Here is a 72,089-nt window from a genome sequence, read left to right as displayed (position 1 = left end):
GAATATATTTTATTGCTCAATGGAAAAGTGGAAAAACGAAAAATACAACTCTATGCAAAGAATACAATGGACAAGATGATAGATAAATAGGTTTACAACTCAATGACCAACAATACAAGTAAATGTAGAAAAGAGAGAAAGAAGAGAATTATTAGAACTAAAACTCTAAAACAAAGGATACCAATAAATATGTAAATGGAAATAGAAGAAGAGGATTACAAACTCAATACAATAATAATACAAGAAGAACAACTGAATGAAAAGATCAATGGAAAACACAAACTCACACTCAACCAAAGTGTAGAGTAGTAGGGATCACCAACTTGAACAAGGTTCAAAACCTTTGTCCAAAAGCTTATTTCCCCCTATTCTCTAAGCACTAAGGGATCTCTCTAGGAAATAGCTCTCTGAATTATCAAGCCTCTATGGTGTATTTTTCAGCCAAGTGCTTTGTGGATGAAAAATGGTGTGTCTTACAAGTGAGCATTAGGCTCTTATTTATAGAGTTTTGAGACACCCTTTGAATTTCAAATTCCACCAACCCCATGGCTGTTGCCAATGATTAATTGGATGTTTTATGGAATTAAAATAGAGATTTGGGAGTTACTTGGCTGTTGGAAACGTTCAAAATTGGATAAAAACTGAATTTGTATGAAGCTGTCAGCCACTAGGACTGCGGCGCTTGTTTCAAGCGCTGCGGCCCTTGGTCATTTTCAACAACCAATTTTTTTTTAGTTTTTTCCAAAACGTTCCAATTTATTCCCACTTGATTTTGTAACTTCCGTACACAATATGGGAGTTAAAATCACATCTCTATCAGCCATTTCTCATATGGCTTTATGAAATCCAATCTCAAATGTGTAACATATAATATACACATTATTGGGTAATATTTGGGAGTTACAAATTTGTAACTCCAAAATATGTCACATTTAGGCACACACATGTGTCCAATTTTGTGACTCTCAATAATATGTTACAAGGTGTGACAAATCACATTTGTGTGAAAAATCACATTTTGTCACATTATTTAATATAATATTATATTATATGAAATAATATAACATGAATTTAGCAAGGTACGGATCCCACAACCCGGGCTCCATAAAAGAGAAGTTCCCGTCCTGGTTGAAAGCCCATCAATGGTATAGCATCTCCTCCATGGCTGATGATGACGCTGCCTTTTCCTCCTTGGCTTTAAATTCAGCCTCGAGTAGTTTTGCCCCTGAGCTCTCCAATCTCGACCTGAAGTTGTTCAGCACAATGGTTCGCTTCTGTGGTCTGAGCTTGGGAGGCGGATAGTGCAGTCTTTGCAGCCTGCTCACTTTCTTGGAAAGAGGTGGGAGCAGCCTTAGCAGCATGCTCATTCTTCTGAGCAGGTGTCAAGACAGCTTTGGCGACCTGCTCACCTTCCTGAGCAGCATTCAAGGCGACTTTGGCAGTGTCCAGCTCGACCCAGAGCTCTTCATTTCTAGCCCTAGCATGAGTTATGCTTCGGTATTGGGCCAGGATAGACTACAAAATAACAAAACAAGTCAAAAATATAAGATGAAGAACACAGTAAAAAAAAATTCATCACCAAATATGGGAGAAGAACTCACAGTGAGGTTGATCCCCATGGCGGACTCAAAGACATTCTCTGGGCTGCACTCCTCTATGGTTCTCATGTCCCTCACACTACCTTTATAGGCATGGCCCACCATATGAGTTGCCATCTCATATACGATACCCTGAAAGGCTTCAGGGATCTTTTCCAAGTCTTGAGGATCAACCGGTATTCGGATGGTGGAGGCATCAACTTGTATTACTTGAGGAGGAGGCATGAGTCGAGGTGGGGGAGGGGGAACCTACCCAACAGTGACAGAGGTCATCGGAGTTGGTTTCCGAGCTGAGCTCATGTCCTTACCCTTAGCAAGGGATTTTGAAGTATTCCCCGTTGTATGGGTGGCCTTCTTCGCCACCCTGGGCCTCTTCACGACGGGGTCCATGCCAGACTTTTTAGCCTGAAAGGCAGTCCTCAGGTCGGGGGCTCCTGTTGATTCCATCTCTTCTCGTGAAAAGAACAAAAGAGTTAATTCATAAAAGAAACATCTCAAAGATATAAAAAGAAAAATAAAATGGGGAACATAAAGATCATAATCTCTTGGCTGGGGGAGGAATCTATAATCACCAGCTCGGGTGTATGAACCGAGCTAAGCATGACCTCCAGCTCTGGGAGTAATGGAGAGGAGGGGGAATCTAAGGGTACAATCTCTAAATCCCTAAGGTTGGTTCCATATTCTTCGAAGATAGAAGATCTAAAGTGCAGTGTATTGTCGACAACAATGGTGCCTTTGGGATAGCTATGGTCGTAGCGTACCACCAAATGGTCCACGCATTGGAGGAGAGTTATATTTAGGTCTAGATCGGTGGGGTGGCGACTAAATAGCTGCTTGGGATTGAAACAAATTAAGCTAAAGCTAGTTGCATCCCGGTCTAACTCCCTAAAAGGGTATGGGTTACCTTGGCCAGAGGGGCCGGCTGCTACCGCAGAACAACCCTATCAGGATCAGGTCTTTGATCGGCTTCAGGAGCCCATCTATTTTGGCCAAGAGGCACCTTGGCCTCTTCCTTCTCGGTATCCTCAGTAGTTGGCAAAGTCTCTTGAGAGGAGGGAAGCTCGGGGATCACCGGAAAGGGAGCGCAGATACTCAGGGCCAATGTCTGATCCTCGCCGATTAGCTTGTAGGCAAACATCGTGGCGTCATTCACGACCTGGCGATAATCTTTTTACCGCAGTGGAAGTCTGGACAATTTCTCATACTGGCCCCCGAGGGTCACAAAATTTTCCGTCCTAGCAAATATGGCTGCATGAAAAACAAACTCAATCAGGACGGTTTAAAAAATATATAAATATAAATTCATGTGCTGAATCTGCAAAGGTAGAAGACTTATGAGGTCGGTTGAAGTATCGATGTTCGTAATTCTTGAAGCCATTCGACATAAAGAATAAATCTTTAAAGTTGTTTGGATGGATGGGAAGATCAATGAAGGAGGCAGAGTTGGGAAATTACGTGAGGTAGTAAAACCCGTCACCGCGTCCTCTCTGGTCGGGGCTTGCTTTGAGACAGAAAAAGAACAAAATATCTGCTGGAAAGGGGACCTCCCATTCGCGCCTCAAGAACAGATATTTCAGCCCCACTAAAAGTCTATATGAATTCGGGGGGAGCTGGAAAGGAGCCAGTTTTACGTAGTTTAAACTAGTCTATGAAATACTGGTCCAAGGGAAGGAAGGCCTTAGCCTTCAGATGCTCAACACTCCAGGCCGCGTAGTCATCTTGGAAAGGGGCACAACTTTGTTCCCCTTCAAACGCAGGTCGGCTAGGAGGCCACCACCTCCCATCTCGATGTTGTGACTCAACATGATTTTATTCACCTTCTCTTGAGTCTTGATTTTCGAGACTATGTGCTCAACCTTGAAGAATGCATTGGGGTCGACGGGAAATTCTTTCTCCACAACCAGACCGAAGTGTGGAATAGGAGAGTCAGGGGTGACCTTCTTCCCTTTGTCTTTTCGTTGGGTAGATGAGCCAGCCGATTTCTTCTTCGGAGGAGCCATCAGATCGCCAAACGACAAAGCGACCTAGTTAGTAGGCGACCTAAGATGATCTATAACTATGTCGCGAGGGTACGAAGGATGAAATGGGTTATTCTCATTATAAGAGCTAAAGTTAACTGAAGCCCATCGTATGGTGCCACACGATATCCAAAGCTACACGCCTCGGTTTCTTAACAGTCCCCTGATATTTAAGGATCTGTGTGTCAGAAATGTCGGGTCACTACTTTCCTCTGTAAAGCGGTTTAGTGCAAAACTTCCTAAGGAATCGTAACCCTTAAGCTACCTGGTATTTAACATAGAGACGTTACGATTTCTATGCCCCAAACAGGTATTCTCTAAACCTATTTGTCATTAGAACTACCCCAAATTAATCCAGAAATTTAACTAGTTTTATGGACACATATTTTTTTTTTATAAAAACATGTTCGATTTCACTTATGGAGCCTAAAGGCGAAACCTATTCCCTATTGGCATTCATAAAAAGTCTAACAATACCGAACGATGAACATTGCTAAAAAGAAGAAAAAGAAGTTTCTTTGGGTCATGAAGAATAAAGAAATTTGCTTAAAGCAAAGGATGAGACACTTACAAGAAATGTGTTCGATGACCGGAGAATGTAGATTCGGATCACGAAAAGCTCCTGGAAAGCTTTTGAATGACTAGGCACGATGAACAATTTTGGGGATTCTGGAGAAGAAGAAGGGAAGCTTGAGAGTTTAGAAATGGGAAATTTTCAAATGCAAAGGTGGTGAGGTTTGAAATCTAATCACCCTATTTATACATAAACCACCGAAATTAATCTGGGCCATCCAATTGGGGTATCTCGAGATCCAAGGGCCAAGATTAAATAGACCAGATGACAGCAAAAAGTTGACAAGACAATAATTGCAGTCCTCGAAACCCGAACAGACGCCAATTGCAGTAGACCACGTGTCCAGTACTCGAGTAGTAGGCAGGCATGGTTTTATGTAGCAGAAGTCTAAAAGCCCCTACTGTGTAGGTCAGAAAATGATGACATCAAACACGAGCAGGAGCTTGGGGGAAAATGTTGTATCCTATTTTTAGCACGAGTTCATTTACTCAGCTCGGGTACAACTGGCAGATAAATACACGGAAAATATAACCAAGTAGAATATCTGCTTATTATCCATGTGGACAACTCGGGATTCATAAATACCAGACATGGTGTTAGGTGTCCTGAGTTTATCGCGAACTAAGAACATGATGGTTGTTAAGCATGAGCACGGAATCAGATAACTGTCGAAGCACGAGTTTGGAGGAGATATCCAGCTCATGACGAATCAACTATAATGCATATTCTAGGATCCCCAGAGACTTGGGATTTGTTTATACGCTTATAAATGACCAGGTTGTCATATTTATTATCTGAGATAGCAGGAACATATTTATTCTGTTATCAAATCATATCCCCATATAAATGGGAACTATTTGTATTGAATATAGACATTATGTAAATGTGTGATCGACTCACGCATTACCCAAACCTGCCCATGGAATTCCCCTATAAATACTGGGAATATTGGACAGGAATGGGGGACGATTATTCTGTAATACTAAATCTCTGCCAAAGTAGAGAGAGAAACATCAATAATATTGACTCGTGGACTGGGTGGGTTTTAACCACTGAACCACATAAAAAATCTGTGTTCTTGAGTGAATTCTGGTTATTTTTCATTACGGTTTATCATTAAGCACTAATCTGCCTTTATTATTTCTTAATACACTGTTGGCGAAAAAACTGCATCAATAATTATCATCATCTTTTAAAATTCAGTAAATCAAAAACTATTTTTGACTTACCAATTTTTTTTCTCCCACTCAAATAAAATAATTACTTTCAAAAATTAATTAATTAATTTATATATATGAAATTCGAGATCTAATCTATATAAAGTAATTAATATAATTTCAAAATTTAATAATTAATTCTAAATTAATTATTCAACCTCAATTATCATATAATTGTATACTTGACACAAAGAATAAAATTATTCTAAAATTCCTAAATTACAGTTATACCCTTATATTAACTCTTACATTGATATGGTGTTGATGAAGCCACCATGGGGACCTATGGACCTATAATATCAAGTTCCAAGAAATATTACATTATTAATCAAAGCTCTTTGATTAAATAATTATATTTATTAATCTCATGATTACTCCACTAAAAATAAGAGATTAGACTCTTGATAATTGCAGACATATATATACTTAGTACTTTATTAAGAATAAAGTATCCTTATATATAATCATTGCATACAACGTTAATCTTCTATTAACGATTTTGCAAAACGCCATACTCTAATAGTTTGAAAAACTTTTTCATGTTCATAAACTTATAGAAGAAAACCGCTTATTATATGAAAAATCCCAGCGGGGCCTTGCTAAAACATGCAATTTGGGCCCAATAGTTTAAAATAAAATAATAGTTCTCATGCAACGTTTAAAAATAAATAAAAGTTCAAGTCTCAATGATAAGTTCAGAAAATGTAAAGTAAAGCATAACATTGTTCTTTAGAAATTGGCGTTAAGCTGATCATTTGCTCACCCATAGGATACCCCCACGCCATACACACCCTGACGTCGGAACTCCCTACATCACCACGCGTGCCAAAGAGAAAACCTATTTGCTACCTGGAAGGAAAAGTAAGGGGGGGGGGGTGAGCTAAAAGCCCAGTAAGGACGTACAAACAACACACAAGTAAAAACAACAAAACATATTCACGTTCAGACATCGTTATACATCATACTTAACTTCATCATCATAACATTTTCATCATAAACATTATCAACATAAACATTATCATCATAAACATCATCATCATATCTCTGTGAACATGACCCCTTATCTTGTTCATGTCACATCTTGAGGTATACAAGAGGCTCTGGTCCTTGAATAACCTCGGGGCGTCCGCCCTATGAGTTACGTCTTCATATCCTTAGTAACTCGGGTTACATCTTTATATCCTCAGTAACCCATTTGTTGTGTCACGTTCAACACGCAAACAACCATTCACATATCATACAACATCAAGACATACATGTAATCCAGTAGCATCAACATAAGAGGATATACATGATTCATCAAATTTCACCATATCAATTAACAACAACATTTCATACTTCATATCACAAAGTGTAGCATCATACATAACATTTCTCTTCACACAAACCTATCTTACCGTTCATAGCATAAATAAATAGAGTTCTATCTAACTTCCTTACCTCTGGTCCGAGCAAAGCAAAAATTGACAAACTTCACAACGAGCCTATAACCATAATCAGATAGCATTCCTTAGTACATAAGACTTTATTGTGCCCAACTCATATACCCCATGTGTGCATGGGCCATGCACACATGGTGACATCTACACACAATTTTCAAACAGGCACATTTTATACATAAAAAACAAAAATAATAATGCAACTTCTACCTATTATACATGCATGGTTTTCAAGTAAAAATCATATGATTGAATATTAGACTTATTTTGGAATGTAAAAGTGTATTTTCATGCGACATGCATACGTGAGAACGTTGTTAAAAAGTGACATTAAAAACGATAATTCCTATGCGCTTATTTCTATCATTTTCAAAATAAGGATTTAGCAACATATTTTCTTACCATTATTTATTTCTTTTAAATCCCTAAGTTGATTAAACCTCTTAAGACGTTATTTTTATTTGATAAAAATAATTTATTAAGCCATTTAAAAAATAAAACCATTTATTATTTTTAAATTTCATAGAAATAACAAAAACTTGAAACTATTTAAAGTACTTATAGTTACCATGTTTCCTTAGAAAATAATAATTTTATTTAAATTAATAAAATTACCAAATTGATGTAAGAAAAATATAATTTTTAGGTGTGAGAAAAATATACTTTGCTTGTATTATTTTAAGAATAAATTTAAGTAGTATAAATTCATATGTGATGATCAAATAATTATTTTTAATTTATTAAACTAAACTTTCAGCCACCATTTAATTTATTTAAAAAAAATCACCAGTGAATTAATCTGACATTTTTCTTAATTATAATAAATAAAAGTATACCCATTAAAATGAACACTCATGGTTACATTTTAAAAAATACAATTTTTAATATTTACATAGTATAGGGTTATATTATTTCACAAACACACAAATTTTCTTTCATTTAAAAGACTTTCTAATATTTTTACCAAAAATTCCCGCAACAAAATAAACTCTCAAAAATCAACATCTTGAAATTAAAATCTCATATTTTCTCTAAGAATATAAAAAAAAATGTTGGTATTTATTTGAGTGAAAACATCATTTTAATGTATATTAAAATTCCTTTTAATTAAACAGACAAAACATACAAACCAACCAAACTAAACAAACAGAGGCTAAAAACTTAGCCAGCCTCGCCTAAAACAAGAGAAAACCCTACCAAAAAACAATCTCAAACATTATAGCACTTGCAAAATCATTTAAGCATGCAAAATCAATATTTTCATCAAATTCTAAACCATTTAAACAGAAAAATTAGCAAGCTTAACAAGTTAAGAAATCCATCTTTTACATCATGCTTCACAAAATTTACACAATAATCATACATGTTTAAATCTATACAATTAAATCACAAACCCTAGCATGTATCTATTATCAACATCTTTTAAGGGAAACTATTTAAAATCTTCCAACAACATATCATGTTTCTAAGATTATATTTGACAAGAACACATAAAGGTGAACTAACATGCTTGAATAACCACCCCTAGGCCGAAATTATACAAGCCAAAATAAACAAAACCCTTGCATGCTTACACATAGAACCTTTAAGCCAAACCATACATAGCATCAAATCATAAGAAAAACCTTAGGCAACATAACATCAACACCTCCATGCTTATGATTTCAAGATCAAACAATTATTCATAACAAGAGATTGACATAACACCATACATCAACAATCAATCCAATACACACATACCACGAATATATATATATATATATAAATGTTACAACAATTAGAACCAAAAAAAGAATAGAGGTTCCATTACCTCCCCTGATTGAAATCAAAGAACCCAATTTGGCCACCACCCTTGAATTACTTCCCTAGGGATTTTGAACATCAAGAATAGAATACCACCAATTATTTTTCTTAGAATCTTCCAAGAGGAAGGGGATTCAAGACTAAAGAAAAAAATAAAACAAAACATGAACACATACCTAGGGGTTTTTTGGAAACCCTACCCTTCTTCTTCTTCTCTTCTTTCTTTCTTCTTTTCTCTCTTTCTCTCTCTAGCTCTCACACACACTCTCTCTCTCCTTCTCCTCCTAGCCAACGGCACCAAGCAAGAATGACCATCTCTTTTCTTCCCTTTTAATCTAACCTAGGGAAATAATAGCCTAAAGGAAAAATGGGTAAGTTCCCTATTTGTGTTTATTTTCTTTTATTTTTGATTTATTTCATTTATCTTAATAAGGGAAAAAATAGGGAGTGCATAAAGATGACAACTCCTCTTCCATTTTTAACTAAAAATCACCCAAATAAAATAGGAATGTAATCCCTCCTTTCCCACTATGCTCACACGTCCAAGCCATCCCTTTCCATTTCTTTAATTTATTTTTTCAATTAAATAAACTAAATAAATCTAATAAAAAGAAATAATAAAGTGTGTAGAAAATTCTACACAAGTGCACCATGCAACCATGCACATGCACACACTCAATCACTAGGGTGCATCACTACCTATCATGCACCTTGGTGCATTCAACCAAAACTCAATTATTCACATATTAAAATAAATAAATAAAATAAACTATTAACAATTAAATTCACAACACTTAACAATTAAATAAAACAAAGCACAAAATTTAATAACTAAAAAATAATTGGTGTGCTACAATATACCATCCTTAAAAGGAATTTCGTCTCGAAATTCTTTCTTACCAAATAATTCAAGGTATCTTTCTCTCATGCCCTCCTCCAACTCCCATGTTGCTTCTCGTTCTGTACTATTCTTTCACAAGACGTTAACTAGTGGAATCCTTTTGGATCTCAGTTTCTTGATTCCCCTTTCAATAACATGCTCTAGTTGTTCATCATAACTCAGGTCCTGCTTCAGCTGTAACGACTCGTAACTCAAAACATGAAAGGGATCTGACACGTACTTACGCAACACTGAGATGTGATAAACGTTATGCGTTTCAGCTAGTGCTGGGGGCAGTGCTAAACAGTAAGAAACTTGCCCTACTCTGTCCAAAAACTCAAATGGACCTATATATCTAGGGTTTAACTTCCCTTTCTTTCCGAAACGCATAACCCCCTTCATCGGCGAGACTTTCAAGAATACAAACTTGCCCACTGCAAACTCGATGTCCTTTCTCTTCAAGTCAACGTAACTCTTTTGCCTACTCTGCGTGGTAAGCATCTTTTGGTGAGTCTTCTCGATCGCCTCACTGGCTTCCTTAACTGCCTCAGGGCCTAAAATATTTTTCTCCCCAACTTCATCCCAGTGTAAAGGAGATCTACACTTGCGCTCATAAAGCATCTCATAGGGAGCCATCCCAATAGTGGATTGGTAACTGTTATTATAGGAGAACTCCATTCGAGGTAAGTATTGGTTCAAAGACTCTGAAAATTCCAAAGCACAGTGTCTAAACATGTCCTCTAGAATCTGTATAGTTCTCTTCAACTGTCCATCGGTCTGAGGATGAAACACGGTGCTAAACTTTAGCCTTGATCCCATAGCTCTCTGTAGCCCCTTCCAAAAGTTTGATGTAAATACCAACCCTCGATAAAAAATTATCAACTTTGGCACCCCATGAAGTCTCACTATCTCACTTACATATAATTCTGCATATCGATTCACCGAGTATGTGGTCTTAACTGGCAGGAAATGGGCGGACTTAGTGAGCTTATCCACTATTACCCACACTGAATCATGCTGCTTGGTGGTCTTGGTTAACCCTACCACAAAATCCATTGTTATATCCTCCCATTTCCACTCCGGAACGTAGAGCGATTGAAGTAACCCTACTGGCCTTTGGTGTTCTGCCTTGACCTGTTGGCATGTCAAGCATCTGGCAACAAACTCAGCAATATTCTTCTTCACTCCATGCCACCAATATAGTGCCTTAAGGTCTTGGTACATCTTCGTGGACCCTGGGTGTAAGGAATAAGGTGTTGTATGCACCTCCTTCATAATACTTTCCTTAATCTCAACATTATCAGGCACACAAATCCTATCCTTGTATCACAGCAATCCACCGTTGGACATTGTGAAGTCATTTCTACCACTTTCTTGTACCAAAGTCTCTTGCTTCATTAGGGCTTTATCCACTTTCTATCCTTCTCGAATTTGTTCCAGTAGGGAGGATTGTAACGTGAGGTTTGCTAGGCTTCCTGTCACAAGTTCGATGCCGTCATTTATAATCTTCTTCTGAAGAGGCATCTCTATTGTATTCAGTTCTGAGACACTGCCATGTCCCCGCCTACTCAATGCATCTGCAACCACATTAGCCTTGCCTGGGTGGTATAGAATTTCACAATCGTAGTCTTTCACTAATTCCAACCACCTTTGTTGCCTCTTATTCAGTTCCTTTTGCATGAAGAAGTATTTCAGACTTTTGTGGTTAGTGTAGATTTCGCACTAATCCCCATATAGGTGATGTCTCCATACATTTAGTGCGAACACCACTGCTGCCAACTCAAGATCATGAGTTGATATCGTTGCTCATAGTCTTTGAGTTGTCTGGATGCATAAGCTACTACCTTCCCATCTTGCATCAACACACACCTTAATCCATTCTTTGATGCGTCACAACACACCACAAATTTCCCGCCCTCAGTGGGAACACAAAGGATAGGTGCAGAAATCAACTTATCCTTCATGGTCTGAAAGCTTTCTTCACATTTCTCAATCCATGCAAACTTCTGATGCTTGCGAGTTAAGTTGGTCAAGTCTTTGAGAAACCCTCGATGAACTTCCTGTAATAACCCGCCAATCCTAAGAAGCTTCAAACTTCTGAGGCATTCTTTGGCTGGGGTCAGTATCTAATGGCCTCGATCTTGGATGGATCTACTGCTATCCCATTCTTGGACACTACATGTAGGAAAATTACCTGCTCCATCCAAAACTCACACTTAGAGAATTTAGCGTATATCTGATGTTCTCGTAGTCTTTTTAGGGTCAACCTCAAATGCTCCTCATGCTCCTCCTCGATCTTCGAGTAAATAAGGATATCATCTATGAACACTACCACAAACTTGTCCAAATAGTCCTTAAATACCTTGTTCATCATGTCCATAAATGCTGCTGGGGAGTTAGTGAGTCCAAAAGACATCACTAGTAACTCATAGTGCTCGTAGCGAGTTCTAAAAGTCATCTTCGGAATGTCTCCCTCTTTCACTTTCAACTGATGGTACCCGGATCGCAGATCAATCTTTGAGAATACTGCTGCCCCTTGCAGTTGATCAAAAAGGTCATCTATCCTAGGTAAAGGATATTTGTTCTTGATGGTGACCTTATTGAGTTCTTGGTAATCGATGCACATTCTCATGCTCCCATCCTTCTTTTTCACAAATAGGACTAGTGCTCCCCATGGAGAATGACTAGGTCTTATGAACCCCTTGTCCAACAACTCCTGTAGTTGGTTCTTAAGTTCCTTCAACTCCGCAGGTGCCATTTGATAGGGAGCTTTAGAGATCGGTGTTGTTTCTGGTGCAATTTTTGTAATGACCCAAATTCGCTAATGAGGCTTATGGGCCTTGATTAGTCTGCCAGGAGGGCATTATTGGATTATTATGTGATTTAAATGTGTAATTATATGTTTAGTAATGTTTTTATGATAATATGAAATAAATATGTGATATATGTGAGAACCACATTATTATGTGGGCAGGTCCGCAGAGCACGACTCGAGATGATCATAGGGTCAGATAGCGGGAAAAGTCACAACGGGACTTAAAATATGACTTTGGACAAGTCAGGGGTACTTTAGGTATTGGGTAGTGATTTAGACTATCGGGTCATGAAAATAAATATATGGAGATATATTTGAGGTTAGGATGTCTAGGCGAGAATATTGGGAGATTTTACCATTTTGGCCTCGGGGACGGTTCCGACACCCCGAGCCTTGGGATTAACTTAATGAGTGGGACAAAAGCTAGGAAGCCTTTAGGGAAAAAAAATATAAACCGACCTTATTTTATTTCCTCAGTTTAGTCTTCTCTCTCAAGGAACACTCAAGAAACACTCAAGGGGAAAAACAGAGGAAAATTCTTGAGAAATTGGAGCTGTAGATTGCTGGGAACTCAGAGGAATTCAGGGGTAATTTAGAGGCTTAGCTCAGTGGACAATCCAGGACTAAATCAAGACTAAGGTAAGGGTTAATCCATGTGTTTTTTTTTGAAGTTTAACTTTGTGTATCAATTGGTTATTGAGGTGCTGTCCAATTATTGTTTACGGTGGAATTGATCTGGGAAATCATTGGGAACCAGCTGGGTTTTGGTTAGAGGAAAGGTTCTATCAATAAGGTAAGCTTTAGTCCATGAATTAATGGTTTGATTTTAAGTTTTTGAATGGTTAAATTGGGTGTTTAAGTTCTTAGAGTTTCAAGGATTGGAAGTGATATCTCTATGGGTTTTTGGACTGAATTTATGTTGAAATGTGTAGCATAAGTTGTGTAATAAGTTGTGGTAATGTTGGGTGTTGAATTAAGGAGCTTAGGGGTGGTTTTGAGCCTTAAAATGGTGGGAATTCTGGGTTCGAAGGGAAGGGTCGCGGCTCTGTTCTAGAGCGCTGCGGCCCTAGGTTGAAGAAAAGCCAAGGAGACTCGGCCAAGGGTGGGCGCCGCGGCGCCCAAAGCAAGGGCCGCGGCGTGTGTCTTTGTCCAGGATGGCCTTGGTTCTGTTTTGAGGCTAGGGCCGCAACCCTTAGTTGTGTACATGAACTTTTGGGGATTTTAGGCATCAGAATATGGTCTAGTACGCTCGGGATTGGTTTCACCACCGTGCTTGGTGGAATTCGGATTCCCAGGAGTTAGTTTTGTAACCAGAAACGTATATTTGAATATTAATGAAACCCTATAATTTGGTTGTGACTAGGTGATAAAGGCTTAGGCTCGAGAACAGATCGTGCTTGAGGGGCATTGCTCGTAATTCAATAACTGTAAAGATTAAAGGTAAGAAAACTACACCTGGTTGAATATATGTGATGGGACTAAGGGTTCCCTATTGTAAATGCTTGAAATGATGGTATTATGCCATGCGAGCCATTTAGTGAACCAACGGCCTAAGGGTGCTAAGGGTTTCACTAGCGCACAGGGCGCGGCTCGGCCACTGGTAGCCAAGGACAACTTTTTATGCACTAAACTCGGTTTAAGCGGGCCAGAGTCAGTGGGATAAACAGAGGGTGCGACCTAAGTCGTCGGCCCATAATTTATGTGATATGAGTGATATAAGTGATTGATTGCACCTTGAATCTGAGTATATGTGCTGAATGTCTATTGTGAATTATTTGATGAGAGATCAAGCTTGATGATTTAACTGTCTGATATCATTGATTGTGTTGCGTATGATGTTTTCTTGCTGGGCCTTGGCTCACAGGTGCTACGTGGTGCGGGTAAAGGCAAGGGCAAGTTGGATCAGCCTTGATTGGAGAGCTCAGCGAGTGGAATGTACATGGCCAGTTGCTCAGCCCCCACGGTTGAGGTTTAGGCAGGGAGGCGAGACCTAAAGACTGTCTATTTTGCCTTAGTATGGCTAATGATTACTCATATGCCTTTGGGAGTCTGTAAACTTACTTTTAACTCTGTTTCTTTTGGGATCTCGTGCATGTAACAATTTCATTATATAAAATGAGTCTTTTGAGACCAAAACCTTTTTAACCCTAGCTCTTACATGTTTAATGACACGTTTTTAAAACAATGACTTGATTATCAAGTCTTGCACCTTTATAAGTACACAGTGTAACGGTCTTGGCTATCCAGGGCGTTACAAGTTTGATCACAAATTCGATTCTCTGTACAGGGGTACTCCTGGTAACTCCTCGGGAAACACTTCCGGAAACTCACAAACGATATGCACATTTTCTGGTTTTAATTTGGACTCCTTGAATTTATCTACCACACTAGCCAGATATGTTGAACAACCATGTTGCATCATATTTCGTGCATCCAGTGCCGATATTATGGGCGTATGAAAACCCGCTAGTTCTCCTTTAAAAGAAAAGAGTTCCCCATCTTCTAGTCTGAACTCCACAATCTTTTTCCTACGGTCAATCGTTGCTCCATGTTTAGATAACCAATCCATGCCAAGTATGGCATCATAATCTGGTATACTTAGTTCTATAAGGTCTGTTGGGCACTCCCTGCCCTCTATTGTTATAGGAGTTGACGGTAACCACCTAGTTGACAACATCATGTCTCCCGACGGTAACATTGTACTAAAGCAATGCTCAAGCAGTTTATAAGGCATACTCAATTTATCAATCACATTCATGGAAACATAAGAGTGAGTCGCTCCATAATCAATAAGGACTCTACACATCATACCAGATATAGGGAGCTAACTTGTGACTATGGTGTTGTTGTTGGCTGCTTCATTCTGACTTAAGGAAAAAACCCGTGCTGGCACCAGATTGTTGTTACTATTCTGTCCCACTTTCCATTGTGGGCAATTGTAATGACCCAAAATTCAGTAAAAGCTTAAGGGCCTTGATTAGTGTGCCAGGAGGGCATAATTGGTTTATATGTGATTTAAATGATTTTAATGCATGATTCTGTGATAAGCATGCTTATGTGAATATATGTTATAATTGTGGAGACCACATTATCATGTGGATATATTTGCAGCATGTGGCTTGAGGTGATCCTAGGGAGCCAGTTAGCAGGAAAGTCACAACAGGATCCAATACCTGACTCGGGGCGAGTCAAGGGGTATTTTAGGTATTAGATATTTATTTGGGTTATCGGGATATGAAAGTAAATAAATGGAGATATATTTGAAGTTAGAGAGTTTAGGAGGGAATATTGAGAAATTTTACCATTTTTCCCTCGGGGACGTTTTTGGTACCCCGAGCCTTGGGATTAACTTAATTAACTAAGGATAGATAAAACAAAACCAAGGAAAATAGTAGAAACACCTAAACCGACCCTTCCCTCTTCTTTCAGCTCACTTAACTCTCTCTCTCTCTCTCTCAAGGAAACCATGGAAACCAAAGGAAGATTCCGCTAGAAACTCAAGGATTTGAGCAGGAATTTTTGGGAATATCTCAGTTGCAAATTGAAGGTTCAGACAAGAATTTAGGTAAGCATTTAATTATGATTTTAGCTATCTAAATTTTGTAGTTTTGGATGGGTATTAAGTGTTCCTGGGTTCTTGATATTGAAGATTGAATTGAGGCTAAGGACTTGGGAATTAGCTCAGCAACAACTTGGTGGACTTGTTCTTCAGTAGAGGTAAGTCTCTAATTATGGTTTAGCACTTGAATTCTAGGAATTGTTGGCTATTCTAGGTAGATTTTGAGCTTTGGGGTTTCAAGGATTGAAATGTGATTTTGATGAGATTTTAAGCTAGTTTTCCTACGGGTTTTGTTGCTGGGAGTATATTAGAACTATTGTGATAATTAAAGTATGATATTGGGATGGTTTTGTGTTATATTAAGTGAGGTTTGGCTGTTAGAAATGGTTATTTTTTCTGGGTTCGAAGGGGTCGGGCCGCGGCTCTGTTCTTGGTGTGCCGCAGCCCTCTAGAACAGTTGGGAGCTGAAGAAGAAGAAGGTCCGTGACATGGGGAATGCTGGGTCGCGGCCCATGTCTGTTGTTTGGGGAGGCTGGGCCTCTGGATGGAGGCGGGCCGCAGCACAGAGGACTTAGGGCCACGACTCTTAAGAGCATTTTTGGCTTTTAGAACGTTTTAGGTGCGGGGACCTAACTTAGGGTGCACGGGATCGATTCCACTATCGTGTTTGGTGGAATTCGATGTTCTGAAGGCTAGAACTTGGACCGAAAACCTTTATTCAATTATTCCTTATCTTGGTTGTGACTAGGTGTACGCTAGGGCTCGGGAAAGGGATCATGCTCAAGGGTCATTTCTCGTAATCAAAGCGTTCGAAGTTAAAGGTAAGAAAACTGCACCCGGTTGTGAGTTATGATGGGACTAAGGGTTCCCTATACCTGTATGCATTATTGTATGATGGTATTACGCCATGTGAATATAAAACAAACAGCCTAAGAGTGCCGGAGTTAATGTTGGCGCACAGGGCGCGACTCAGCCACTGCTAGCTGAGGACAACTTAATACTCACTGAGCCCGGTTTAAGCGGATCAGAGTGAGTGGGGTTAACAGAGGGTACAACCTAAGGGCGTCAACCCTGATTATTATATGACTTAGTTGTTAATTTTGATTTGATGAGTTTGGGTATGCCGAATGTCTGACTATGAGAATGTTATGTATGATTGAGTATACAATTATGTTTTTTAAGTTATCTGGTTATTGTCATTCATCATGCTGTGATAATATGGTTTTCTTGCTGGGGCTTGGCTCACGGTTGCTACGTGGTGCAGGTAAAGGCAAGGGTAAGCTTAATCAGCCCTGATCTGGAGAGCTCTAGAGGCGGGATGTACATAGTCAGCTGCTCGGCTGCCACGGTCGAGGGATGGACAGAACTGGTAGTTTCTAGAAGGAGGATTAGGGCATTTCCAGTGATGGTCTATTGCAGAGAGCTTTCTGTAGATTTGATTGAGCAAGATATGGAGGACTTTAACATGATCTTGGGCATGGATTGGCTGGTTAGATATGGGGCTACTATTGATTGCAAGAAAAATATGGTGACTTTTGAGCTTGAGGGAGAGGATCCCTTTGTGTTCGTGGGTACGGTATGTGGACCCTGTGTACCCATGATATCAGCATTGAGAGCCAGAGATTTATTACAGGGAGGATGTATAGGTTTTCTGGCTAGTGTGGTGGATACTAGTAGAGTTTTGCCAGCAGGGCCGAGAGAGACTAGATTGGTTTGTGAATTCTTGGATGTATTTCCTGAGGATCTACCAAGACTGTCGCCGCATAGGGAGGTTCAGTTTGTTATTGAGTTAGCACCAGGGACAGAACGAGTGTCAAGGGCACCATACAGGATGGCACCGACAGAGTTGAAGGAATTGAAGATACAGTTACAGGAACTTCTGGATTTGGGGTTCATCAGACCTAGCTACTCACCATGGGGTGCTCCAGTTTTGTTTGTAAAGAAGAAGGACAGGTCTTTGAGGATGTGTATAGACTACAGAGAATTGAACAAGTTGACCATCAAGAATAAGTATCCTCTACCAAGCATCGATGACTTGTTTGATCAGCTGCAGGGAAAGACGGTGTTCTCAAAGATTGATCTTCGATCTGATTATCACCAGCTGAGGATCAAGGATGAGGATATACCGAAGACGGCCTTCCGAACGGGGTATGGGCATTATGAGTTTCTGGTCATGTCGTTTGGTTTGACCAATGCCCCGGAAACCTTTATGGACTTAATGAACAGAGTGTTCAAGGACTTCTTGGATCAGTTCGTCATTGTCTTCATTGAAGACATCTTAGTGTACTCCATTTCAGAGGTAGAGCACGAGTAACATCTTCGACAGGTCTTGCATAGGTTAAGGGAACATCGATTATTTGCCAAGTTTAAAAAGTATGAGTTTTGGCTACCAGAAGTGACCTTTCTTGGACACATAGTCGGTGTGGATGGGATCAAGGTGGATCCATCTAAGGTAGAGGCAGTGAGGGATTGGCCGAGGCCAAGGAACGCCTCGAAGGTTCGGAGTTTTCTCGGGTTAGCAGGTTACTATTGACGGTTTGTGGAAGGGTTTTTGAAGATTGGTGTACCAATGACAGAACCGACACAGAAGAATCAGAAGTTTGTTTGGTCAGAGAAGTGTGAGAAAAGTTTCCAAGAATTGAAGCGATGACTTATTACTGCACCTGTGTTGAGTCTTCCTTCAGAGGAAGGAAAGTTTGTAGTATATTGTGATGCATCAAGATTAGGTTTGGGTTGTGTGTTGATGCAGAATGAGAAGGTTATAGCTTATGCATCATGACAGTTGAAGGAGTATGAGCAGCAGTATCCTAACCATGATCTGGAATTAACAGCAGTGGTATTCGCGTTGAAGGTGTGGCGACATTACCTATATGGGGAGAAGTGCGAGATATACACTTATCACAAGAGTTTGAAGTATTTCTTCACCCAGAAGGATCTGAACATGAGACAGAGGCGTTTGTTAGAGTTGGTAAAGGACTATGACTGTGACATTCTTTACCACCCAGGGAAAGCCAATGTAGTGGCGGATGCATTGAGCCAGAGGGGCTCGGGGCAGTTATTTAGTTTTGTTCAGAGAGTTGGCTGATGAGATGACCAGGGCAAGGATAGAACTGGTGGTGGGCCAATTGGCCAATGTTACCTTGCAGTCAACCCTGTTAGAGCAGATCAAGGAGGGTCAGTTGGTAGATAAGGACTATTCTATTTCTGAGGTTGGCATGCTATGACATCAGGGGCGGATTTGTGTTCCAGCTGATGTAGGGATCAGATGAAGGATACTAGATGAGTCACATACTACGCCGTACTCGCTTCATCCGAGTACCACGAAGATGTATCAGGATCTACAGACATTATATTGGTGGCCTGGGATGAAGAAGCATGTAGTGGAGTACGTGGCCAGGTGTTTGACCTGCCAGCAGGTGAAAGCTGAGCATCAGAGACCAGCGGGGTTGCTTCAGTCTTTGGGTTTTCCTAAGTGGAAATGGGAGGATGTTACAATGGACTTTGTGGGAGGTTTACCTAGGATTGTGGGGCTTTATGACTCAGTATGGGTGATAGTGGACAGATACACCAAGTTAGCTCATTTTCTTCCAGTGAAGTCAACTTATACCATGGATCAGTATGCAGAATTGTATGTGAGGGAGATTGTACGTCTCCATGGGGTTCCTAAGTCTATTATGTCAGACCGGGACCCTATCTTCACCTCCAAGTTTTGGGGTAGTTTGTAGAAAGCCATGGGGACTCAGTTGAAGTTTAGCACAACCTTTCATCCTCAGACTGATGGACAATATGAGAGGACGATTCAGGTGTTAGAGGATATGCTTAGGGCATGTGTGATTGAATTTGAGGGATCTTGGAGTAACTATCTCCCGTTGATTGAATTTTCATATAACAACAATTATCAGTCAACGATTGGAATGACTCCATATGAGATGTTATATGGGAGGAGATGTAGATCACCCATTCATTGGGATGAAATGGGTGAGAGGAAGTATTTGGGGCCGGACATGGTCTAGAAGACTAATGAAGCTATTGAGAAGATCTGGGCTAGAATGCTTGCTTCACAGAGTAGGCAAAAAAGCTACGCTGATCCTAAGCGTAGGGACGTGGAGTTCCAGGTTGGGGACCATGTGTTTCTGCGAGTTTCACAACTGTGTGGGGTGAGGAGGTTTGGGAAGAAGGGCATACTGAGCCCTTGATTTATTGAACCTTTTGAGATCCTAGAGAGAATCGGGCAGGTGGCTTACAGGTTGGCTTTGCCACCATCGATGTCGGGAGTTCATGACGTATTCCATGTTTCTATGCTTCGGAAATACGTCTCAGATACGACACATGTGTTGAAGTATGAGACTTGGAGTTGCAGATCGATTTGTCTTATGAGGAGCGGCCGATTAAGATATTAGACCGAAAGGATAAGGTTCTACAAAATAAGACAATTCCTCTAGTTAAAGTGTTATGGAGGAATAGCAGGGTCGAAGAAGCGACCTGGGAGCTTGAGTCAACGATGCAGGATCAGTATCCTGAGTTATTCAGGTAAATTTCGAGGATGAAATTCTCAGTAGGAAGGGATAGTTGTAACGACCCAAAATTCACTAATAAGGCTTAAGGGCCTTGATTAGTGTGCTTGGAGGGAATAATTGGTTTATATGTGATTTAAATGATTTTAATGCAGGATTCTGTAATAAGCATGCTTATGTGACTATATGTTATAATTGTGGAGACCACATTATTATGTGGATATATTTGCAGCATGCGGCTTGAGGCAATCCTAGGGAGCCAGTTAGCGGAAAAGTCACAACGGAACCCAATACTTGACTTAGGGCGAGTCAAGGGGTATTTTAGGTATTAGATATTTATTTGGGTTATCGAGTTATGAAAATAAATAATTGGAGATATATTTGAAGTTAGAGAGTTTAGGAGGGAATATTGAGAAATTTTACCATTTTGCCCTCGGGGACGTTTTTGGTACCCCGAGCCTTGGGATTAACTTAATTAACTAAGGATAGATAAAACAAAACCAAGGAAAACAATAGAAACACCTAAACCAACCCTTCCCTCTTCTTTCAGCTCACTCAACTTTCTCTCTCTCAAGGAAACCATGGAAACCAAAGGAAGATTCAGCTAGAAACTCAAGGATTTCAGCTGGAATTTTGGGGAATATCTCAGTAGCAATTTGAAGGTTCAGACAAGAATTTAGGTAAGCATTTAATTATGGTTTTAGCTATCTAAATTCTTTAGTTTTGGATGGGTATTAAGTGTTCTTGGGTTCTTGATATTGAAGATTGAATTGAGGCTAAGGACTTGGGAATTAGCTCAGCAACAACTTGGTGGACTTGTTCTTCAGTAGAGGTAAGTCTCTAATTATGGTTTAGCACTTGAATTATGGGAATTGTTGGCTGTTCTAGGTAGATTTTGAGCTTTGGGGTTTCAAGGATTGAAATGTGATTTTGATGAGTTTTTAATAGTTTTCCTATGGGTTTTGTTGCTGGAAGTATATTAGAACTATTGTGATAATTAAAGCATGATATTGGGATGGTTTTGGGTTAAATTAAGTGAGGTTTGGCTGTTAGAAATTGTGATTTTTTCTGGGTTCGAAGGGGTCGGGCCGCGGCTCTGTTCTTGGTGTGCCGTGGCCCTCTAGAACAAGTGGGAGCTAAAGAAGAAGAAGGGCCGCGGCATGGGGAATGCTGGGCCGCAGCCCGTGTCTGTTTTTTGGGGAGGCTGGGCCTCTGGATGGAGGCGGGCCGCGGCACAGAGGACTTAGGGCCGTGACTCTTAAGGGCATTTTTGGCTTTCAGAAGGTTTTAGGTGCGGGGAACTAGCCTAGGGTGCTCAGGATCGATTCCACTATCGTGTTTGGTGGAATTCGATGTTCTGAATGCTAGAACTTGGACCGAAAACCTTTATTCAATTATTATTGATGGAATTCCTTATCTTGGTTGTGACTAGGTGTACGCTAGGGCTCGAGAAAGGGATCATGCTCAAGGGTCATTTCTCGTAATCAAATTGTTCGGAGTTAAAGGTAAGAAAATTGCACCCGGTTGTGAGTTATGATGGGACTAAGGGTTCCCTATACCTGTATGCATTATTGTATGATGGTATTACGCCATGTGAATATAAAACAAACGGCCTAAGAGTGCCGGAGTTAATGTTGGCGCACAGGGCGCGACTCAACCACTGGTAGCTGAGGAAAACTTAATTCTCACTGAGCCCGGTTTAAGCGGATCGGAGTGAGTGGGGTTAACATAGGGTACAACCTAAGGGCGTCGACCCTGCTTATTATATGACTTAGTTGTTAATGTTGATTTGATGAGTTTGGGTTTGATGAGTTTGGGTATGCCGAATGTCTGACTATGTGAATGTTATGTATGATTGAGTATACAGTTATGTTTTATAAGTTATCTGGTTATTGTCATTCATCATGCTGTGATAATATGGTTTTCTTGCTGGGCCTTGGCTCACGGGTGCTACGTGGTGCAGGTAAAGGCAAGGGTAAGCTTAATCAGCCCTGATCTGGAGAGCTCTAGAGGCGGAATGTACATAGTCAGCTGCTTGGCCGCCACGGTCGAGGGATGGACAGGAACAAGAGAACTTTAAATGTTTGTTTTGCCCTTAGAGCAGCCAGTTATTGTATATTTCTGAAAATTTTGTAAACTATCCTTTAAACTCAATTATTTTTGGGATCCCATTTATAAAACGTTTATTTAAATGAAATGTATCTTTTGTGACCAAAAACTTTTAACCCTAGTTCATTAATAGTTAGTAGCACATTTTCAACTAAACGACTTGATTAGCAAGTCTTGTACCTTTATAAACACATAGTGTAACGGTCTTGGCTACCCAGGGCGTTACAACAATCTTTTCTCAGATGTCCTGCCTGAACGCACTTGTAACATTTGTTGGTGCCAGCCAGGCATTCATCGGGTGTCTTTTCGAGCATTTGGGACAAGTGGGGTGCTCTACTCTGTTGCTTTGGTGATTCCCACGACTCCAATCATTATAGCGACTGTTGCGGTTGTTAGGGTGGTTCTGAGTGTTGTGACTGTTGTTATTCGTGGTCGGGGGTCTTGGTCTCTTATTAATGCCACTATTCTACCCTTCATTAGCTTTCCTCTTGTTTCCCTCATTGGAGCCTTTATTTTGGTGGGCCTTTCTTCTGGCAGCATTGTCCTTCCATATTCGATCGTCCAAGTATTCTGCCTCAAGTTCCCTATCTAGTACTTCGGCATAACTGACCACTTCAGTACTGGTCATCTTAACATCCCACGCAATCATAGGCTTAAGTCCCCTCATGAACCTTTGGACTCACAGAGCTTCAGTTGGTACAACTTCAGGAACGAATTTTGCCAACCTCTCGAACTTCTGTGCATAATCAGTGACAGATAAATTTCCCTGAATCAAAGTCACAAACTCATCTACTTTGGTTGGCAACACAGCCACACTGTAATACTTCATGCTAAAATCCTGCACGAATTCTGCCCAAGTCATGGTATTTAGATCTCGAGTCTATTTAATCATATCCCACCATATCCACACATCCAACTTAAGCAAGTGGGCTGCACATGAGATTCTCTGGCGATCATTTAACTCCATATGATCGAAGATGGCCTCGACAGACCTTAACCAATCATCCGCCACCATGGGATGAACTTTCCCTTCAAAGGTTGGTGGGGCTTGTTTTTTGAAACGTTCATACACTGGCTCAAACCCATTGGTCACAGGTAGTGGTGTAGGTGGTGGTGTTGGTGGTTGAGGCTGCGCCACTGGTACTTGAGGCACTTGGGGCGCTTGCCTAGCATGTGCCAATTCCTCATCTCTCAGTCTTAGTTGTTCTCTTAACCTTGCTACCTCTACGGCCAGGTCCACAGATGGTTCTGCTGGAGCTGCAGGTTGGACTGATGGCATTCCTATGTCAGGGGTTGTCGTGGCCTTAGACCTTGTGGAGACACCCTTTTCTTGGCCTCCTCCTTTTCCCTTGCCTCCTCTTCCTCTAGTCTACATTGTGAGATTCTAAGGCATCAAAAGAAAATCATGAGGGAGGAAAAATCGCATAAGGGTTTGATAGATATTTGTGAAAATCATACATTCAAAACCTCATCATTTAGAGTTTGCAAGAGGAAAAATACTAAACCATAGCATTCAAAGTGTTCTAAATTATTCCAAAAATTCAAACAACTCATAAAGTGTTTAATAACCAAAAACATAAATCCTTAGGGTCCTTTTAAAAAATCCCATCTTATTCATTAACATTTCATGGAACGATCTATGCGACAGACTCTAGTCCTCAACTGTGGACTCGTCTCCTGAGCTGTAATCAAAGACATCCTCTGGGATGTAGAAGTAGTCAGGAGCGCTCGCCATCACCCTCATTCTAGCGGTCACTTGTGGTATGGCATGAGTTACCTCCTGACATGACAAGGCTCCTTCCAAATTGTCTACCATCTCCAAATGCTCCTCCATCTATCTGTTATCCGTCTTTACCAAAACCAGCTCCTCACGACTAAATTCGTAGTTGTCTATAAGATCGTAGATCACTTACTCTATGGTACTAAAATCCAGGTCGTCCAGAACGACGTCGTGCCATGCTCTGTCTAATTGGAGAAGGGCCTAGAAGTACATCGACAGTGCTTCCCTTAACACCCAATATTGCTCTCTAGGCAGTAGCAATGCTCCTCTTTTGTTCATGATTCCTTGAATACGATCACAAACCACCGTTGTTGTTTTTAACACCACAATCCTCCAATCGTAGGGGTCCTCCTCAAGTTGGACCTTGGGTATTGCGCGAATTTCCTTGAGTAGTTGTTTCTTATTAGTTTTTATAATAGGAGGCATCTTACTATACTGCAGTAACAAAACTATAAAATTAAATAAAACAGAAACAAGTAATAGCACATAAAACAAATACTTACGACGCGGTGAGGTGAGATTTTCCCATCTTTAGCGTGTATGGGGAGGGTCCTTGGAAACATGGACAACCGTCTCTGATACCATTTGTGAAACTCCCTACTCTAATACTTTTGTAAAACTTTTTCGTGCTCATAAACTTATAGAAGAAAGCCGTTTATTATATGAAAAATCCCAGTGGGGCCCTACTAAAACATGCAAATTGTGCCCAATAGTTTAAAATAAAATAATAGTTCTCATACAACGTTTAAAAATAAATAAAAGTTCAAGTCCCACTGATAAGTTCAGAAAAGGTAAAGTAAAGCATAACATTGTTCTTTAGAAATTGGCGTTAAGCTGATCATTTGCTACCTATAGGATACCCCCATGCCATACACACCCTAACGCCGGAACTCCCCACGTCACCACGCGTGCCAAAGAGAAAACCTATTTGCTACCTGGAAGGGAAAGTAAGGGGGTGAGCTAAAAGACCAGTAAGGAAGTACAAACAACACACAAGTAAACACAACAAAACATATTCACGTTCATACATCGTTATACATCATACTTAACTTCATCATCATAAACATCATCATCATAACATTATCATCATGACCATTATCATCATAAACATCATCATCATATCTCTCTGAACACGACCCGCTATCTTCTCCATGTCACATCTTGAGGTAAACAAGAGGCTCTAGTCCTTGAATAACCTCGGTGTGTCCACCCTATGAGTTATGTCTTTATATTCTTAGTAACCCATTTGTTGTGTCACGTTCAACACGCTAACAACTATTCACATATCATACAACATCAAGACATACATGCAATCCAATAGCATCAACACAAGAGGATATACATGATTCATCAAATTTAACCATATCAATTAAGAACAAAATTTCATACTTCACATCACAAAGTATAGCATCATACATAACATTTATCTTCACACAAACCAATCTTACCGTTCATAACACAAATAAATAGAGTTCTATCTAACTTCCTTACCTCAGGTCCAAGCAAAGCAAAAATTGACAAACTTCACAACGAGCCTATAACCATAATCAGATAGCATTCCTTAGTATCACATAAGACTTTATTGTGCCCAACTCATATACCCCACGTGTCATAGGCCAGCCACACATGGTGATATCTACACACAGTTTTCAACTAGGCACATTTTATACATAAAGTCAAAAAAAAAAAAAGAATAATGCAACTTCTACCTATTATACATGCATGGTTTTCAAGTAAAAATTATATGTTTAAATATTAGACATATTTTTTAATGTAAAAGTGTATTTGCATGGGACATGCATACGTGAGAACGTTGTTAAAAGTGACATTAAAAATGATTATTCCTACGCTCTTATTTCTATCATTTTCAAAATAAGGATTTAGCAACATACTTTCTTAACATTATTTGTTTGTTTTAAATCCATAAGTTGATCAAACCTCTTAAGACATTATTTTTATTTCATAAAAATAATTTATTTAGCCATTTAAAAGAAATAATGAAACCATTTATTATTTTTAAATTGCATAGAAACAACAAAAACTTGAAACTATTTAAAGTACTTATAGTTACCATGTTTCCTTAGAAAATAACAATTTTATTTAAATTAATAAATTACAAAATTGATGTGAGAAAAATATAATTTTTAGGTGTGAGAAAAATATACTTTGCTTGTATTATTTTAAGAATAAATTTTAAGTAGCATAAATTCATATGTGATGATCAAATAATTATTTTTAATTTATTAAACTAAACTTTCAGCCACCATTTAATTTATTTTAAAAAAAATCACAGGTGAATTAATCTTAACATTTTTCTTAATTAAAATAAAGAAAATTATACCCATTAAAATGAACACTCATGGTTATATTTAAAAATACAATTTTTAATATTTATATAGTTTAGGGTTATATTATTTCACAAACACACAAAATTTCTTTCATTTAAAAGACTTTCTAATATTTTTACCAAAAATTCCAGGAACAAAATAAACTCTCAAAAATCACCATCTTGAAATTAAAATCTCATATTTTCTCTAAAAATATATTAAAAAAAATTGTAGGTATTTATTTTAGTGAAAACATCATTTTAATGTATATTAAAATTCCCTTTAATTTCTTAAAAACATCATAGCACTTGCGTAATCATTTAAGCATGCAAAATCATTATTTTCATCATATTCTAAACCAACACAGAAATCAGCAAGCTTATCAAGTCAAGAAATCCATCTTTTACACCATGCTTCACAAAATTTACACAATAATCATACATGTTTAAATCTATACAATTAAATCACCAACCCTAACATGTTTCTATTATCAACATCTTTTAAGGGAAACCATTTAAAATCTTACAACAACCTATCATGTTTCTAAGATTATATTTGACATGAACACATAAAGGTGAACTAACATGCTTGAATAATCACCCCTAGGCCGAAATTCTACAAGCCAAAATAAACAAAAACCTTGCATGCTTACACATAGAACCTTTAAGCCAAACCATACATAGCATCAAATCATAAGAATAACCTTAGGCAACATAACTTCAACACCTCCATGCTTATGATTTCAAGATCAAACAATTATTCATAACAAGAGATTGACATAACACCATACATCAACAATCAATCCAATACACACGTACCATGAATATATATATATATATATAAGTTACAACAATTAGAACCAAATGAAGAATAGAGGTTCCATTACCTCCCTTGATAGAAATGAAAGAACCCAATTTGGCCACCACCCTTGAATTACTTCCCTAGGGATTTCGAACATCAAGAAAGGAATATCACCAATTAATTTTCTTAGATTCTTTTAAGAGGAAGGGGATTCAAGACTAAAGAAAAAAATTAAACAAAACATGAACACATACCTAGGGGTCTTTTGGAAACCCTACCCTTCTTCCTCTTCTCTTCTTTCTTTCAACTTTTCTCTCTTTCTCTCTCTAGCTCTCAACCACACACTCTCTCTCCTTCTCCTCCTAGCCGACGGCACCAAGCAAGAATGGCCATCTCTTTTTCTCTTCCGTTTTAATCTAACCTAGGGAAATAGTAGCCTAAAGGAAAAATGGGTAAGTTTCCTATTTGTGTTTATTTTATTTTATTTTTGATTTATTTGTTTTATCTTAATAAGGGAAAAAATAGGGAGTGCATAAAGATGACAACTCAAAAATCACCCAAATAAAATAGGAATGTAATCCCTCCTTTCCCACTATGCTCACACGTCCAAGCCATCCCTTTCCCTTTCCCTTTCTTTTATTTTTTTCAATTAAATAAACTAAATAAATCTAATAAAAGGAAATAATAAAGTGTGTAGAAAATTCTACACAAGTGCACCATGCAACCATGCTCATGCACACACTCAATCACTAGGGTGCATCACTACCTATCATGCACCTTGGTGCATTCAACCAAAACTCAATTATTCACATATTAAAATAAATAAATAAAATAAACAATTAAATTCACAAAATTCTACCAAAAAATTCTAACAATTAATTTAAACAAATAAATAAAATAATTCACAGCACTTAACAATTAAATAAAACAAGACACAAAATTTAATAACTAAAAAAGTTTGGTGCGCTACAGATTCATAATTAAAAGGGAATAAAATTACCGTTTTCCCCTTTTAGCTATATCTTGTTCCTAGAGTACCATTGACTTTACCAGTAAAGGTTGTGTCACAACAAGTTTGCGATGTGAGCGCTCATAACCTTTTCAGTTCTAAAAGTCAACCCAATAGGGAACCATTATTCAATCTATAAGAAGGTATAAATTCCATATTTTTGTTAAACTATGTGTAACGCCCTACTACCTTAGAGCTGTTACTAAGTGAGTTTAAAGTCGTGCATTCAACTCGCTGATCGAGGTTTTAGGTCAAATAGTGTAATTAAGCCATAAACAGAGGAAAAACTTTTGAAATAACTCCATTTCATTGAAAACCATAAAAGTTTTACACTTGGGATCCCAAAATACAGTTTAGAAATATTTACAACATATAAATTGAACCAAGTCGACTAAACGACAAAATTTAGGTTTTATTTACATTCATCTCCCAAAAACCACTGGCTGTGGCAGCCAGGCAGGCCAAACATGTACACGCTGCTTCATGTATGCTACACTCATGGTTGGTTAGCTTTCTCCTTGCCTTTACCTGCACCACAGAGCATCTGTGAGCCGAAGCCCAGCAAGAAAACCCACAAACAGGTAACATATGCAAGACATACACCAAGTATATAAACTGGCCATCATTAGGCTAAACACATACGGCCTAGCCGTCCCAGACGCTTTACCAGGCCCTGGGTTCGTAGTCCACATCGTGAGGATATCCCAGGTATCCTTTAGGGACTCGCCCTGGCAACTTGCACTCCACGTGCTCAACGCTGCTCCTGGCCCCTTGCCGTACTCAGCCTTACACTCAACGTGCCCAACGCTGTTCCCGGTCCTTTGCCATTCCCAGCTCCTGCCGACCTCGGCCTACACCGTTCCCGGCTCTTGTTGATCATTAACATAATTGCATTCATAGCATAACAAACAAATATTGAATACTAGCCAATTCAATCAAAGGGCTACGCCCTGCAATTCAAACACATTGGGCTCAGCCCTGCATACAAGCTCTATGGGCACAAGGGTTTCCTTACCTTAGATTCCCTAGCTCCGTTCACTTGATCCTCGAGCACGATCCCTCTTGAGCCCTAGTGTACACAACCCAGTCACAGCCATAGATCAGAATCATCACCAAACCTCAAGTTCAAAATCTAACCTCGGGACCAATCCCGAGCCCTCGAGAAGTCCCAATTCCACCAAACAAGGTGGTGGAATCGAACCCCTGGGCAAAAGCCCTTGAAAATAACTCAAAAACCCCTTTCTGGAAACAGGGTAGCGCTACAGCGCTCCAAGGAGGGCGCTACAGCGCTACAAACAAGGCCCAACTCGCCCAGAACACTTGGCCTAGCGCTACAGCGCCCAAAGGCTAGCACTGTAGCGCTAGTCACAGAACAGCAAAACCTGCCATTTTCTCCTTCGACTTTCCCCGAGCCAAACTGGACCAAAACTCATCCAAACTTTACCCAAACTTAAAAACAAGCCTACTAACATGTCTAACTCATCCCAAGCATCCCAACCATACACAACTCAATCACATGCATCCTTAATCCAAGATTTCACCATAACTGAACCTAAAACTCATAAACTCAGCCAAAACCATAGAAATCACAAAGCTTAAAACTAAAGTTTCTTACCTCTGATGAATGAACTTGGCTGAGGTTATCTTCCACCCTTGCTTAGCCTTCACCTCCTCAAATTCCCAACTGCAACTGCCTAAGATTCCCACAGAACCTTGCTTAGAAAACTGGCTCAACACCAACATCAAAAACTTAAGAAAACCTCAAAGTCTTACCTCAAGTGGATGAATTTATTTGCCAATTTCTCAAGCTAACACAAGGATTCTAGCCTCTAGCTCTTGCCCAAACTCCTCCTGAGTTTCTGCTCCAAAAGACCTCAAAAACTGGTGGAGAAATGCCAAACCGACCCTGCCTTTCTTTCCCTTTTTCTTTCCTTCTATTCCTTTCTTTTCTTTCCTACAGAACATTTCCAGCCCTTTCTACTCTTCCCACTATGGCATAAAGCCTAAGTTATTCCTATCCCTTATAAGCCAAATGACCACAATACCCTCCCATAAATCCTAAGTCTTTAAATCCACCTAGGGGTATTTTGGTCTTTTCACCCAATTCCCGCTAATTCCTCAAGTGTCTCTAATATTTACCGCTTACCTCCCGACACTTAGCTAATCACCAGTTATATTCTCCAATATCAAAGCAGATCCTAATATATTCTCTAAATTCCTATTTATACCCCCAGGCTCACCCCAAGCCGGGTATAAATCCCCGTCGTGACTTTTTCGCTAACTCTCTCACTAGGATCGTCTCGATTCATAGATCACAAATATATCCACATAATAATGTGGTCTCAACAATTTATCACATTTATATACAGTTATGCCCTTGACAACCAAATGGGGCCCACATGCATATTTAATCACCTAAACATGCATTCTATCCACATATTCTTTAAATTCACATAAATTAATACAGTATAACAATTATTGCCCTCCAGGCACACTAATCAAGGCCCCAAGCCTTATTAGTAAGTTTGGGTCGTTACAACTATCCCCTCCTTACAGAAATTTCATCCTCAAAATTACCTGAACAACTCGGGATACCGCTCCCTCATTTCTGACTCAAGTTCCCATGTCGCCTCCTCAACCTTGCTTTTCCTCTACAGCACTTTCACCAAGGCGATGGTCTTGCTCCGCAAGACTTTATCTTTCTGGTCAAGAACCTGAATCGACTTTTCCTCGTAGGACAAATCCTGATCAAGCTCCAGATTCTCATAACTTAGAACGTGCATCGAATCTGATATATACTTCCGGAGAATGGACACATGAAAAACATCATGAACCCCTGATAAAGCTGGAGGCATTGCTAGTCTGTAAGCTACCTCTCCAACCCGTTCCAGAATCTCGAAAGGGCCAACAAATCTAGGGCTCAGCTTGCCCCGAACACCAAACCGTTTCACACCCCTCAAAGGTGAAACCCTCAGAAACACATGGTCACCAACCTGAAACTCCACGCTCCTGTGTTTCAAGTCTGAATAACTTTTCTGTCGACTCTGGGAGGCGAGCATTCGCGCTCTAATCTTCTAAATTGCCTCATTGGTCCTCTGAACCATCTCTGGTCCCAGATATCCCCTCTCACCTGTCTCATCCTAATGGATAGGTGATCTACACTTCCTTCCGTATAGCATTTCATACGGCGTCATTTCGATGGTCGCCTGATAACTGTTGTTGTACAAAAACTCGATCAAAGGAAGGTACTTATTCCATGATCCCCTAGAATCTAGCACACAGGCTCGCAACATGTCCTCCAATATCTGAATCATCCTCTCAGACTTTCCATCTGTCTGAGGATGATAAGCGGTACTAAACTGTAACTGCGTGCCCATAGCCTTCTACAAACTCTCCCAGAACATGGAAGTGAAAGTGGGGTCCCTGTGGGACATTATCGACCTCGGAGCCCCATGAAGTCAAACAATCTCTTTCACATACAACTCAGCATACTGCTCCACAATATAAGTCGTTCTAACAGGCAGAAAGTGGGCGGACTTGGTATACCTATCCACAATCACCCACACCGAGTCATGCTGTCCCACGGTCCTTGACAAACCAACCACGAAGTCCATGGTGATATCTTCCCACTTCCATTATGGAATCCCCAGAGGCTGCAGCAACCCCACTGACCTCTGATGCTCGACCTTGACCTGCTGACAAGTTAAGCACTTGGCCACATAATCCACCACATCCCTCTTCATGCCCGACCACCAATACAAAACTCTCAAATCCAGGTACATCTTCGTTGTACCCGAGTGCAAAGAATAAGGAGTGGTATGCGATTCATCTAAGATCTCTCGCCGGATATCAGAATCCATCGGAACACAGATCTGACCCTTATACTTCAGTAATCCCATCTCTGAAATAGAAAAGTCCTTAGTCGCTCCGGCTAAGACATCCTCTCTGTGACCTCTTACCTGGGAATCCTTCCCCTACGCCTCCTTGATCCTCTCAAGGAGTGTAGTCTGAAGAGTGATGTTGGCTAACCGGCCAACCACCAACTCTATTCCCGCTCTAGTCATCTCCTCAGCCAGCATATCAGATATCTGCCTTAAACTAAACAACTGTCCTGGGCCTCTCCGACTCAATGCATCAGCCACTACATTAGCCTTCCCAGGATGATATAGGATATCACAGTCATAATCCTTAACCAATTCCAGCCACCGCCTCTGGTGCATATTCAGGTCCTTCTGAGTAAAGAAATACTTCAGGCTCTTATGGTTAGTGTATATCTCGCACTTCTCACCATAGAGATAATGTCTCCAAATCTTAAGTGCGAACACCACCGCTGCCAACTCCAAATCATGCGTGGGATATCTCTGCTCGTACTCCTTGTGTTGTCTTGATGCATAAGCTATCACCTTACCAGCTTGCATTAGCACACACCCTAAACCCTGTCTGGACGCATCACAATAAACCACAAACTTTTCATTATCTGTCGGCAAACTTAACACTGGCGCGGTGATCAATCGCCGTTTCAACTCCTTGAAACTGTTCTCACATCTGTCCGTCCAGTCATACCTTGTCTTCTTCCTTGTCAGTTCTGTCAAAGGCGTAGCTATTCTGGAGAACCCCTCAACGAACCGCCAATAGTACCCAAAAAGCTTCTTACTTCAGGAACTGCTAAGCCCAAAAAGCTTCTTACTTCAGGAACATTGCTCGGTCTAGGCCAATCTCTAACCGCCTCAATCTTACTTGGGTCAACCAGAATCCCCTCCTTACTGACAATGTGGCCTAGAAATGTAACTTGTGGTAACCAGAACTCACACTTACTGAAATTAGCATATAGCTTATGCTCCCTCAACTGCTGTAGAACCAACCGCAGATGCTGCTCATGCTTTGTCTCTGACTGAGAATACACCAGGATGTCGTCGATGAATACAATCACAAATTTATCCAAATAATCCTTGAAAACCCTATTCATCATGTCCATGAAGGTTGCTGGGCATTGGTTAATCCAAAGGACATAACCAGGAATTCATAATGTCCATACCTCGTTCGAAAAGCAGTCTTTGGTATGTCCTCCTCTTTAATTCTTAACTGATGGTAACCCGATTGGAGATCTATCTTGGAAAACATTGTTCTTCCCTATAACTGGTCAAATAAATCGTCGATCCTAGGCAGTGGATACTTGTTCTTAATGGTTAACTTCTTTAGCTCCCTGTAGTCAATACACATCCTAAGGGATCCATCCTTTCTTCTTAACGAACAACACTGGAGCACCCCATGGCGAGAAACTCGGCCTGATGAACCCCAAATCAAGTAACTTCTGCAACTGAATCTTCAACTCCTTTACCAATATGAGATTAAGATCACATAGATAAACTTTAGAATTTTTTGATATTCACTTAATATTATCATATAATATCAGACATGTTCTTTATATATAATAATCCAATTCAATTATTTATTTAATTTAAAATATTTCTCAACTACAATTGCTTTAAGGGCACTATTCCCAACAAAAACTCCCTTGGAGCTTGCTCTAACAATCTTCCAATCCTCTTAATACTAGAGACTCGTGGACTATGGCTTTTTTATAGCTTGAACCACGTAAAAACTATTGTGTTCTTGTTGTTTATTTCTTAATCTCTCGTTTTAAGGTTGATAGCGAAAAAGGCAGTGTACAATGGTGTTTATTGTAGTTATTTAGGACTTCCTGCAAATTTCAGGAAATTCAAAATAATTTAGGGTGACGAAATCTGGTTTCAAATAGCCTTGTGCACGCATGCCTGTTTTTTATACGCGTGTAAAATAAGCTATTTGAAACTCTGTGTTCGACATCTTAAATTATCTAGAATTGCTTGAAAATTTTGTACAATGTCCTAAATAACTACAATATACACCATCATATAAAAAAATTTGGGTTACAACTTATTTATATACCAAAAATATAAAAATAGACACACCAGTGTGTCTAAAAAAATAATCATACCACAGCCGCTCCCTATATATACATGATTGTAAAAAAATTATATCCATGAATGTACCTTTGGGTATAATATTTGTCCTCCAAAGTCTTTGTTCGTACTTGTACAACGAGGACTTTCAATTGCTTCATTGGTCCCGATAATTATATATAGATACAACAAATATGTCAGTTCAAAATAAGATATGCATAATGTACTTTTGTTATGTTTGAGGTCCCATGCTTTTATGAAGTTGCTCGAGCCTTCTAGCTATGAATACGATATTGAACCTTGTGGAGCTGCTTGGATTTACAAGTGGATTTTGGCAATTAAGCTAGTCTCAAGCACTCACAATGTGCTTGTTGTGGGATAGGAACACTTTGTGCAAGGAGTGACCTCATTTTATTTATAATTTAGAAAAACCTTAAAAGTTAAAACCAATTATTGCTCACAGAGCAATCGTCGAAATTATTCAATCCAAAACACAAGTAACAAAATAAAAATAACTCAAAAAAAATCAAAACAAACAGATAAAACTTATTAGGAGCTAAGACCCTTGACTTGAAAATTTTAATCTATTGTCTTATTTTTGGGAATTTAGGGTTTATTTCAATTTAAAAGATTAATCTACTTTTATGTAGTTTAAATCTAAAAAAGATTTAGGATTGAATGAATAGAAACATAAATGATCAAGTTAGGCTTAGGGGTTTGGGTTGTCTTAAACCTGAGAATCTCAATGATGGTTATAACAATTCCTTTTTTCTTGTGTTGTAAAAATTAGGGTTATCGAATTGTAGGTTTTGGTCTTGAAAAATTTGTGTGTTTTTTTTAGGATTTTTGGGAGCTCTAAGGGATTGCTAGCTACTACGCTAGTAGCCAGTGCGTGTCTAACCCTTAGCGACTAGTGCTAGGGCGAGGCCGAATAAACATTGCTTGCTCTTCACGACCTGGCTCGAGGCATAGTAGCTACCTAGGCAGCTAAACAATGGGTGTTGTTGTAACACCCTAAATTTCTCCAATACTTATAAAATAGAGAATATTGCGTTGAAAACCATAAAATGAATAAATGTTGCCTTTTCAAAATAATTCAGCATAAATAGGGTACGCAGTTTGAAAGAAAAAATTCATCGTTTTTATATTGAAATAAATAAAATACTAAGCAACATTTTTATAAATAAATGGAAACAACTTTTAATCTTAAAAAGACCGCCCGTAGCTACATGACCCTCACTTGTACACACGCAACTCTATCAGGTACAGCTCACCATCGACTTTCTGAACTTTTACTTACTTAAATCTGCAAGTAAAAATATAAGGAGTGAGCTACTAAGCCTAGTAAGGAAAATATATACATGCATAACAAAACATATTCATATATCACATAAAAACATAAAATGACACTATTTATCCAAAATAATAATTTATTTCATAAAAGAGCATAAATGAACTTTTTTTGTGTTTTCCATCATAAATTATAAATCTACACGTAAAATCATAATTAATTTCATACTCTACACATAAATATTTTTACTATTCATAACCATGCATAATTATCACAAAACATGCATGTATATACCATATCCTATAATTATCGTAAAATCTAAAACGAATCATGACAACTTAATGAAAATGGTAAGAGTTTGTAATTCATAACGTGGACATCTAGATTTTGTACATAAACCATACAACCCCGTCATGCAGTTATTTAGGGGCCGTGCGCCCTTTCTTACCCTTTCTTTGTACCTGAGACGTTAGAACACAAAATCATAAACTTATACGTAAAGCTACTTAATTTTCCTTACCGTGAAAAAGGAGATAAGAGAAGGATTGCACTAAGATACTTAGAACCACATGCCCAAAGTGCCCTTTAAATCATAAAATTTACATAACTAGCATTAGAGTCTAAACTAGCATATATATATATATATATATCTTCTATAAAAAAGTAGGTAGATAACAAAAATTTTTGGTTTTAACAATTTGTTTTGTTAACTTTAACGGAATATTCTAAATATTTAATAAAATATACCTCTAAAACTAACTTAAAAATAGATATTTATCAATTACATTAATATAAATTCAAATATTATAAAATATCATTATTATAATAATATTTAATATAAAACTACATATATAATAATTATATTAATATAAATTCAAATTCAAATTCAAATTCAAAGATTATAAAATATCATTATTATAATCTTGCAAAAAAAATCATTATTATAAAAATATATAATATAAGACTAGATATTTAATAATTATATTAATTTAAATTTAAATTTAAATGTTATAAAATATTATTATGATAATAATATATAATCCTAATTTTTTACTAAATATATTAATATGAATTCAAATATTATTATAATAATAATGCAAGACTAGATATTTAATACTTATATCAATATAAATTTAAAATAATATAAAATATTATTATAATAATAATATATAATACATAATCATAATTTTTATTAAAAAAATTATCGTTTGTCTTTAAAAGGTTATTATATTATATATATTTTAAAAAAAATCATAAATACTGTTTTGAGTTAGTTTTTCATTTAATATGTTTATGTTATTCTTTTATATATAATATTGTTTATTTATTTAAAATTTATATGACAATGATACAAACTTGGTTTTAACGGGCGGGTTGTTTTGTTAACTTTAACGAAATATCTAAATATTTAATGGAATATACCTTTAAAACTAACTTAAAACAAATATTTATCAATTATATTAATATAAATTCAAATATTATAAAATATCATTATTATAATAATATTTAATATAAGACTACATATATAATAATTATATTAATATAAATTCAAATTCATATTCAAAGATTATAAAATATTATTATTATTATTATAATATATAATATAAGACTAGATATTTAATAATTATATTAATATAAATTTAAATATTATAAAATATTATTATGATAATAATATATAATCCTAAATTTTTTACTAAATATATTAATATGAATTCAAATATTATTATTATAATAATATTTAATACATGACTAGACATTTAATACTTGTATCAATATAAATTTAAAATAATATAAAATATCATTATAATAATAATATATAATACATAATCATAATTTTTATTAAAAAAATTATCATTTGTGTTTAAAAAGGTTATTATATTATATATATTTTAAAAAAAATCATAAATAGTGTTTTGGTTTAGTTTTTTATTTAATATGTTTATGTTATTCTTTTATATATAATATTGTTTATTTATTCGAAATTTATATGACAATGATACAAATTTAATAAAATATGATTACTAAATTCTATAAATACAAGTAAGCAAACATGCATTGCACGTTGCTTGTATCTAGTATACATATATCTCTTAAATCGAACTCTACACCTTAATAATCATACCTTAATTTCGTGAATCAATACTCTAGTCCGGACTATGAATGAATCTCGAAACCTTGAAGAATAATGCTATCTCCTAAAGCCTTAGGGTTTCAACGTATAAAAGTGTTTAGCAAGGATGTGTGTTTCAGATTTGATAGAGAATAGAACATGGGCTAGGGTTCAAAAATATGATGAAGACTCGGGGTATAGTGTATCTCGGCGAAGAAGAATAAAGATGAAGAAAGAAAAGAGTGTTTATGCACCTAAGCTTGTTCAAAAATTGTAAAGAAAATGGAAAGGCCTTATGCTCTATTTATAGGCTCCAAGCTCAACCTCTCCACCGTGATGCTATCCCCATTATTCTAAACCTTTATTAAAATTTCGAAAACTCCATTTTAGACTTCTCTCCTCTTAAGTTTCGACCAACCCTAGTCTTGTGGTAACCAATTCCTCCATTTTCTCTTTCGATGCCACACACCCTTCACTAGTTGTTCACGACCAAAACAAGTCCACTTAGTTGCTTGTTTCTAGCCTACACGCCACCTATGCCTACTATTTCTCTCAAGTTCAAACTTTAAATTTTATTCAAACTTCCCTTCATAAAACATACATATTAAGGTTTAGAATTTCAAACTTAAATTGTTCAAACTTAGCTTATCTCTCTCCTTTTTTCCTCAAATATTCTAGAGATAGAAAATTACCTTTCTTAGAAATCTCGTAACTTTAGACTCATCTATAGTAAAATAAACATAAATGGAGTTGTAGTAGTCTGATTTGAACAATCTTGGTACTGTTGGAAAACTAATTCGATTATCTAAAACTTTCTAGAATATATGATTTTTTTAAAAATCGTAATATAACTAGGTAAAAACCGGGTCATTGTAATGATCCAACTATTTCTAAGACCTTGGACCACTAAAACTACTAGACATAGCTACTATTTCGATACAAACATAAGAAATAACTTGCCTTTATTGAAAACCCAAAATATAAGAAATAACATGTCTTTATTAAAAATGTAAAATAAAATGTGATATGGTATGAGATCCCATTGTTTGCAAAACATATAACATAGCTTTAAAAACAAGTTCAAAAAAAAATTGAATGCGGAATTACAAAAGAGACATATTTCAAAATACTAAAATAAATGTCATCCTCGATCGACACGCAGCCCATCCATTCCATTCATCTTCAACACACATGCCATGCTACCAAGAATCCTTCCGCCTCCATAATCATTTTCCTGCATCAAACTAAAATAAATGAATGAGCCTAATGTCCAGTAAGGAAAATCTACTAAAAACAAAACATACATCGTAAACATAAGAATAAGACTACATCAAATACTATAAAAGAACATAAGACTATCTAAAACATATATCATATATCATAAGTATACACTAGAAAATATATGGCTACAAAAACATCTATTACAATGGCCATCATTCATCTTGGGGCTTGCTAGCTAGGCAATCATATGCCCATAATTCTACAGGGCTAGTTATTTAAACAAGTCATATAAATTTATAGGGCTTGTTATCTAAACAAATCATATGTCCAAGGAATATACTATTGGGACTTGTTATCTAAACAAATTATATACTTGTTATCTAAACAAAACATATACTGAAGAACTAAAACATATCATAGCATAAACATATAACATAACATATCATAACATAACATAAACATAAACATAACATAACATATAAGCACATAAAATCTATCCTATTTTCCTTACCAACACCGGGATATGAGAACAATGACGGGATTTGGAACACTCCTAAAACCAACAATACAAATGGTGAGTATTTCTAAAGAATAAAGAATGAATGTGGAAACTAAACCATCAAGAAGAAACTTACCAAGAAAGAACTTAAGTTTCAAGAACCTAATCAAGAACCATTAACGAAAGTTAGGATCTGAATAAAAGGAACTAAAGAAAACTAAATATTTTTAAAGAATTGGACTTAAAGAATAGGAGTCCCTTAGCTGACCTTATGGATTGGTCTAACTCCAATACCGAAATACACTAAACCTCACTTCCCAAGTATTTTATAAAGCTTAAGAATGGCAAAGCTTTTTCCCAATCCAAATGTTTATCACTCTATGTTAGTACTAGCACCTTGGAGTCTGATCACAGATGAAGAGTGAGGAGAAGGGCTGGGTTCTAAGTCCTATTTATAGAGTCCTAGGAATAAAAATCTTCTTTTTGGTTTTGAATAAAAATAATGAATTTAATTGAAAATATTTGAATATTCTTCAGTCAAAGGCTTAGGACTCGGTCAAATCGTTCAGAGGTAGGTCTAAGGAGTCAAAGCTTGTTTTAAAAATTAAAAATAAAAATAAAAAAAAAGAATCCTAACTTCTAACTTCCTAAGTCTCGTAACTCTAAACTCACCTGTATTAAAATCAATATAACTGGAGTTGTAGGACTCCGATTTAGACCATCTTTATACTTTTAGAAAGCTAATTCAATTATCTACAACTTTCTAGAGATACTATTTTTCAAATTCATAATATAAATGGGTCAAAAATAGGTCGAACGTTACAGAATCCTAAAGTTACGGGAAAATCTATTTAATTATCTAAATAACAACCTAATCCACAAATTTCTTAACTAACCATAAAATAACAAACTCTAATTCCCTAATAATCATGCTTATGACAAGTGTTATATTCTTATTGGCTCTATCTAAACCTTAAGTTATAATAAATAATACACTTAGGACCAACAATATTAATCAAACCTTATGTTATAATTAATTCTTAAACTATATGTTAAACTTATAAAATTCATAACTATTGCTATGAGTTTCCAACTAAGTCTCGACTTGAACCAAAATCCACGGAATCTAACATACTACAAACTAATACTAACTACTACTACTACTACTATCTAGCTAGTTAAGTAAATATTCTAGAATTCTATAGTTATGTCTCAAGTTACCTCACCCTAGAATTACGAAAATTCAATTTAATTATCTAATTCTCCTAACCTCCACAATTATCTTAACCAAAATAATTAAATGCTAAATAATTTAGTATACTCTTATTCTAACTAATAAAGTCCAAACTTATCACGTGCTTTAAATTAATACCATAATTTAAAAAATAACATACTTAAGCAATCATCTCATACCCACATTCAAATTAGCGAAACAAGAATAAATTTTAAAAAATAGAATAATAACTTGGTTATTATAGTTGTGGTCCCTCGATGTCCATGTGTGCGTGCAGGGTGCTATATCGGTACCCTAGGGTCAGTTTTGGCATATTGACACCAATTAGTATGTTTTTCTAACTAGGTTAATAATTAATTAAATGGGGGAATATTTAACTAATTAAAGTATAGAATCATAGAATTTAATACTTAAGACATTGGTGCTATGTCTTGCATTGTCTTATAGATTAGTACATGTGGCAGCGATCTCACTTACACTATTGCTAGCAAGGACTCAGGTAAGTAAAGTATTATCTGTAATACAATTTAGTCTGAGAGTTATTGTTATTCTCTAAATGATATGAACATGTTCTATCGTTATTTGCTGCTAGTGTAGCAGAATTGTATGCCAACAATTAATATGATCCTATTAGTAAATAGAGTTGTGTGGAGTAAACGAGTTAGCTAGCCAAAAGGCCGGAGTAGATTTTAATATAAGTCACAGCAGTAATGTAATGCCCCAGATTCCCTAATGTGGTTTAACGGCTGGATTTGTAGGCCGGGAGGGCCATAATTGTTTAATTTTGCCATCTAACGTGTTTATGTATGTTTATGAGAATTATATTATAATATAATGTTAATTGTATGCATGTCGGTGATATATGTTGAGACCACATTATGATGTGGGTTTGTTCGAGCTGTTCAACATGAGACGATCGTAGATTATTGATTAGCGGTTTAGTCACAACAGGTTTAAGTGCTGGGACTTGGGTTGAGTCTCGGGGTGATTTTGATGATTAGAGCGTTACCGGGAGATAAAGGGTAACAAGATGTGAATTATTGGTGTTTATGATTTTTGAGAATAGCGGGAATTAGAGAGCGTTAATTATGATTAACGAGTTAGGAGGAAAGTACCAAAAATGCCCTTGGGAGTCTTTAGAAACCATTAATTGACCTAGGGGTAAAATGGACATTTCACCCCTAGGATAGATATAACCTTATTTAGCTGAAAAAGGTGATGGAAAAACAGAGTATCTTTGAGAGTTCTCCCGTACCTTCTTCTCCTCACTGTTCTTTGTGGTTTCTGAACCAATTTTGAGGATTCAAGCTTAGGAAGCAAGCCTTGGGAGTTTGGGAGTGTGTTCCATCATTGAAGAGCTTCATAAGCCAAGCTTTGGGTAAGTTTCTAACCATAGTTTCTCTGGTTTGCTCTGTTTTAGTTTTGTTTTGCAGCTGAAATGTTTAGGGTGAATTCATGGGTTTTGTTGGGAGTTTTGGCTAGGGTTCCCATGCTTGTGATGTTTGGGATGTGTTGGGATGGTTTTTGGGTTCATTTGGCATCAAGAATAGGCTTTGGAAGCTTGGAGATCGAGTTAGAAACGAAGGAGATGAAGAAGGTCGGTTCAGGGAAGTTTTGGGCTGGAGGTAGCGCTACAGCGCCCACCCTAGGGCGCTATAGCGCTCCTCAGGAGGGTTTCTGGCACTTGGGCGGTTCTGAGTTTAGCGCTGTGGCGCTAGGAGTTGAGCGCTGTAGCGCTACCCTGTTCCTTCCAAACCCCGTTTTGAGTGTTTTTAAGGGTTTTTGACTTGGGGTTTCAATCCTTAAGGCCCGGGATCAATTCTACTCACCGTGTGGGCATGTTTCGAGGTCCCGAGGGTGGTGCTTAGGTTAAGACCCTATTATTGTGGATTCTCATTAATGGAGGTTATAATTGGTTGTGATTAGGTAACCGCTAAGGAATTAAAAGACCGATCGTTCTCAGGGGTCGTCTTTATCATACTTCTCGCTCGAACTTGAGGTAAGAAAACAGTGTATGGATACAGTTGCACCCTGTACAGGTATATGACATGCATGGTTTGATATTGAGGCTTGTTGGTTGATATATGTGAACGTGGATTGCATATTAAATGCTAATGAACGCTGATTACCTGTTTAAGACACTGACTAGTCAGGGACCGACTTTAAAGTCGATGATCACGTATTGAATGGCTCTATGGCATTAATGCGGGACCGACCCTAAGGTCGAAGAACTTATAAGCGCTTGCCTAGTCTACGACCAGATGACTATAGCCAAGGTATATGACCCCGGTGACCGTTTGTCACGTGGCTAAGGGACGTTGTCCATAGTTTCGACTCTAGAGTCGTGAGGAAGGTTATGGTGGTGACCAATCACCATGCACCTGTCCTGAACAAACTTATGAACGAAACACTTATCGATTAAGCCCTGGTGACCCTATCGTCACATGGCTAGAGGGAGCGATGCTCATCACTGTGACTTTTGGCTATTGTCACCTATTCGTTGGACTGATAGTCCTGGATGATTATTATGATCGTTGTTGATATTATATCGTATTCTATTGTGTTTTCTTGCTGGGCCTTGGCTCATGGGTGCTATGTGGTGCAGGTAAAGGAAAGGAAAAGCTTGGCCAGCCTTGAGTGGAGAGCTTGGGCAATGTGATGTACATACAGGGCCGCTTGACCGCCACGGTCAAGGAGTTCTCAGAGGAACTAGGGGTTTACCCTATTTTTGCCGCTTAGGCCGGCGGAGTTTGTAAATTTGGAACTGTAGCGACTCTTTTGTATTATGAACTACTTGTAAACGTTTTAAAAGGCTCATGAGCAGTTTATTTACTTAATGAAATGTACCCTTACCTTTTTACTGGTTTTCTACCTTAACCTAATAATAACACTTAGATCACGTGTTTAGCCAAAGGACTCGGGTAGCGAGTCAAATTTCCGGTTCACCGTTCTCCGTAACTGTTCTGGGGTAGCCAGGGCGTTACAAGTAAACTAATTAGAGTTTCATAATTGGTTTACTTGCTTGAGGTGTTTGAACGTGATGACCCAATATTATCTATTGACATGTTAAATATGTAGAAAAAATATAAGGTAATTAGATATAATACTTAAATAAACGCAATAAAATAAAATAATATTTATATATACTAAACTAAAGATACATAAATATTGTAATTATAAATAACACAATATAAATAACTATAATATAAATAAAAATTATAATTAATCTAGACAATAATTATAATGAACAATAATAATAACAAAATAAATTATAATAGATTCGCCGCCTCCAAGAAGTTTTGACGTCTGTCTCCCAGGATATAACGGAGAACGACAAATAACTCAATTACTTCTCCGAACCAAATATGTCTGAACTCTATCACACTAAGAATATAAAATTATATACCTTAAATAAAGATTTTTTCTATCTTAAACAACAAGGCCATGAATCTTTATATAAGCCAAGAATGAGAGGTAAAACCTTTCACAAACAATGTGGGACTAATCCCATTTGTTTTTCAATTCAAAATAAAACTTCTAACAATCCCCCACATGAATGAAAAACTGACTCAAGAAAAAACAACAAAAGAATTAGACCTAGGTGATAGAGTTCAACGTTAGAAACCTGCATATGATAGGTAGGTGTTACCCTTTGAACCTTCCCTTGTGTAAGTATATTTACTTTACTGGCTAATCAGTAGACATGGTGTCTTTGAACTCTTCTGTCGTTCGTGTAAGAAATGATATACCACACACAAGAATATTTCCTGACATATTTTGGTTCTCAATATTATGTTCGTTTTTGGCCCTGAACATTTCCTTGGTTCTGCAAGAGATATTCCAGGAATTGAGCCCTATTCAATTTCCATAGAAGCGACCTATCTTCTCTCTCACATCGGTGATTTTCTTAATTAAGAGTAACCTGTATTACTCTGCTCGACATTTCGACGCATAAGAAATCATTACAAGCATAGCTTAACCTTTTCCTTACGATTATCATTGTTTCATCATAGGAATGGACAATGAGGATAACCCCCACAGTGATTCAACATAGTCTTTACAGTTTTAGTTGTCCCTTTGAACCTATATCTTGGGATCTCCAATCAACTAGGTTGGGTGTCTACTGTATTGATTTTTTATTCATGGGCTTTAGTGTTATTCCCTATGATGATTTTTCAATCAACTCTCTATTTAACCCTTTAGTTAGCGATCTGCAACGTTATCCTTTGACTTCACATAGTCAATAGAGATAACTCCAGTTGAGAGTAGTTGTCTAATGGTATTGTGTCTACGACATATATGTCTAGAATTACCATTATACAAATTATTATGTGCCCTACCAATTGCAGATTGACTATCGCAATGTATGCCAATAGCTGGCACTGGTTTAGGCTATTTTGGAATATCTTCTAAAAACTGACGAAGCCATTCAACTTCTTCGCCACACTTGTTTAAGACAATAAACTCAGATTCCATCATGGATCTAGCTATTACCGTTTGTTTAGAAGATTTCCATGATACAGCTGCACCACCGAGTGTAAACACATATCCACTTGTAGATTTGAGTCTTTCATATCAGCTATCCAATTAGCATCAGAGTACCCTTCAAGTAATGCTGGATATTTAGTATAGTGCAGCCCATAGCTACGAGTAAATCGCAAGTACCTAAGTACTCTTGTTATTCCTTTCCAGTGGTCAAACCCTAGATTACTCGTGTATCTACTCATTTTACTAACTGCGTAGGCTATATCAGGTCTTGTACAACTCATTAAGTACTTTAGACTTCCAATAATTCTAGAGTACTCTACCTGAGAGACACTCTCCCCTTTGTTCTTGAACAAATGTAGACTCGAATCTACAGGGGTTCTAGATACACCAGAATCTTCTTTGTTGAATTTCTCAAGAATTTTGTCCACATAATGTGACTAACTTAGAATGATCTTATCAGATGTCCTTGAGATTTGAATCCCCAAAATGACATCTGCTAAACCCATATCTTTCATGTCAACTTTTAAGTTCAACATACTCTTGATAGATTTGATCATCTTATCACTGCTTTCAAAAATGAGCATATCATCTACGTAAAGCACAAAATGACATAGTCATTATCTGTTTCTTTAACATAAATACATTTATCACATTCATTGATTTTGAAGCCATTTGCCAACATTGTTTGGTCAAATTTCTCATGTCGTTGTTTTGGTGCTTGCTTTAAACCATATAAAGATTTCACAAATTTACAAACTTTTCTTTCTTATCCTGGGGAGGAAAACCCTCAGATTGTTCCATATAAATTTCTTCATTTAAATCCCCATTTAGAAAAGCAGTTTTCACATCCATTTGATGTACTTCACGAATGCGCAACACAACAATAGCAAGTATCATCCTAATGGAAGTTATTATCATCACAGGAGAATAAGTGTCAAAGTAATCAAGGCCTTCACGTTTCTTATAACCTTTGCCTTCACGTCGCGCCTTATACTTATCAATTGAACCACCAACTTTCATTTTTCTCTTGAAAATCCATTTGGCCCTAAAGGCTTACATCATGGAGGAAGATCTACTAACTCCCAGGTGTGATTTTGAAGTATGGATTCAATCTCACTATTAATAGCTTCTTTCCATAAAGAGCCTTCAGTGGAGTTCACAGCTTCATCAAAGTTATGAGGTTCACCTTCTAGCAAATAGGTGAGAAAATATGGACCAAAATACTTTTCTGTTCTAATTCTTTTGCTACGTCTATGTTCATCCTCAGACTCTTGATTTTGATCTTGACTATTTTCAGCAATAGTCTCATGTGTTCGTTTTAACAAACTTGAATCATCTTTTGATCTACATGGAAATACGTGTTCAAAGAACGACACATTTCTGGATTCCATTATTGTGTTTTTGTGTATGACAGATATTTTAGACTCATGCACCAGAAACCGATACATGCTACTATTATGTGCATAACCAATGAAAATGCAATAAACAGTTTTTGGACCTATTTTTACCATTTTTGGTAAAGGTACAACCACTTTGGCAAGACACCCCCACACTCTTAAGTATTTGAAGGAAGGTTCTGTACCTTTCCATAACTCATAAGGGGTCTTATCTTCTTTCTTTTTGGGTATTTTATTTAAAAGATGATTAGCTGACAAGATAGCTTCTCCCCACATGTTCTGAGGCAATCTAGAACTAATCAACATTGCATTCGTCATTTCTTTCAATGTGTGATTTTTCCGTTGAGCAACAACATTTTGCTGAGGTGAATAAAGTGTAATGGTTTCATGGATAATTCCATGTTTAGCACAACATTCAAGAAATGATGATTCATACTCACCACCTCGATCACTTCTCAACACCTTAATCTTTTTGTTAAGTAGATTCTCAACTTCGGTATTATAGAGAACAAATTTCTCTATAGCCTCGTCTTTATTTTTTAGCAAATACACATAGCAATATTTAGTGCTATCATCGACAAAAGTAATATGATACTTATTGCCTCCCCTTGTATGAACAAATTTTAAATCACATACATCGTTATGTATTAAATTTAGGGGTTCATTATTCCTTTCAATCGTTTTGAAGGATGACCTTGTTAGTTTCGCCTCAACACATATTTCACATTTATGATATGAATCAATATGAAATTTTGGTATACGATTAAAGTTAATTAATCTCCATAGAGTGTCATAATTAACATGTCCTAGTCTACCATGCCAAACATTAGAAGACTCAAGAAAATAAGTAGAAGAGTTATAACTTTATTGATATTTGGTTTAACAACCATTACATTGAGTTTAAACAACCCATCAGTTACATAACCTCTTCCCACATACATTCAAATTTTGGATAGAACAACTTTGTCTGACTCAAATACAATACGAAATCCATGTTTGTTCAGCAGTGAACCACACACTAGGTTTTTATGGATCTCTGGTATGTATAGCACGTTGTTCAGAGTGAGCTCCTTTCTAAAAGTCATATTCAGGATCGCACTTCCTTGATCCGCAATTTAAGATGTGGCAGAGTTTCCCATGAAAAGTTTCTCGCCATTATCTACCTATTCAAAAGATTTGAACAGACACTTGTCTGAGCATACGTGTCGAGTGGCACCAGTATAAATCCACCACTCCTTTGGGTTGGAATTGACTAGGTTTATCTCAGAAACCATGGTTGATAGATTTATTAGATCAACATCCTTGGAGATGCTATCCACCATATTAGCCTCATTATTTTGTTTCTTCTTTGGCAGTCTACAATCCGTGGACTTGTGACCTGGCTTGTTGTAGTTAAAGCACTTGCCCAGAAATTTGAACAACTTTTTGGAGATTCCCCCTTTTGGCCCAAACTTGAACCCTCTATCATTGGGTTTGAAGTTCTTCTTTCCCTTATAATTTTGACCTTGTTCCACCAAATTGGCTTTAGCCACATCTTGTTTAGAACTTCTTTTGTCATAAATCTTGTTGTCTTCTTCAATACGAAGTCTAACAATCAATTCTTCAATGCTCACCTATTTTTGTTTGTGCTTCAGGTAGCTCTTAAACTCCCTCCAAGCAAGGGGCGGCTTTTCAATCAATGCAGCTACTTGAAAGGTCTCACTCAGGATCATACCCTCAGAGTGAATCTCATGCAAGATAATTTGGAATTCCTGAGCTTGACTACTCACAGATTTTGAATCTACCATTTTATAATCTAGGAACCATCCAACAAAAAAATTATTTGCACCAGCATCCTCAGATTTATATTCCCGTTTAAGAACTCCCACAGTTCTCTAGCTGTTTTCTTTGTATGAAAGACTCCATACAAAGAGTTTTCCAACCCATTCAAAATGTAGTTTCAACAGAGAAAATCATCACTTATCCAGTCTTTAACAGTCTTAATGACATTCATATCTTTTTCATCTTCTTTGAGATTTTGTTCATCATCAGTAAAGAATCTCGCAAGATTCATCGTAGTCAGATAGAACATTTTTTGCTGCCACCTTTTAAAAGAATGTCGATTTATTTTTTCAAGTATTTCCCCAGCTCTCAGAGGATGGTTTGTATGAACCACAGCAGAACCCCATTGGGTATGAGCTTGAACTTTCAAGGATGGTGACTCAGCTCTCACCTCATTATTCCTGCCATTTTGGTTCGCTTCAGTTGCCATTTTTTCTAAAATCATAAAACCAATAGTGTTATTTTCCTAACAACGGAAAATTATACAGGTTCGATTAGATCAAACTTAAAGAAAATTCTCAGGTTAGCCTGGAAGGGTAAAAAACCCAACCATTTGTGGTCTAGCCTCTAATAGAATATTTCTATTGAGTATTTATCTAGCTCCAAATACAAGTATCTCTACTAGATAATAATTTCCAAAGAATATTAGGAGGGTCTAGCCCCTGCCTCAGCAGTCTAGTTTCTTTGAAAATATTCAGTTCCTAGAACTTCTCTAGTAAGATTTAAGTTCAAATGAACTTTTCGCAATAACAATATCTTTCAATAAATAGATATAGAAATCACTAATAGATATATTATACATCATAATAATATAAAATATATCTAACATTCAAATATTATATTTAAACAATAATTTGTTTTAAGATTGTAGGAAAAATATAACGTAATTAGATATAATACTTGAATAAACACAATATAATAAATCAATATTTATATCTACTAAATTAAATATACATAAATATTATATTTATAAATAACATAATATAAATAACTACAATATAAATAATAATTATAATTAATCTAGACAATAATTATAATAAACAATAGTAACAACAAAATAAAAACCGAGGCCTGTGTAGCACACAGTTTCCTTAAAACAGATTTGCCGCCTCCAAGAGGTTTCGATGTCTGTCTCCCATGATATAACGAAGAATGACAATTAACTCAATTACTTCGCCAAACCAAATATGTCTGAACTCTACCACACTAAGAATATAAAACTTTTAACTAAAACCATAAACTAAATATAATTAAAATAACTATATACCTTAAGCAAGGATTTTTTCTATCTTAAACAACAAGGCCGTGAATCCTTATATAGGCCAAGAATGAGAGATAAAACCTCTCACAAACAATGTGGGATTAATCTCATTTGTTTTTCAATTCAAAATAAAACTTCTAACAAAATATGTGTATTATTATATATGAATTTAAAATGATTTAAATACATGGATATATAATTATAATTATTATGAAATTAAAAAAAAATCATATATCTATTCTATATAAAAAGTGTGTAGACAACGAAAATTATTGGTTTTAACGGTTTTTTTTCCATTAACTTTAACAGAATATTCTTATATTTAACAGAATATTCTTATATTTAACGGTAAATTGTAAATATGACTTAAACTTAGATAGAATTGAATAATTAAATAATTAAATAAATTATTATAAGATATATTTTTAGATATTTTACAATGATAATTATTTAAAAATAATAAAACCATACGTTTTATAACTTAAATAATATTTAATTAAACTTAAACTTCACGTATTAGTATAATTTCATATTAATATATAATATAATATAATCTACTCTCAAGTAGCGATAGTTTAAATTTAAAATCCACGTATAATATTAATATTATATTAAACATATAATATCTAATCTCTTGTTGTCACTGCCAAATTAAAAAAGTAGAACAAATATAAACTTAAAAAAAAATTAAATAATTAAAATATAATATTTTAAAGATATTTTATGATAATTTAAATAATTAAATCATATTTATTCAAAAATAATAAAATCATACATATCATTTTTTTATCTTATAAATTTATGTGATAATTTATTTTTTATCAAGTGATTGAAGCTCTTTTTCTTTATAAAATTCACCAAAGGACATTGCGAGATACATTAGAAACTAAAAATAATTGATGCATGTATACTACTATCTACACTATGACTTTTTCTATTCTTATTTTATTTCTATTATTAATTTCTTTTTAAATATTATTGTAATATATATATGGCATGTAGTCATGTAAATATATATATATATATGTCAATGTTGTATTTAGATGTCATATATGTAGAGATTATTGATATAAATATTTATATATATTATAGAACTATAATTCATTTTATTATATATATATATATATATTTTTAAAACAGTGAACCACTTTTTTATTAAAATTATACATAATATTTACAACTTTAAGACTAAGCAATCGTGCATTACACGTTGCTTCTACCTAGTATATAAATATAAATATATATATGTATAAGAGATTTAAGGAGAGGATGTAACACTCTAAAATCACTTCAAACCACTCTATCTATTTTCTCATTCGGTCTAATTTTTAAGTTATTTTTATTAATAATCTATATATATATAAATATCTTCTATATAAAAGTGTGTAGATAACATAAATTCTTGGTTTTAACGGTTTTTAATTTTTTTTCCGTTAACTTTAACAGAATATTCTTATATTTAACGGTAGATTGTAAACATGACTTAAAATTAAATAAATAAACAAATTAAAATATTTTTGAGATATTTTACAATGATAATTATTTAAAAATAATAAAACCATATATTTTATAACTTAAATAATAAACTTATTAATATTATATTAAACATATAATATATAATATTTTTTTGTCACTGGCAAATTCAAAAACTAGAACAAACATAAACTTAAACAAAAATAAATAAATAAATTAAAATATGATATTTTAAAGATATTTTATGATAATTTAAATAATTAAATCATATATATTTAAAAATAATAAAGGCATACATATCATTTGTTATCTTATAGATTTGTGTGATAATTTTTTTTTATAAAGTGATTGAAGCTCTTTTTCTTCATCAAATTCACCAAATGACATTGTGAGATAGATTAGAAACTAAAAATAGTTGATGCATGTATAATATTGTCTATACTGTGACTTTTTCTATTCTTATTTTATTTCTATTATTAATTTCTTTTTAAATATTGTTGTATTTTATATATATGTCATGTAGTCATGTAAATATATATCTATATCAACATTGTGTTTAGATGTCATATATGTAAAGATTATTGATATAAATATATATATATATACTATAGAATTATAATTCATTCTATTATATATATATATATATATATTTCAAAAAATAATGAATCAGTTTTTATTAAAATTATAGACAATGTTTACAACTTTAAAACTAAGCAAAACGTACATTGTTCGTTTCTTCTATCTAGTATTTCAATATAAGTATGAGTTATTAAGTTTGTTTGTTTGTGTTTTTTTTAATGTTTTATATTGTATTCTTTTAGCTACTAATATTTTAGTAACATAATATTGGTGGCGAAATTTTTTATATTACTACAAAAATTATCAGTAACAAAAAATTTCAAAATTTAATAAAAATATATATTTTTTTCCTACCAACAAATTAGTACCTAAAACGTTTTGGTACCAAAACAAAATAATAGAGACTAATTTTTAAAGTCTTCAATTTTATATTTTGGCGCCAACTAATTCAGCTATAAAAAATAGTAGCTAAAACAATTAATTAGCTACTAATAAATTTGGTATAGTAGAAATATTTAGTGTGATTTTTTTTAGATTTAGCAACTAAATTATTTTGCTACCACATTTTAATAGTAAAATATAATTAATTGCTACTAATTGTGTTTGGTAGCTATAAAATATTTTTCTCGTATTGGGTTTTAGTTCACTAGTTACTCTTTGTATTACAGGCAAAGACAAAGCTTAGGGTTGTCTAGTGACAATGAGTTGGAAGGCTTTAGTAGGCATGTGCATATTGTGAACACTGAGATGAGGGTTGAGGAGTTTTTGTTAATCAAACTCAATTTTTGTGTTTTCATATTAAGCATATCTTTGCTTAAAGATTTTCCACATAACTCGGTTTTAGTTTATTTGACAAGAACATAAATATTATTTAATTTTTCAAACATGGGGTCTAGAAATTTTATTAAATAAAAGTGCATGGTTTCATTTCAATTAACTACTTCTAGTGAAAGATATTTGTTACTCGTATTCTTCGAGTAAGACTCACGCATGTGATTGTTCGGAAAGCACATGACTCGCGAACACGTGTTGAACTAAGGCACTTTTCGAAAGGCAGGCTAGTGAGAAGTACCAAGGGTCCCGAGGACCTCAGGGGGTCATGACAATCGTGAGATGGTCACATCTCCTAAGCCCGATCTCCCTAGAAGTCCAAAGGGCAACATTCGACCAGGAAAGGTTACTTGAAGGCCACCATCGGGTTGCGAGGAATACACCTCCATGAATCCGCCTGAGAGAGATAGGGACCACCCTAATAAGCACGCTCACTACTTCTGACACAGGATAATTACCTAAGGACGTGGTTGCCCCATGCGTACAATCGACATAAGGGGATGTCAGAACACTAGAATTTCCCTTGGGAATAGGTAGCACGCTGCCTAATACTGCCCCAACCACCAAAATCGTGGCCGTACGCATGTGGTCCCAAAAATTCTTGAGAAGCCTCTTAAAGATATGTTTATCGTCAGAATTCCTTGTGGGTTACTTAATGCCCAATTTAGTAAAGCTCTACATTGTAATTTAGGATTAACTCACAATTTAAGCTTCCATTATTATAAACCCCTTGTTCAGGGGCACTATTCTTAGCCAGTTATAAACAAGCCAATTTGTGCATACTAAAACACTGTCAAATTGCAAACCCTAAGAACTTGTGCCCTTGCAAGTTCTCCTCTAATAAAAGAAACTCGTGGACTAGGCTTAATTAATAAGCTGAACCACATAAAATTTGATTATCGTTTTCTCTTATATTACTCTGTTGTTGGAAATTTTTTGAGTCAACAATATTAATTTTCAACGTTCATTTTTAGAAAGTTATACTAAATAAGTATAATTATGAAATATCTCTAGTTAATTAGTACATTAGCTTATTAAAAGAAAATGAGGCGTTACAACAACCAAGTGAACACCATCATACACAAGCACAACCTAGGCTAATTAAGTCTTCTCCTCGTTAGTGTATACGTGACTTGTTGTTGGACTTATATTCTCTTCACACACAAGCATGCTCACCAGATACAATGAATCTTGAATGTAGTGATTTAAATCTAGTGAAATGCTAAATACACTCTATGTTACACTCTTTTTTGTACTCTTTTAAATCAATGAATGACATGTGGATTCCACTAATGATTTGAAAAAATATTAAAATATAAAAATTGAATAATATCTACATGTCATGCATGAATGAAGGAGAGAGTAAAAGAGAGTGTAATAGAGAGTTTCCTTAGCATTCCTCTTAAATCTATACTTTCATTTTAGCAAAATTACTAAATACTCTTGGTCACGTGTGTTATGCATGATTTAGCGTGGCCCAAATTCCGAGCTTATGGAGAATGATTGACATTTGAATAAGAACTTGCTGTCCCCTTGCTCGAGTAAAACCATGATTAACAATTAGGACTAACAAAATGCTTGTATAGAAAAGTACTCGATCTACATCAACTACATGTGTATTTGAGTAAGGGTAGTGCTTGAGTGAACTGTTAAGATCCTGCGAAGATACATAATTAGGAATATATTGACTATTTAATTAATTATTTAAAATTGATTAGATAATTCCAATAAATTGTAATGCCCCGAATTTTCTAATAAGGGTTAGGACCTTGATTAGGAGGCCGGGAGGGCCATAATTGAATTATGATGCTATTTAATGATCATATGCATGTTTATGTGAATTATATTATTATATGATGATAAATTCATGCATATAGGGGTATTTATAGTTATGAGGGCATTTTGGTAATTTGGCCGCTGTGGGCGTAATTGTGTATTCTGGTGCATGTTTGCGAGTAATTAATATAGCCACATTATAAGGTGGATTGGTTCGAGCTATTCGGCATGAGACGATCAGGAAATGCAAATGTTCGGTCTAGTCATAACGAGTTTAAGTTCGAGACTCGGGGTGAGTCTTGGGGTAAATTTAATGATTAGAGCATTACCGGGAATTAAAGGGTAATGGGATATGGATTGTTGGTGTTTGAGGTTATTGAGAATAGCGGGAATTGGAGGGTGTTAATTGTGATTAATGAAATAGGTGCGAAAGGACGGTGTTGCCCTTGGTGGCTGTTAAGGTTTTATTTTAGACCTAAGGGTATTTAGGTCTTTTCACCCTAAGAGATATATATCAGCCATTAAGGATGTAGAAGAATAACAAAAACAGAGTCTCTCTTTTCCTTCTCTCCCGATAGTTTTCTCCTCCATTTTCTCTTTGAATTTTCAAGCTTCTTTTAAGGAATTAAGCCAAGGTACCAAGCTTTGCCAAGTTAGGGTTATGCTCCACCATTGAAGAGGGTGTGTTGCTGAGATTGAGGTGAGTTTCTAGCCACTAGAACTCTTGATTTTGCTCTGTTTTCTTCGTTAAGTTTCAGCTGATTTTTGGGTTGGAAACTTGGGAATTGGTTGGAGTTTTGGCTAGGGTTCTTGGGGTTGTGATCCCTAGGACATGTGGATGTGGTATTTGGGTTCATTTGAGAGTTAATTTGATGTTTGGAAGCTTTTGGATTGGGTTAGAAATGGTGGAATCGAAGGAAGAGAATTCTGGGATTTTGCTGGCTGAAGGTAGCGCTACAGTGCCCAGTGTAGGGCGCTACAACGCTACCTGCAGGGGAGGTTCGGCGGTTTGTGGTTCTATCTTGAGCGCTGGGGCGCTAGGAGGGCAGCGCTGTAGCGCTATCCTGTTCCTTTAGAACCCTGTGTTTGGGTGTTTTCAAGGGTTTTTGGCTCGGGGTTTCAATCCTTAAGGCCCGGGATCGAATCTACTCATCGTGTGGGCATGTTTCGAGGTCCCGAGAGTGGGGTTTAGGTTAAGACCCTATCTTTGGTAATTTTCATTAATTGGAAGTTATTTTGGTTATGACTAGGTGACCGCTAAAGGATTAAGGATCGATCGTTCTCAAGGGTCGTTCTTGTTCTAACTCTCACTCGAACCAGAGGTAAGAAAACTGCACCCTGTGTATATATGACATGCATGGTTGTACTTGATGCATGTTGGATGTTTATATGCGATGCATGTAATGCACGAGAAACATGTGATTAGGACATGCTTTGTATATTGGGTATGATATTGTTCAGAGCTTGAGCCTTTGCGTTTATGCATGATCCTAATTGTACTAGTATTTGTTAAGTAAGCATGCTGAATGCCCTGTATTCGGATATTGGATATGTGATATATATTTGGTGGCAATGCTTACTTGTTTATGGCACTGATTAGTCAGGGATACTGACCTAAGAGTCAGAAATGGCATAGCGTCATGAACGCCGAGACAAATGAAGATTAAATCTAATCGATATCAGCATTGAATGACTCATATGGGGTATTAATGCTGGACCGACCCTAAGGTCGATGAAACTTATAAGCGCTTGTCAAGTCTAAGACTAGTTACTAGAGCCGGGGTCTAGGGCCCAGGTGACGGCTTGTCACACGGCTAGGGAATGATGTTCCAAGGTTATGACTCTATGGTCATGAGGAAGGTTATGTTGGTGACTAATCACCATGCACCTATCCTGTTTAAGCTATGGAAGGTTTACTTATCTGTTAAGCCCTGGTGACCCTATCGTCACATGGCTAGAGGGGGTTGTACCCACTTTTATGACTTTTGCGACTGTCATCTATTTGTTTGGACTAAGAGTCTTGGATGGTCATTATGATCATTGGTTGGTGTATTATACACAACATTGCGTTTCTATATTGGGGCTAAGAGTCCTGGATGACTATTATGGTCTTTGGTTGATGTGTTATACTCAACATTACGTGGATTTGTTGCCTGCTGGAATAGGGCTATATCTGCTAGGCGTATGCCTTATAATTCGATGACATGTTATAACTGTTCATGAGCATATTAAGTTTTCTTGCTGGGCTTCGGCTCACGGGTGCTATGTGGTGCAGGTAAAGGCAAAAGAAAGCTGGATCATCCTTGAGTTGGAGAGCTTAGGTGATGAAGTGTACATATGCAGCTGCTCGACCACCACGGCCGAGGTCTAAAGAAGAACTAGGGTTAAACCCTGTTTTGCCACGTAGAACGGCCTGTTGTAAATATTTTCTTGTAGTAGACTCTGAAATTATAATTTTGGGATCCCAACATATATATTATACGTTCTAATGAAACGTTATATCTTATAAAACATTTTAATCCCTAAACCGCTAATCATACTTAGTACACGATTTTGGCCAAATGACTCGATTAACGAGTTTAGCACTATTTAGAAGGCACATCGTAACGATCCCTGAGGTTTAGGGCGTTACATAAATTATGAAATAAAATTAGATATTTATATTAGTTTCCCTTTATTTAAATTTGAATTGATGTGGCATGTAACAAATGAGTATCTACTCAAAATTTGGACAATTAGTTGTAAAAACTCTCCTATAAATAAAAGAATCACTATGTAAGAAGGGATGAATCTTCTTGGCATTCTGAAGGGATAGCAATAAAATCCAACATTCCTAGTACAACTTATTTGGGGCCAAACCAATATAAACTATTTTTTTTTTTTTTCAATTTTCCTATAACTATAATAATCCATTTAAACAACATATGTGCTAAAAATATGCACAGAGTATACATAAAAATAAAGCAATTAACTATAAACAAATTGATTTTTAATTACTAAAATCTTATTATATTTTTTTATCAATTAAAAAATTATAATATCATAAGCTTATATTTATACTTAAAAAAATGTAAATTTGAAAAGGCAAATAAAATATGAAATTGATGATAAGATGATGTAAATGGTAGAAAAGGCAAACGGGAAGATGATGACAGAAAGAAAAAACAAGAAAATGGTGACATTTTAGATTAAATATTTTAATTTAATTATTTTTTAATAATTATGTGTGAATCTCATAGAAATGTGATAGATAGAAACTTGAAATTCACCTATTTGGATGAGTTTTACATTACCTTCTAGGCGAGTAAATTGAATCCCATAGGGTTTACTTTTAGATTTTTATAAAAAATTATACTATTTTGGTTTCTTGTGTTTTTGTTTAATTTTATGATGGAGTTTATGTTTTTTTTTCTAAAAAAAATATATTTTTAGACTTTATTTTTTGTAAGGTAAATGTTTAGTTGGTATATTGTGTTTTATAGAAATACAAACTTGATACATTCTATTATGAATAGTTATCTATTTACAAAAATTACACATTTTAGTACCTTAGGTACGATTAAATTTTAATATTCCAAATTTACCCGTGATATTGTAATTATTATATGATTGTGTAATTTTTAAATGATATTAAAATATTAATGAATTAACTATTAAAAACATAAAAAGAAAACAATTAATTATTAAAACAAAAAAGAACATTAGAAAAGACAGATTAAAAATTGGGGCTTTTCTCTAACCTTCGTTCCCCATTTCGTTTCTATCATTCGAAGATGATAAATAAAACCAGAATGGGAAGATGTGGGCTATTCAATCATTATTATCAGTAGCTTGTTTATCATTGGCGGCTAAGATGGAGGAATGCAATGTCCCAATACTCTCAGAATTCCCAACTTCAGATTATGACTTTGAAAGTAATGTCATTCAGAGAATGAAGCTATTGATTTTAAGGACTTTGGACTGGAATTTGGGATCAATAACTCCTTTTACTTACCTAACTTACTTGTGATTCTAGACCAAAAAAAGGACTAGTCTCTAGTGTTGTTCATCTGATTGTGGCCATGGAAAAAGGTAAACTACGACATTAGATTACAATCCGAGACTATTAGATTTTGTTATATTTGCCACTTATAATCAATCTCTCCCTCTCTCTTTTTTTGGGTGAAATTCTTTGCTATTCAGTCTGTTTTATCTGATTTAGAGACTAGTTTGATTGATACTCGACCATCCATTATTGCTGCCGCCGCAATATTAGTTGCTTTTGATTGCCAATTAACAAGAAGACAGAGAATGGAGCTTAAGATGAATGTGAAAGGGAAACCAAGGAATGAGAGAAGCCCCAATTTTTAATCTCTACCTTTTCTAATATTCTTCTTTCTTATAATATATTAAAATTTTTTATTGTTTTTAATATTTAATTTAGAAAATATTTTAACACCATTTAAAAATAACAAAACCATATAATAATCAGAATATCAGGGGTAAATTTGGAATATTAAAAATTTAATCACACTCAGGGTACGCAAGTATGTAGTTTTTACAAATATGGGGTATCGAATGATAATTATCCAAAACAGAGTGTACCAAGTTTGTATTTCAATAAAACACAAGGTACTAAATGAGCATTTACCATATATTTTAGCTAAAAATGGTCTCCTAAACCCAAATTTAGTTAAAAAAAAATTCAAATATAACCCCATCAAAATTGATTCATGTTTAACCCAAATTTGGACATAATGACATGATATTTGAAGAGGACACGTGGCAGTAAACGACATCAAACATTGAGAGCTAGTCGAAATGAGATAGCTGCTCGAGGAAGCCATACCAACACAAGGAGTCGTAATATGCTTGAAATAAGTGTCCTGTTCGAGATGGAGCAACTAAGTGTTGGGGGAGAGTCAGATAACACCACCTCAAGAAATAGAATCTACACAAAATTTAGATTGACAGAGACTTAAAAAGATTGAGAAAGAACATGCAAACCCAAGTAGAACAATGGTGTTCTTCAACTTTGATGAAGCTTCAAAAACCCTAGGCAAGACCACCACTTTGAGCAAACTAAACTCAAACCAAGGCTTATACAAGTTGCAAAATGTTGTCCTAATACTCTATTTCCCAGCCACCATTGATGCTTGAGGCCTTCTCTTGAGGAAATGAGGACTGAGATTGAACAAGCCTTCAAATCTCAAAGCCAAGCACTTTCTTGGAGAGTTCTTGGAGAAAACTAGAGATTCTTGGAGCTAGAGAGAGAGAGAGAGGGTAGAGAGAGATTAGATTGACTTATCAAGTCTTCCAAAACACTATTTTGACCCTTATATAGAGTAGGCACCATCATTAGGTCTAACCAATAGGATCAGACTTGAAAAACACGTCATTAAGAGCATTTTACGATATTTCACGTAATACAGTAGGCGACGTGTCGCCTGCATGCAGGCGATGCGTCGCTTGTTAGGGTTTCTTGAAACCCTAGGTTTCAGGCGATGTCTCGCCTCTTGGGTAGTGACGTATCGCCACCCTCTCTGACTTTGGACACTTCCAATGGTCCCAAAAATGCTCTAAATGCTACCAAAATTTTTGGGAACCCTTAGATACTCTCATGTATCACGATGGACCCAAATTTGCATTTTATAAGTGCCTACAATTCAAGCTCAAATTTCACATCTTCATTATGTGAATTTTACTAAGTGTTTATACCTTGCTTGCTTTTTACACTTCATTTGTATTTAACAAATCATATCAGTAAGCACTATCCATTGAAGCTACTCGGAGACAGACCTTGCTTGATATGCAAGACAATTTCACCAGAGTATCCGGATTTCACGAGATATTGTGAAATATCCCAAGATATTTTTGCAACTGATATTTGAATCTATTTTTCCCGTATTATTGGAATTTGTAATCAGTTGTAACAATCCCACACTACACGTGTAAGACCTAGATTAATTTGTAAGGGCCCATAACTCAATAAAGGACTCTATAAATAGAGGTATCTCTCAATCATTTTCTCTCGATTCAAATCAGAAGTTGAATTTGTGCGCACTTTACATACAAAACCCTACCAAATTGTATTCTCTCTCAGGCTTAAGAAACTCAGTTGAGCACTGTTTCTTCTTGACTTTGGTCTGAGACCTCTTTGATTAATAAAAGTGCAAGTGGACGTAGGTCATTATTAAGTCTTGGGGTCGAACCACTATAACTTCTTTGTGTCGTTTACTTGATTTCAGTTCTTTAAATTTATTTATGTCGTTCATATTGACTAAGTGTCGTTGACCAAAGCATTGGTTAACATTTTGGTGCTTTCATTGAGAGCTGAAATCCAAGATTCTACTTTGTTAGATCCATATGAAATAATGGCTATCACTACTAGAAGCCAGAGCCAAGAACCACAAGAGGGGAACCCTAACACTTGACATCTTGATCGCCCCTCGAGCAGTCAGATCCCTCCTTTTCCCCCCGCTCATTAAATTACTCCTCCTAGAGGCCTGCCTCCACCAACCACATTTGGGCATGATGAGCCCCATGTGGACTAAGGAGAAGATTTTCACCCCAACCTTGAACAACTGAAAGGGGTCGTGTGACAGATGCAGGAACAATTCGTTGCCATGCATGAGAGTTAGGTAGCAGCTCAAGAGGATATATCAGAAGCCTTCAATAAAAAAAGACAAGATTTTCAAGCCTGGTTAGATCAAAGGCAAGGAGTCCTTGAGGTCTGACAAGAGGAAGCTGACCGACACAATAATGAAGCAGCAAGGTTGCTAGAAGCTGTCTTGCTACGAACTTAAGCTGCAAGACCTCGACTAGTAAATCCTTTGCCTGAGAATACTAGCCAAGAAAATCCATAAGTTCAAAGGCCAGCTGGTCGAGCCCCAGAGCTTGCTCAATTGTCGAGGTCCCAAGACCAAGTGGTTCCCCTTGGGCAAACTCGAAGTCATCACTCAAACATGGGAGCTCAACCAGGAATACAGTGTTAACTTTACCATGATGAACATGTGCTACCTAATCGTGACCAAGGTCAAGGTTGTAGTAGACAAGTGTCTGGAGAAGGAAGGCATGTTGATGGGCCACCGAGGCATGCAACCTCAAGGGGAGGACAACCTCCTAATCCATAAAATCCAGGACTTGGTCAGCAGTTTCGACAACCAAGGAACTAACGACCAACTAGTCAAAATCGTGGCCGACCATCTCAACGTGTTGGATGCAATCATGGTCATCCTCCAAGAAGAAATAGACGAAGGAATGACCAAGAAGCCAGTAGTAGCTATCAAACATCCTATTGGGATGGTTATAATGAAGATGAAGGGGATAGTCAGTACTACTAACCCCACGACAATCAATATTATGATGATCGTCATAATGATGGGCATCCAATAGGACAATTTCTTCTGCCAAGGTCACATGGGCCTCAAAATGTTCCTACTAGGGAAAATGTGTAGCCTGAAGGACTGTTTGTCCCACCAAGGTAGCAAGAGCCAACAAATTTTCCAGCAAGACCATCTCCTGGTGCTCATCTAGCAGACAACCAGAATGCTGGGGGGAAACCTAGAAGAGGTAGTGTCATTAACAAACTTGGAAACAAAAGACGTGACTTGCGAGATGTCCTTGACCAGCTTCGGGAAGGCAATGGGTCTAATGTTGTGGGACCTGTTGTACCAGTAATCCCACCAGCACCGCAAGGAGTAGCTGCAACACTCCCAGCTGCTGCACCAGCAGTTTTGCCAATAGTTGCTCCAACTATTCAAGCACAACTTGATGCCCTCACTCTGATGGTTTGGGATTTGGCTACCCTGAAATTAACTAATATCGACTTAGAGAGAATGAAATGATCTCCTTTATCTGATTGAGTCAACTCACTTACCATCCCTCCCAAGTTCAAGATGCCATCTTGGAAGATGTACACTAGAAAAGAAGATCCCATGTCACACGTGAATAACTTTGAAATATAGACGAATCTTCAAGGAGTAAGAGATGATGTCCGCTACATAATCTTTCCTGCTACCCTTGTCGACTCTGCACAACAATGGTTCTTTAAATTAGAGCATGAAGCCATTAATTCCTGGGACGCATTGGTGAGACTCTTCTACTCAAAATTCTTTGTTGCTCGTATTCTAACAACTGAGCTCAATGACCTCGTTGATATTAATCAAGGACCCAATGAGCCCTTCAAGGATTATGTGCAGCGCTTTATGCAAGAGGCTGCTAGATCCAAAACAGTTAGTGATGATGGAAAGATGATGGCCATCATGGCTGGGATCCAAGTTAAAGGTCCTCTATTGACCAACCTTAGAAGAAAGACCATCTACTCAACAAAAGAGTGCCTAGATCGAGCAGACGAGTTTATAAAATTGGAAGAATCTATACAGAAAGCTGATCAAGGCTACCAAGCAGGAACTAGTGCTGCACCAGCCAAAAACACTGTAGCAGTTAACCAGAACCAGACAACCAATGGTAATGGTAGCAAGAATAATCTGAAGGGTGAAAAACAAAATAACAATTCTAGTAGTGGCAATAACAATGACAATAAACGGGCAAAGACCAATGATAAGCCATGAGAATACATTTTTCATTTTACCACCTACTCTACACTTTTAGGGTCACAAGCAGAAGTCTTCTAAGCTACACATGCTGAAGTGTCCTATAGGAAACCAAATCCTATAAAAAAGGATATAAGCAAGAGAGACACCAACAAGTTTTTTTGCTTCCATAACGATTATGGACATGACACTAATGAGTGTAACCAACTTAAAAATGAAATCAAGTTCCTCATTCGTCAAAATCATCAGACCATGAGAAGATATATTCAACGACCTACTGAAAAAAATCCAACCGCTTCAGGAACTCTTGATGCACGAGCCTAATCAAAGTTGGTTAGATATATATATATATTTATATATATATATATAAACAACTCAAGTGCCGAATTGTACCATTTTTATGAGTTAATGCAAGGTTGGTCGTAAGGCACAATTTGCCCATTTTTCTACGATCAGGATTTTTATTGTATTTATTGGTCGTAAGGCACATTTTTGCCCATTTTATAAATGACCAGTAATTTATCAATTTCATGAATATTTTGGTTGCCAAGCACGTTTTGCCCATTCAATAACCACTAGTCATTTTTATTTTCTAAAAAGTACTGGTCGTAAGGCATGATTTTGCTCATCTTCACGCAATCAACTACTTTTCTCTTATCTGTGTTTACTGATTGTAAGGCACGACTGACCCATTTTCAAACAATCAATTACTTTTTTTTATGATCTAGACTTTGTAAAGTTGGTTTTTAGGCACGATTTGCCCATTTATAAAAACTAGTTTTTATTTTTATTTTATAAGACTAAGATTACTAATTGTAAGGCACAATTTTCCCACTTGGCAAACAATTAGTTATCTATATATCTTTATTTTTTGTTTTCTAGTCGTAAGGAACGATTTTGCCTACATCAAAACGACCAAATATTTAATAAACTGGTCAAAAGATACGCTTGTCCAGTTTATATCGACCATATATTTTTACGAGTATTAACTGATCAAAAAGCACGATTTGCCCATTTTAAAATAATCAAAAACTAATTTTTGGTTGCTTGTACAGACACAATTTTGTCCAATTTATTACGAGTTATTTACAAGGGGAGTGTGTTAGTACATTCAATTTGCCAACTATTGTGATTATCACAAGTATTGCTTAACACGTATGGTTCCACTATCTTTGTATATTTTCTATGTGATATGTTCTTAACAGCTGGGTTAAGTTCGAACATGTGCTTTGGTTATTTGGCAAGCGAACAAGGACTTAACTTCTTGATCACTTGGGGGGCACATAGGATATACACCTCCATAACGTAAGAAAAAGAGTAAAAAGCACAACTGAGTAGTTATTATAATTTTTTTTTCAAAATTTATAAAGTGCTGGTGCTTCGTTTGTTTGTTCAAACACTAAAGAGGAAAAAAATGACAAGTATGACATGAAAATGTTGTACCTAAGAAAACATATATAACAATTAATTGTTGTATATAGTCAAATTAACGAGCACCATATTGTATGTAATGCAAGAAAAATATTACAATAATACCCGAGATTAAATACTGCTCGATCAGCTATTGTCTTTGCATCACAGACCTTATGGACCGGGTGTCTAGAATATACAATAACTATAAAGGAACTCTTGCCTCACTGGTTGACTGCATCATCCTTGATTTGATCGTGACCTTGGTCGACATCAAGTTTCAGGGAAATCTCTGGACCAGGGTTCTCTGGGGACACGACAACAAGCTCGTCCTCTAATTACGAGCAACACATTTGGAAATTTATTTATCCCAGAGGTTGGCATGAAGATAGTCGAGGTTTGCTTCCTTGTTGTTTTTCAAAACAAGAAAAAATAATTGAAGACATAGAGGAAGTTCCACTCGACCATAATGAACCAACTAACAGTAAAAATTGGAAAAAACTTAGCGGTGGAAGTTAAGTCTAAACTTATAAGTTTTTTGAGAAAGAACCAAGACGTGTTCGCCTAGTCGCACAAGGACATGGTGGACATCAACCTTATTGTGATCAGCCATGCCTTCACCATTAACAAAGAAAAATTTAAGCCAGTACAACATAATAGGAGGCAGCTCAACAAAGAAAGGTCAAAAGCCTTAAAAGAATAAGTTGAGAGGCTAAAGGAGAACGGGTTCATAAGAGAAGCCTTTTACCCTGAGTGGGTTTTAAATCATGTTCTAGTGCCAAAGCCCAATGGAAAATGGAGGACCTGTGTTGATTTAACAAATTTGAACAACGCATGCCCCAAGGACTGCTTTCTTTTACCAAGAATCAACCAGCTGGTCGATGCTACTACAAGGGATGAAGTTCTTACGTTTATGGATGCCTACTCAAGGTACAATCAAATCAGTATGCACCCTCCCGATGAGGAGCATACCAACTTCAGAACCGACATATGAATTGTACTGCAACAAAGTAATGCCATTTAGACTTAAAAATACTGGTGCAACGTATCACTGGTTGGTAAACATGATGTTTAAGAACCAGATAGGAAACAACATGGAGGATTATGTTGATGATATGGTGGTCAAGTAAAAAAAGGATGGGGGTCATGTTCAAGATCTAACAAAATGCTTTACCATTTTGAAGCATTGCAATATGAAGCTTAACCCCTTAAAGTGCTCGTTTGGGGTAGACTCGGGCAAGTTTCTTGGTTTCATCGTCAATTCAAGAGGTATAGAAGTTAATCTAGAAAAGATCAAAGCTTTGATTGACCTGAAATCCCCAGCCAAGATAAAAGAAGTACAAAGCCTTACTAGACGAATTGCAGCTCTTAGCAGATTCATCTCAAAGTCAACTGATAAATGTGTTCCATTCTTCAAGCTATTGTTAAGAAGAAATAACAAGTTCAAATGGACAGAAGAATGAGAAAAGGCTTCCCAAGCACCTAAAGAGCACCTAGCGAAGCCACCAGTCTTGTCCATGCCCATTGATGGGGAAATTCTTTATTTGTATGTAGCAGTTACTGAACATACTATTAGTGCAACTCTTATCAGAAGAGCATAAAAAGTCCAACATCCACTATACTACTTTAGCAAACAGGCTCGAGGCATAAAAATTGCCTCCTATCTCAGTAAAGCTAAAGATCTTCTGGCACAATTTAAGAAATTTACTATACAGCAAGTATCACATGATCAGAATTCCAACGCTAATGCCTTAGCTAAGCTAGCAAGTACCAAAGATGCAAACACGCTAAACGTAATACTGGTTGAGCACCTCGCCCAACCAAGTATTAATGAAACAGAGACAACACTACTACTCGATAATAACCCATCATGGATTACTCCAATTGCAACGTATCTGGAGCAAGAAATTTTGTCCCAAGACAGAAATGAAGCTTGGAAAATATCAAGGCAAGCTGCTAGGTATGTAATCGTTAATGGGGTAATGTATAGAAGAGGATATTTAATGCCTCTACTTCGATGTGTTACTAGAGCAGAAGTGGAGCTGCTAATGATTGGAGTGCATGAAGGGTTCTGCGGCAATCACGCAGGGGGACAGAGTCTAGCTAATAAGATATTAAGACAAGGGTATTTTTGGGCAACAATGAATGAAGACTATGGATGTAACGCCATGTTAATTAGGGTCTGTTACCAAGTGTGTTTAAAATTAGTGCTGGACTTGCTAAACAAGTCATTTGGACTAAACATGTGATTAAACCACTAAAGGTTTAGGTATTAAAAATTTGGTCAAGTTATAAACATTTTCATTTAACCAAAAACTTTGTTCTTTACACGGGATCCCAAAAACACAAGTTTAAAAGTTGGTTACAACACCAAGGTTACATAATAAGCCGACCTAGGCAGCAAAATTTGGGTTCAACCCTAGCTTCCCTTAGTATCTCTGCCGAGGCGGTCGAGCAGACCGCATATGTACATGTCACTGCTATCGCTCTCCAACTCATGGCTGGCCAAGCTTCTCTTTACCTTTACCTTTACCTGCACCACAAAGCACCCGTGAGCCAAAAGACTCAGCAAGAAAACATATTCAACAATTCACGGAGTAATACATCATACTAACAGTAATAACTAAAACTAGCATAAACATTATACAAATCAACAACCATAGAGTTGCACAAGTGCGTGTTGCACTCTCTTTTAATTTGTTTGGCATCTAAGCCAGTCAGATGCTTGGCGCACCCCCAAGGTGGCCCAGACATTGTGGTCTGCACTCCACGTGCGTAATGCCAATCTCATCTCATAAGCCAAGTCCTACAGGTCCTCGACTTATGAGTCGAGCCCTACATGCCCCCGATTTGTAAATCGAAGCTTAAAGACCCTCGACTTATAAGCCGAGCTTCGGAGATTCCCGACTTATAAGTCGAGCCCTTCAAATCAGATATGTTGTTGACTAATAAGTCGATCTTCAACTAGATACTTCAACAAAACCCTGGTTTATAAACCGAGCCCCCTAGTCATAGTAGACAATCACGTAATCTATTTATCATATATATATAGATACAATATATTATAAAACATTTAATTAAACATACATAGGCATAACCATAATCATGTGCATTCACAGGCCTAACGCTCAAATCAAGATTATACTCAGCATTCGGGTCGAGCCCCAATCATGTACATCATATTCTGGGTGCAGTTTTCTTACCTTCGGTCCAAGTGCAAGCTACCAATGAACGACTAGAGTACAATCCCTGATTCGAGCCCTTAGCGTTGACCTCTAAGATGATATGACCCCTGAGCTAATCCCCAAGTTTCACAAGCTTAACCCTTCAATTTTCCCAAGCTTGATTCCTCCAATTCCTAAAAATGCTTAAGCTACCAAGAAGAGGGAGAGAGAGTTACGGGAGAGAGAAAGTAGTTCTGTTTTTTATTACTCTGTTTTAGCTTTCCCTTAGCTGAAGAAACATCTAGTTAAGTCTCTAATTAGGCATAAATGACCTAAATGCCCCTATACCAAATCATTCTCCCCAAAGCCCTTCAAGGGCAATTTCGTCAGTTGCCACTTCCCATGATTCCCTGAGTGTTCCTCTAAATCCCCAACTATCTCAAAATAATAATTATTTAATCTCCCATTACCCGATAAATCCTGGCATTGTACTAAATTACCAAAATACCCCTAAGCTCACCTCGAGCCGGGTATTTTACCCGTTGTGACTTTTCCGCTAACTTGCTCACCAGGATCGCCTCGCGTCGAGTAACCCAAATATATCCACATAATAATGTAGTCTCAATCACACAGATGCAAATTTACAATTATACCCTCAGCGGGTCAAATTACTCAAATGCCCTTCTTATAAGAAACATGCCCATACACATATTTAACATTTCTAACATGCAAGCATAATTATATTATAATATAATTCACATAATGACATGCTCATACTATATTAGCACATAATTAAAATAGTTATTGCCCCCCGGTCCCCTAATCTAGGCACTAAGCCATATTAGGGAATTTGGGATGTTACAACTATCCCCTCCTTATAGAAATTTCGTCCTCGAAATTTTACCTGAACAGTTCGGGATACTGGTCCCGCATGGTTGATTCCAACTCCCAAGTCGCTTCCTCGACCTTGCTGTTCCTATATAATACCTTCACTAAATGTATGGTTTTATTCCTCAGGACCTTGTCCTTTCTGTCTGATATCTGGATAGGCTACTCCTCAAAGGAAAAATCTGTCTACAACTCCAGATCTTCATAACTCAGTACATGAGTCTCATCAGATACATACTTCCACAACATCGAAATATGAAACACATTGTGGACGGTCGACAATGCCGGAGGTAATGCCAACCTATAGGCCACCTGACCGATCAATTCCAGGATCTCAAAAGGTCCTACGAACCTAGGGCTCAGCTTGCCCTTTTTCCCAAATCTCCTCACCCTCTTGAGTGGTGAGACTCTAAGGAAGACATAGTCTCCCACCTAGAACTCCACATTCCTACGCTTCAGATTCGCATAACTTCTCTGCCTACTCTGTGATGCGAGCATTCGAGCTCTGATCTTTTCAATGGCTTCATTGGTCCTCTGAACTGCCTCATGACCCAAATATCTATGCTCACCCAACTCATCCCAGTGAATAGGTGATCTGCACTTTCTACCATACAACATCTCGTAAGGAGCCACTCCTATGGTCGCTTGGTAGTTGTTGTTGTAGGAAAACTCTATCAGGGGTAAATATTTACTCTAAGACCCTTCAAAGTCCAGTACACATGCTCTCAGCATGTCCTCCAGTATCTAGATAGTCCTCTCAAAATGACCATCGGTTTGAGGATGATAGGCTGTACTAAACTTCAGCTGTGTGCCCATTGCCTTCTACAAACTTCCCCAAAACTTTGAAGAAAATGTGGGGTCTCGATTCGACACGATCGACCTTGGGGCTCCATGAAGACGTACTATCTATTTTACATAGAGATCTGCGTACTAATCAACGGTATAAGTCATCTTCACTGGTAGAAAGTGAGCAGATTTGGTATATCTGTCTACAATCACCCATACCGAATTGTGCTGACCCACTGTCTTAGGTAATCCTACCACAAAATCCATTGTGATGTCGTCCAATTTCCAATCTGGAATATCTAAGGGTTGTAGTAACCCTGTTGGTCTCTGATGTTCAGATTTGATCTACTGACACGTCAGACACTTGGCTACATACTCTGTTACATCACCCTTCATCCCCGGCTACCAATACAAAGTTCTCAAATCCTGGTACATCTTCATGGTGCCGGGATGAAAGGAATACAGAGTGGTATGAGATTCATCCAGAATCTCCCGTCTAATAACAACATCCATCGGAACACAAATCCGACCCTTATATCTTAGTAGACCCATATCTGATATTGTATACTCCCTAGCTGCTCCAGCTAGGACATCCTCTCTAATCTTCACCAATTGTGGCTCTTGTAACTGACTCTCCTTTATCCTTTCTATGAAAGTAGACTCAAGGGTAATGTTTGCTAAATGACCCACTACTAACTCAATCCCTACTCTGGTCATATCCTCTGCTAACCCCTTAGATATTTGCCTCACATTGTACAACTACCCTAGACCCCTCCGACTTAGGGCATCAACCACCACGTTGCCTTTCCCTGGATGATAAAGGATATCACAATCATAATCCTTCACCAGTTCCAACCAATGACTCTGTCTCATATTCAAATCCTTCTGTGTAAAGAAGTACTTAAGGCTCTTATGGTCTATATATATCTCACATTTCTCTCCATAAAGGTAATGCCTCCATTCCTTTAATGTAAACACCACCACTGCCAATTCCAAATCATAGGTTGGATATCTCTGCTCATAATATTTCAACTAGCGTGATTCTTAAGCAATCACCTTCTCTGCCTACATAAGGACACAACCTAACCCATGTCTCAAAGCATCACAATAAACCATAAACTTCTCCTGATCTGTCGGAAGACTCAGGACAGGGGCGATAATCAAATGATGCTTTAACTCCTGAAAACTGTTCTCGCATCTGTTTGACCACGTAAACTTCTGATTCTTACGTGTCAGTTCTATCAGTGGGGTAGCTATTCTTGAGAACCCTTCCACAAACTTCCTATAATAGCCTGCCAATCCAAGGAAGCTTCTAATCTCGGAGGCATTTCTTAGCCTTGGCCAATTCCTAACAGCCTCAATCTTAGCTGGGTCTACCTTGATCCCATCTCTACTAACAATATGACCCAAGAATGTCACCTGTGGTAACCAAAACTCACACTTTTTAAACTTCGCAAATAACTTGTGCTCTATCAATCTCTGCAAGTCCAATCTAAGGTGCTTCTTATGCTCCTCCTATGACTGTGAATAAACCAAAATATCATTGATGAAGACGATCACAAATCGGTCCAGATAGTCCTTGAACACTCTATTCATTAAGTCCATGAAAGCTGCCGGGGCATTAGTCAACCCAAACGACATAACGAGAAATTCATAGTGCCCATATCTGGTACGAAAAGTTGTCTTTGGTATGTCTTCCTCCTTAATCCTCAACTGGTGATAACCAGATCGAAGATCTATCTTTGAAAATACCATTTTACCTTGCAGTTGGTCAAATAAGTCATCTATCATTGGTAGAGGATACCAATTCTTAATAGTCAACTTATTCAGTTCTCTATAGTCTATACACATCCTTAAAGAACTGTCCTTCTTTTTCACAAATAACACTGGCGCACCCCACGGCAAGAAACTGGGTTTGATAAAACCCAGATCAACCAACTCCTGCAATTGTACCTTGAGTTCCCTCAACTCCTCTCGGGCCATTTGTAAGGTGCCATAGACACTGGCTCTTTCCATGGTTTCAGCTCAATAACTAACTCGATCTCCCTGTGTGGTGACAACCCTGGTAAATCTTCTGGGAACACATCCAGGAACTCACAGACCAACCTAGTCTCTTCTGGTCCCGCTGGCACGACCTGAGTGGTATCCACCACACTGGCTAGGAATCCTATGCAGCCTCCCTGCAGTAGATCTCTAGCCTTCAATGGTGAAATCATAGGTACTCGGGGGGGTCCATGCACAGTGCCAACGAACACAAAGGGTTCCTTACCCGCAGGTTCAAAGGTTACCATCTTCTTCTTACTATCAATGGTTGCCCCATATCTGGTTAATCAGTCCATTCCCAAAATCATGTCAAAGTCAGTCATAACTAACTCTATCAAGTCAACTGACAACTCCCTGCCGTCCACCATCACTAGTAAAGACCTAACCCATCTCATGGAAACCACCAACTCCCCAGTGGGTAGTAACGTCCCAAACCCCACAGCATAAAAATAACAGGGCCTACACAATCTATCAATAATCCTACTAGAAACATAAGATTGTGTAGCACCAGAATCAATCAGCACAGTATAAGATATGCCAGCACTAGAAAGCTGACCTGTGACCACTGAGGGCCTAGCCTCAACCTCAGCTTGTGTTAATGCAAATACTCGGGCTGGAGTCGAGCTGTCCTTCTTCTTAGGTTCCTCTTTCTTCATTCTTGGGCAGTCTTTCTTAAGATGTCCCACAATCTCACATACAAAGCAGGCCTTCGCCCGACACTCTCCTAGATGATGTCTCCTGCATCTGGCACACTCTAGATATGTCTTCCAGTTCTCATTGTCCCTCTGGCGGCCAATTTTTACACCCTGTGGCCTCCTATCAGGTCTAGGAGCCAAACTAGTATCTAGGGTCTTCCTTTTCTGGTCACTGGGGCCTCCGCCCCTACCTGATCCTGAGA

Source organism: Humulus lupulus, chromosome 2 (assembly GCF_963169125.1).
Source record: "Humulus lupulus chromosome 2, drHumLupu1.1, whole genome shotgun sequence".
Classification (NCBI taxonomy): Eukaryota; Viridiplantae; Streptophyta; class Magnoliopsida; order Rosales; family Cannabaceae; genus Humulus; species Humulus lupulus.
This window is presented reverse-complemented; position numbering follows the sequence as displayed.